We start from the raw sequence: 60,948 nt of genomic DNA, 5'->3' as shown, positions 1-60,948 counted from the left end.
TTGTTTTTGCATACGTAAATATAAATATTACTTTTAAATATCTGCATCAGAGTAATTTTTTAATTATCTACATTTGCGCGGTTATTGTTATTATTAAGTGCGATTATTATTCGTAATCCACAAATAGACAATGAGCCTATTTTAAACATATTTAAAAATAATTTTGACCGGTTTTTAGTCTTTTGAGCTTGTTTTTAAAATATAATGCAATACTTAAAATATGTAGAACTAAGAGAAAGAAACAATGGGATGATAGATACAACTTCAAAATATTTATAGTAATCAATGCTCACAAGAAATACCCTTATATATGTTTTTTATTTATGATTCAATAAGCATAACAATTAAGCTAGCAAAAAAATATATATATATATATATATTTACAAATCCAACATTAAAAAATAATATTACAAATTCATAACATAAAAAACATAAATTGTCTAAATATAACACATTCATAAGAGCACTCACAATGGATTATATATCTATTTGCAATTTTAAGCTAAAATAGATAATAAAAGTGCTAAAAGAGACTCCATCAGCTTATGTATTCCAACTCTAGAATAGATTTTTCTTAATTTCATAAATAGTGCAACTCTACAAGTAGAGTTATACCATTCACTTATCTATTTTTTTTTTTTATTCTTTATCTCCACTTTTTTAGCTTTGTTTTCTTTTCTTTTTCCCTCCACCACTCCATGTTCTTCCTTTTTTTTTTCTTCCTTTATAGTGGAGTTCTAAGGGAAAATGTGTAAAGTAGTGGAGTAATCAAGCGGGACCCACGTGGAAAAAAAAATACTATAATAAAAAATAAAAAAAAAATAAGATAGAGTTAAGAATAGATAAATCGGATGTATAGTGCATTTTAAAACTCATTAGCTAAACTAGATAAAATAGATTTTGATTAGCTATTCTGGGTTAAAAAATACATAAGCCATTGAGTTGGTTGTGTTGTGTTTAATATATATATATATATATATATATGGAAAATGTTAGATTTACAACACCAATACACACTGGAACCCACCCTCATGTGAGGGGTTGTTGTGCAGTTGTTGTAACGGTGTAGTGTAAGAATCAAATCCCTATATATATATATATATATATATATATATATATATATAAAGGTAAATGGATCCACAAACCCTAAAACCGTTATTTGCATTCAAACATGTGGATAATGGTTTTTGCTAAACCGTATCCACATACCCTAAAACCGTTATCTGCATTTGCAAATGTGAATGGTAATTTTTGCTAACCGCATCCACAACTGTATGCGCGGATAGGTGTAGATAGCGGGTGCGGCGGTTAATATCCGCCCCGCATGTACATCCTTAATGTTAATAAAATAAAAAATGAAATAAATTTTTTCTTTTTAAGTAATTATAGAAAATTTCTATATAAGCTCCTCTAATTTTGTGGTAACATATTTGTAACATAAAAAATGTCTCACTAGGAATATTTTTAAGAAAAATAACATGTTTTTGTTGTTCGGTGATAGCAACGGACGAATATCATATGAAAATGACTTATGATTATCTAGCTCACAATAAAAAATACGTAGAAAGAGATGGGCTTTGGGCCCGATGTAGATGGGCTTTGGGTAATTGATCCCTTAACCTTTCACAATTTTCGTTCCATTAGTTTTTGTCTTCTTCTTTAGGATGACCTCCGCTATCAAAAAGACTCTGGTAAACGGCCATGACAATTGTTAGTACGGTTACCACGCGCTGCTCACCATGGAGGGGATCTGCGCGAGAATAAAGAAGTTAAAGGGTTCGCCGGACAGGAATCCAACGAGACCACTTTGACACTCAAGTCAATTTAGTGAGGTAATAGAAAATTTTGTTAGAGAATTCAACATACTTGTGAGATTTACCTAGATCCTTTATATAGGCCGACGCCTGCCTATGGTTTGTGAAACTCCCGCCAAGTATCTGTTACTTGACATGGAGATTTTCTCTCTCAATCTATTAGGAGGGACAACATGGTTTGGACGGAAGTAAAATCGTCTGCTTAATAGCACTCATTTGGTAGAGGTGCACTCGAATCCTAGTAGATGGTTCGGCTAATGGGCAGTTGAAGTATTTTTAAGCTGTTGAGCTATCAGGTGCCGTCGATCCTTCGTGCCGCTAAAGATCAGCAGGGGCCTTCCGATGGACAGGCCCTCCAGTATTCCCAATTCTCTTGGATTGATTGGTAGCAGTGCATAAGAATTTGAGATGACTGTCTTAAGGTTGCTAGTAAGCTTTTTTTAGGGCTTGTTGGTATCTGGGTCGACCCAGATAGCTTCCAAATTCTATTAAACGATTGGTTTGTTGATCGATCTATGAGAATTTGAAATGAGTGCCTTAAGCTTGTTGGTAAGCTTTCTTTAGGGCTCGTGGGCATCTAGGCCCTCTAACAACCATGACCAAGACTTGAAAAACATTTTAGAAAAGAAAAAGTGATAGCTATTAGCTTTTGAGGAACATATAGCCAACAAGCCACGTTACAATTAATGGGATGCCATTGACAAAATTAAGATGAAAAATATTTAGATTAGGGTTAGATATAGTTTTGGGTTCTAGAAAGTAGAAGCATTATTATAATATATTAGAAAAATCCATCTTTTTGCTTCATGATTCTAGGTTATGTCACTGGTGGAGCAAACCTGAGCAGAAGTACCCCACTTCCACTTGTCAATATTCGGAAAAGGAGAACAACACTTGAGAAGCTTTTTTGGTTGTGGGGATTGGAAAACAACTTCCATTAGCCATTTGGTTTCAGCAGGATTCAGTGGACGTCCATTTAAGCCCTTCTTTTACTTTCTTCTTCATGGAGTCATCGAGTACTGGTCAGACCACATTTATAAAAGCCACACAAGGCTACAAAACTATATGTATAAACTACAAAAAAAAAAAAAAAAAAAGTTAAGATTTTGCAAAATTTGCTTTGCAAAATTAACTTTGGGGGTTTACTCAATCTCCCCCAACATCTCCTCATTATTTTATTTTTGAAACCAAGTGCATGGGGTCGATCAGTTCTCCTTTCATGACAAGAGAATCGATCAAATATTTTAATTATAGTGAAAAATATATTTGTCGCCAAAGAGATCAATAATTAATATTTTAACCAAGAGATCGATGAAGATGTGCATCATTTTCACAGATCATTTAACGTAAGTTGGTGGCATATGGTCAACCAATATCGTGCATTAATTAGAATAAGCCTGAACTTTTGCTTGAGTTACGGGCCTGCAAAACTGGAAAAAAGGAAGAAATTAGAGACAAGGAAATAAAGAGAAAGGAAGAAAGGATAAAAGAGGACTATAAAATTGGCAGAGTAATGTCTAAAACTTTTTGATAAAACTACAAACCAGACAAAGTAAAATGGTCTGCCCTAGAGAAAAAAACTCTCATAAAAACCTTCATCCTCTCTCTTTCACTTTCTACTCTCCGCACTCCGGTTCCTACCATCCCTCTCCTATTCTTGTTTTTCCTTTTGTTTACAGATGTTCTTCAACCATATCAGCAATTTTAGCCTCTCTGTTATGCATCCGTCCATCTACCTTCGTATTATGTCGTTTATCTCCTCTATGACCGCTGCTACTGTTTGCTAGTTGTGTTTTTGCTTTGAATAAGAGTTTTCTTCTCCATAAATATTCTACCATCATGGACGATCTATGAGATGAAGGTTAATCAGGTGCGAGGAGTTATTCCTTACGGCCTGGATAGTTCGATGTGAGGGGTTATCTCTCACAATCAGTTTAAATAAATTTTTCTAGGATATTTGGCTACTCCTATCTTAAATCTAATTTGCTCGGAGTAGATTTGCTCTTTAACTATTTTTGTACATGAGTTAGCAGAAGATGAAAGTTAGCACTTTATTGTAAGAATTTTATTTGTATGTATGACTTTGTAACCTCATAGCATGTCGTTATGATTTTACAAAGCTTTATACTTAGTGATGTAAAAGCTTTATGTTCGTGATTTTTGATCAATGAAATATTCAGATTTTTTATTAAAAAGAAAAAAGAGGAAGAGATATTAAAATGGTAGTTAACCCTAAAAACAAAAGAGGAGACAGGTCCATATAGTTAGAAAGTCTAATAAATATCATTCGAGTTTTATTGTAAAATCAAACATAGAAAGCAAAATAAAGAAAAGAAAAGGTGTGTAGTAACTACAACGTTTTAATTCGAATTATTTAAAGAACAATATCCGGTAATGCCAAACAAAAGGCACTGGGCTTTTCCAAAACACCAAATCTAATTGTTTATTCATAAAATCTTAATAAAGGTGTACAAATTCCTAAGCAACATTAATGATTAAGTTACATCTTTTGTTGTTATAATGAGACTAATTAATTTAAAATTGAAGTAATTGGATTTTGTAAGGATTATGGGGCACAGATAATGCCTAATTGATTCAGTCAAAGAAGCAATTTTCTCATGCATATCATATCATAATATCATAAGCTTCTTTCCCATCCTGCCTTGCAATTGCAATGGAAAATATATTTATTAAAGAACTTCACTTATCATTCTTAAATTTTTATTTCTTTTTAAAGAAGTATCTAAATTTTAAAACGTTTTAATTTAGGGTTTTCATTTTCAGAAAGTTTCAATCTCAGTAAACCGTTAGAATTTTCTATTAAAATTTTCAAAATACGCATTTTTTTTAAAAACAAAAAAATTGCTAAGATTTAGGTGTTAGTTAGATTTTAACAGATTTTTTGCAAAAAATACCCATACCTAAATCTTTGAAATTTTTTATAAATTTTTTTTTTTTAAATAAACACATGGGTATTTTGAGAATTTTGATAAGATTTAATGAAAAATTATAACATATAACTGAGATTGAAACTTTATGAAAAATGTATACTCTAAATTGAGATGTTTTAAAGTTTAGGTATCTTCTTTCAAAAGAGGTAAAAGTTTAAGACTTATAAATAAAGTTATTTCATATTTATTTTTTTGTAATTATGGAAATGTGTAATGCGATGAGGATTTTTAATTTTCAAATAGAAAGATAGTAAGTCTTAACGACTATCATCCTTAATTAAAACTAAAATCAAATAGATAATAGGTATGAACTTTTCAAACAAAATTAAATTTACAATCAAAATTATAAAAACAGCAAGAACAATTAATTGCTAATTATGAAGCCCTTGGTTTCGAAGTTAGAGTTTGATTTGCATCTAAATGAAAAAAAATATTGATGATCTTTCTATAAAAATAAAAAATAAACGATGAAAATGACTTGAAAAAATAACATCTTATATTATATATATGGGTAGGTGGCTCCATTATTTGCTAATTAAACAAAGTGCTTTCAATGACTTCTAAGCTACGCCAACGAAAATAAGACAAGGACTTTTAAGTTTGTTGTTTATTCTTAAAATTTAAATTGGTGTATTTAATTATAAATATTATATTAATATTGGCATTTTTAAAAAAATAAAAAATAATGTAACATTATATACATAGTTAAATATGCAAATTTAAAATTATAACCATAAATATCATTTCATTTCAGGAGAATATTTATTTCAAATGGAATGTCATTATCCACAATAACCGGTTTGAGATTTCATTAAGAAATCTAAAAAATACTTTTTATGAATAAAAAGTTATGTCAAACAAAAAACTCAAAAAATCTTTTCTAAAAAAAAAAAAAAAAAAAGAGGCAAAAACGCACCTCTGAAAAAAATTTGAAAATAAAGCTTCTTCTAAAAAGCTTTTTCTAATTTTAAAAACTCTATTTCTCAACAGACTTGAAACTAGCTCTACTTTCCACGCACGTTTTTTTTTTTTTTTTTTTTTCGAACAAATAGCATGTGCTATTATAAAAGCTTCAAATCATACAACATGAGAAATAAAGGGACATGACCCCCTTACACTCTAAGCCAGAAGGATCTGACTTAAAAAACAGCTGCCTATGCAGAAACTACAAATCCTAATTAGAATTACATTTGGGCCTCTCTTACATTAACGCTCACACTCAAATAAAAGAGGGCCGATCTAGCATCCAGCCAACAAAATTCCAATAAAATTTGAGTAATACATAGCCAGACTGTACATAGAAACAAAAGAATCCACAACAACACAATGCAGAAAAGACCAAAAAACACAGCGACCGGCAGAAGAGACAGGGGCGGAATCCACCGGAGACGGCGGCGCTTTCCACGCACGTTTTGAATTCATAACTTGGACAACAACCCCAACTTCACGGCACCCACGTGTCACTCATGGGTATCGGAAACTTGTTCCGAGTGACTTGAGATGCAGCCAAATTTTTTTTTTATTATTTTATTTTATTTTGTATGTGTGTAAGCAGTCCCATTAGGCTTTATTTGCTTATTTTTGCTCTTATCATTGCAGGAATATGTAATGAGTTATGAGTGGATCAAACTAGTGCTTCCGCTTAGAGCACTTATAATGGTTTATATAAATTTTTATGCAAAATGACTAATCAAAACTCATTTTTATTAATTTAGCTAACCATCTTTCAAGATTTTACTCCAACAGCTTATTTAATGCTATAATTTTTTTAACGGTCATTTTTCTAACTTTCATTAAAGTTTACTACTATTCTGCACTCTGCTATAGAAAGAATTGCAATTCTTGAACTGTTTATACTGTAGTGAGGAAGTTCGATTAAAACTAATGCTCCGTTTGTTTCGGCGTAAAATGATTTCTGAAAAATGATTTCGGCATTTTCCGGTGTTTGGTAGGGGCGAAAATAATAGTCAACCGGAAAATGATTTCTGTTTGACTAAAAATGCTTAGTAAATTTCAGAAAATGATTTACACTTTTTAAAAGCGTAAATCGTTTTTCGAAGACGCCAGACACGGTCGATCTATTTTAAACGACACAGTCGACCTTCACGTTCAAGCAGCCGACCACCATCGAAATATTGCTGGTATCGGAATCCGACAACATCCGGTTAATGTCGCCGGAATCTGGCGATCGAATCCGACCACCTTTGCCGGAATCCGGTCAGCCCAGATTCCGGCGACCAATCTGGCCGGATTCCGGCCATCTGATTGGATCTGGCCAGAGAAGCCGGATCCCGGCCGGCCTTGGCCAGAGAGGCCGGTGCCCAGCCGGCTCTGGCCAGAGAGGCCGGATCTGGCCAAAACGGCCGGCTCTAGCCAAAGAGGTTGGATCTGGCCAGAACGGCCGGCTGGCCGGGCGGATCTGGCTAGATCTGGCCAGCCTGTCGGGATCCGGCCAGATGGCAGGAATCCTGCCGTTTGTGCCGGATTCCGGCCTTTATCTCGAATTTTGGCTATATTAGCCGGAATCAGGTAAAAATGGTCAAAATCTTGTCGGTCAGTGACCGAATCTCGTCATCGATGATTTTTATATTATTTTATATTAATATTTATATGTTTTGAATAAAAATTAATTTTTATAGGTTAATATGATTGAATGAAAATATGAAAAATATTTGTGATTTTCTGTACGCGCCAAACACCGAAAAATGCTTTTGGCGAAAAATATTTTCCAGATAAATGACTTCCCTGAAACCATTTTACGACGGAAACCATTTTATGTCGAAACAAACGGAACATAATATCATCAATGAAATTAGAAAAAGCTATAAATGTCAATACGATTTTTTTTTTTGTGAAGAATTAAAATATAACTACTAATTAATTATAATCACAAGCAACCATACAAAAAAAAAAAAAAAAAAAAAAAAAAAAAGGGAAAGAGAGAAGGAGAGAGGCCAAAGATAAATATTAGAAAAAAAAGAAGAAGAAAGAAAGATGGATTTGTGAATAGTGTGATTCCACGTGTGAAGTTGCACTATTTATAAATTCAAAACAAATTTATTTTATATTTTTAATAAATAATAAAATGAAAGACTTTTTTATAATTTTACTTAGCTATTATTGCTAAAAGTAATTCATTAATAATGCTCTTAGCCTTAGGTCGGGTCATAATTTGATGATATTTAGGGTCCGTTTGGGTTTGCAATTTCAAAAAGTGCGATTTAAAATAACGATTTTAAAATGTGCGATTTGAAAAAAGTAATTTTTAAAAACGCAGTTAAGCGTTTGGCAAAATCGCAGTTTGACATTTAAAATCGCGAATTTACCTTTAAAATTCTGCGTTTTCAAAAAAGCACCATCTTATCTGTGATTTCAAATCGCAATTTTTAAAAATGCAATTTTTAAATGATCTATGTTCTATGATTTAGTTTAAAATCGTATTTATTGTCTACGAAATTGCAATTCCAAACGCAGTCTTAATTAATGTGATATAATATATATGAGCGTGCGCAAAAGCTTATCTTTATTGAAAGCGATCCTAGCTGTGCAATTACAATATTTAAATGGAAAAAGCACTGCTCTGCATGCATACGCAATTATACCTATATTTTTCATAAATAAAAATAAACAAAAAAATTAGTCATAGTTATAATCATTAGACTAACACCATCCATGGCGGTGGACCCATCACAGATTCACAGATTCTGCGGGCTGATGTCAGCCTGCCTTTGCATTAAATTATTGACCTGCAACCCTAATTATAAAGGCCTCTAGTGCTTTTATATTTATATATATATATATATATATATATATTAAAAAATAAAGATTTTAAGTGTAAGAAATTAATTTTAGGGATTGAACTGATAAAAAAATATAAAATTTAAGAAATTTCTTTTAAAAAAGTTAGAGGGTTTTAGAAATTTTCAGAGGACATCCGTCTCCTCAACCCTAAGACTAGTTCCATCCGTGGCAGCAGTACTGCTTAGTAGAATTCATGGGGTTGTTTGTTAAGGGACGGTACAATGCCAATAGTGGGGTATTGTAAGTATAATTATTTTTTTACTTTTTTATATTTTTTAATATCAATCAACATTAAAATATTTTTATTTTTTTACTTTTTATATACATCAATAATTTTTTATTCACTACAATTCAAAATTTTTTTACTTTTTTATACATTTTTTTAAACTTTTATATCTCATCATCATTTTTTACTAATTCCAAAATTAACAACTCACTATTCTATTCTATTCTGTACAGGTCTTTACCAAACAAGCCCATATATCATAATAACCTATCTACAAGTTTTGAGTAAGGGTAGCTGTCCGTGTTCGTGTATACAGAGGTTGTAGTGCTTATTAGAATTCATATATCAAAGTAGGCAAAACGACATTAGCTTCAGGTTTTGAGTATAACTAATAATTAGTGTTAGTGTTCGTATGTAGGATTTAAATTATGTCGAGACATAAGTCCAAATATATATATATATATATATTGAAGTCGTCACATCATATGATAAGCCCATGGTGTTGTTTTTCATGTTGAGTTTTGCTTTTGGTGTTTTTCAATTGGTCGAGTAATTAGTAGTTCCCCCTCAACGATGTAGCCGCATTTCAACTCTTATTAAAAAAAAAAACTGTATATTAGGTTTTTTTTTTAAAAAAAAAATAAATCTAAAACACGAGTAATACTTGTAGCATACAAAATGTGTGTCAAGATTTTTATTTTTTATTTTTTTTTAAATGAATACAAAGGAGTTGTGTATAAAGTATACACAAAACAAACATTACTCCTAAAACACAAAAGAAAAGAGAAAGTTCAGCAAACAGTTTTATTTATTTATTTGGAAGAATTTCCTTTTTGTTAGAGCTAGTTTGAAGTTTTGGCACTTTAGGAGCATTAGGACTTTGATTATGAGTGGTTTTTGTTCACCATTACTTATCTATGATGACCGGGCTTTCACCAAGTCACGGTAGTCACCATCGTGCTGAATTAGGGTTGTTAACTTTTTATACGATCCGCGAATCCGATACGAACACGATACGAAGTTAGAAGATTTGAGTTTAAGCTAAACGGGTTAAGGTCATAAACGAGTTGATCTGTCAACCCGTTTATGACACATTTATAACACTTTTATGACTCTTATAAACGTGTCATGTTCGGGCTTTATGTCTTAACCTGTTTAGCTAATTGTGTTGAGTTCGGGTTTACCTAAACAGGTTGACGAGTCAATTGGGTCGACTCGAACTCGACACGGTAACCCGTTTTGCTAACCTTATGCTGGACCTAGTGGCGATGGATAGGTAACACAGTCATAGTGATGGTTGGGTGAAAAGGTGGCTCACAACTACTCCTTGTGACAGGAGTGGCTACTCCCTAAGAGCATTACTAGCAGCTTCCCTACAAGGAATCTGTTCCCTAAATTTTAGGAAAAATTTTAAGAAAGTCAAAAAAACCATCCCACAGCAGCTTCCCTACAATTATCTGTTCCCTAGGAAGTGAACAGTGCTTCCCAATGCATTGGGAAGCACTGTTCACATCCCAATCAATTGTTTATTCTAAAAATATAACCTCTCTCTTACTTTATCTCTTTCTTTTCTTACTTTTAATTAAAGTAAAAGTAACAAAATAATATTTCAATGATATAGGGAAAAATGAAGGGAAGCTGCTGTGGGGTATTTTTTGATAGGGAAGTAAAAAGTAGTTTTATTCCCTACATTTAGGGAAAATGAAAGGGAAGGGAATGGAAGCTGCTAGGAATGCTCTAATAAATGGGTGGCTTGTGGCCACTATTTTATTGTGTTGTATTTTCTAAAGTATAACGGATAAACTTTGACTGCTCATGTGTTTATATATATATTGTTCTTAATTTGAAAAAAATGTTCTAATATAACATAAAGTTGAAAATCATTTTGAGTGTTTTGTATTTTTGATTGTTTGTTAATGTTTTAATTCTGGATTGAATTTCTTTATTTCTTTATATCTAATTCAGTTTATTAAACTTTAATGTGTTAAAGATACATGTGGTTTTTTACAAGTAATTTTAAAAATTCCTCTTGTGTCATTCCAAGAATAATGTGACTTTTAAAATTATCACTTGATCAAAATTTAATAGTGATCAATCATAAACCTAATAATTATTTTAAAAGACACACTATTCTTAAAGAGATACAAGAAAAATTTATAGCATTACTCGAATTTTAAAGGTATTTTTAATGTGAGAATAAAATGCTCTAGGGAAGGAGGTGTGGAAGTGCAACTGTCTTTGGATGTGCCCCAAGTGGTGAAGACTTTTATGTGGAGGTCTTTTAACAATGCCCTTCCAACCAGGGAAAACCTTCACAAAAGGCATGTAGTGGAGGATTTCAATCTGTGGAGGTAAAGCTGAAAATATTATTCATGCAATATGGAGTTGCCCTTCGGCTCGTGATGTATGGGGGGGGGGGGGGGGGGGGGGTTCCTCTCCTTTTCAAAAATGTTTCAGCCAAGGTGCCAACTTTATGCAGGTGTTTGAAGAATGTATGTGGCGTTTTAATAGGGAGGAGCTAAGCCTTTTTGTAGTCAGGGACGGAGGGAGGGGGGGGCTGGCAGGGGCCATGGCCCCCCCCCAAATTTCCTAAAAAAAAAAATTTAAAGGTGAGAAAAAAAAATAATCTAAAAAATTAAAAAATTTAAGGTAAAAAAGAAAATTTAGCTTACTTGGCCCCTACCCAAAAAAAATTTTCAGCCCTTGGCCCCTGCCCATAAAAACTTCTGGCTCCGTCCCTGTTTGCAGTGCTGTCCAGAGGTATATGGCTGCGTAGGAACTATTTTATTTTTGAAAGGGATTTTACTCCTCCAAATGTTATTCTGACGAATGCTTCAAAATCTCTGGAGGATTTTAAGAGATGCCGAAATGCAGCAAAGGTTTTGATGCAAAATGGGGAGTCCATTCTTGCTACGGTGGTGATAGGTGGTACCCTCCTCTCCAAGGTTTTATTAAATTGAATTGGGATATAGCAGTCAATGGCCCAGATGGTTGGATAGGGCTGGGGATTGTGGCTCGTGACTACCTTGGGAGATTTATGGGAGCTAGAAGAATTTCTTTTTCAATTGCAGGTGGCTCCTAAGATGGCTAAGATAATAGCAGCCTATTATGCAGTCCAGTTCTGCGAGAGGCTGGTTTTTTTGATGTTATTTTTGAGGGTGATGTTAGTCAAGTGGTCCAAGAGATCAATTAGAGTTCACCCAAATACACCACTGCTGGCCACTTCATTGAAAGTATTCAATAGGAAATTATTTTCTTTCGTGCTGCAAAGTTTGTTCAAGTGCCTAGAGTTTGTAACACAGTAGCTCATGAACTAGCAAAAGAGGCTATACATAATAAGTTTGAGTGTGTTTGGTTTGAAGAAATTTCACAAAGTATTTTTACCATTGTTTGTAGGGAGCTTTCCAACCTCTAGATCCTGTATTGGGTCACTATTTTTCCCATTTTATATGCAAGATGCAGATTTCGTTAAAAAAAAAAATGCTCTATTAAAAATTATTTTAAATACACATCAATCAATTTAATAAATTGAATTGAATTGAAAAATAATCAACTCAAATGAAAACTTTGTCCAATCTAAAATGCCATCCATATGTAAAGAAACTTAACAAAAGGTCATGAGTCATGACATAAGGATGAAGGGGTTGTTTTCTTTTATTTCTTAATAATAGAATTCAATTATATTTTAAATTTTTAACAAACTAGAAAAATTAATCTAACGATGAATAGACTTACCTGTCCCCGCAAATTAAAGTTAATTAAAAAATTCCAAACTTTTCTTAGGGACCGTACCGTCATAATGAATGCCCTCTAGTAATGAAGAAGGGCTGCGTGCAATCAATGAAAACTGCTTCTTCTCTCTGCGGCGGAGGGCTATCCGATGAGGGGACTGACCTCGGACTCTGAGGGCCCCCCACCACCCCCCCATGGCCCCTCCTCCAGCGACGGAGACCTCACAATCTCATAGAATTTAATGTAAAGTCACGTAGGTCATTTCGGCAGCAACTTTCAGTGCTCAGTTTTGGCAGTTCCGTCATTATAAAGTCCTTTCAAGGCTAGTTTCGTCCATGGTGGTGGGTCACTGAGGTGCGACGTAGAGGGCCTAGAGGCTAGAAATAAAATGCAAACCACAATTGGCTCCTTCTCCTTCCAACCCAACGAAACCGGAACACCAAAAGGTTCGCATCCAAAACCAACGTAGAGCCTGAACCAGAAAGAGTTCTCTCTCTCTCTCTCTCTCTCTCTCTCTCTCTCTTTCTCTGTAGAATACCAGCTTTTTCTTGGGGTGCACATTTAAAGGAGACCAGCTTTTTATTTAAAGACTGCGATGAACTTGACCTCCAGATTACATAAAGAAGGGAAAAAGAATCAGAATTCAGACGTTTATTAGGAGTTTGAGTTTTGCAGGTTTCATATTGCATGCCATTAGAAGGTCGAGAAAGAGTTCAGTGCAGAACCCAGTTGAAATTTGTGAAAGATGAGGCCAAAGATTTATCTTTTCGGTGACTCAATCACCGAGGAGTCCTTCGGTGATGGCGGCTGGGGTGCCTCTCTTGCCCACCATTTATCTCGCTCGGTATTTCCTAAGAATACTGAATCTTTGATTATTTTTGTTTTTTTTTTTGTTTTTGTTTTTTTTTTGGTTTTTGATGAATTGAATATTGACGGTTTTGATGATCAGGTTGATGTGGTGCTGAGAGGGTACAGCGGGTACAACACGAGGTGGGCCCTGAGGGTCCTGGACAAGGTTTTTCCGGCGGTGGAAGGGGGTGGCGGTGATCGTGATCCATTAGCAGTGACGGTGTTCTTTGGCGCAAACGACGCTTGTCTTCCTGACAGATGCTCAGCCTTCCAGCACGTGCCGCTCAATGAATATAAGCACAATATCTATTCCATTGTCTCCTATGTCAAGGTAAACTCTCTCTCTCTCTCTGTGTCCCTATTACCACACGCACGGCCGCACAGGCACGTATTATTGGGAAAAGTTGCGTTCGGTGTTGGAAACAGGAAAGTCACTATTCTTGTGTGACACGACTGTGAGGGATTAGGTAGAGATATTGGTGAGGAACGAAGAGTGGGTTGATAATTTTTTTTTTCTTTGAGAGGTCAAGGAAATGGAATGTTGCCAAAAAAAGTGGGTGAGTGAAGGCCCCGATGTCGCTATTGTTGTTTGCCACTTGGCTGTAATAGCCTCGTGCGATTAGATTATTGCTTGCTAATATGTACGTCCTTGGCTCACTCTTGTCGTCTTCGACGGCAGCCTCTCGACTCAAAGCAACAGAGGAGGCCAGTCCAAGCGTTGCATACAAAGGACTTTTGCTTGATGGTCCATCCCCTGTAGGGTATGCATTGCACGTCACTATATTAGAAGTGCAGCTAGCTAGTGCTTTGTAAATGACAGAGGTCGTTGACCACAGAATTAAAGAAAAAAAAAGTGGAAAACTTTTTGAAAGGTGGGAAAAAGGTTCTTATGAGGTTGCTTGTTATATGAACTAGGATGAGCTTTCCTGATTTATACAACTCTAGTACGCTTTTCAAGACAAATCCATGACTAATCTTGAGAAACTTTTAAGATTCAGTATACTGATTCTGCGGTAGAATTTTGTGGAAAAGCACAATCTATGGGGCAATTAATTTGGTGATATGTTTCCTTATAGAATGTTTGAGTTGGATTGCATTTATCTTTGCTTAGAGCCGGTTTGAGATTGCGCTAAGGGACTTAAAAAATGTTTTTAATACATAAAAAACTGTGCCAAAGTGCTTTTTTGACTTGCTTGCTCTAAAAAAGCCCATAACTGAGTTTTGTGAGAAGCTTAAAAATGGTTTTTTTTTAATAGACAAAAGTTTATTTCCCAAGGCAATTCTAAACAGGCTTTTAGTGTGTTTTGTCTTGTCTCAACACTAGTTAAATGAGAGAAAAGGTTGGTGACTCTTGTTTGGAGAGAGAGAGAGAGATAGAGAGGAGGAGAAAGTAAATTGAAACGTGGGTATAAAATTGGTTAAAGAAAGAATTCACACTGATTTCAGTTAATGTTATTTTTGCTTTCAAATTACATGTTTGTGAATTTTTCTACAATGCATGAAGATGAAAGCTTCCATAGGGTTCCCTTCATTACTAGTATGAATAAACTTTCTTCACACTATGTCAATGAAATTTAACATTCACTTTTGATGACATCTCATGCGATTAAGTATTTAAGTTGCATGCCTCATTCATCTCTTTAGTTGTATAGTGCCTATGACAAGACGGAGATGGTGTCCACGTCATAGATAAACTCTCATATGTAAGGAGAAGATGAGATGTCAATTTTTTTTTATTATTGATGCCCGTTGATGGGTCAATGGGTTGTTGTTTAAATTGTCTGAAATTCCAATGAATCCTATATGTAAAAAATTAAAAGAGGTGTAATAGTTCTTCTGTAGGGGCGGTAATCTTGAATTGGTTAGAAGAGAATAAGGGATAGTAGTAGTTCAAGTCTTCTTTCTTTCTTTCTTTCTTATTTTTATTTTTTATTTTTAAAAAAAATTATTTTTAGTAGGCATTGGTGCTAAAGGTTTTTTTAGCTTTGATTAGAGTAAGTGCTTTGTCTCAATTGGAGGCATCAGCCTAAGTGGTGTTGTCCCGCATAGGGAATAGTTTCATAGGGTTCGTTTGATAACGTTCTTTGGGTGGTACCTTTTTCTTTTTTAGTAGAAAAAGTGGTTTGATTTGACATAATGTGAAAATTGTTTTAAGTGTTTTGTGAGTAAAGTTGTTTGTTAATTTATTTTATTTTTATAAAAAACAAAAAGCAAACACAAAGAGCATAATCAACCGAACCCATAGGTTTTGAGGTTGAAAGTGACTGGCGTGTTTGAGTAGTGCTGTAGTGTTATAGAATTGAAAGAAATCTACTAGTTTGAGTATCATTAGGTGTATTGGAATTTTGAGTTTGTGAGTATTGTTTGTAGTTAGTGAGTGTTTATAATCTATTTTATTGAAAATGGATTTTGTGGATCTAAGCATGAGTTGGTGGAACCAAGTTAGCTCTTCCAGCACTGCGTTGATGTTTCTATGTTGGTGGAACCCAATATGAGTCATTGCCCTGTATTCTGCTTTGGCACTAAGCCATGCCACCATTGATTGTTTCTTACTTTTCCAGATGACTAGATTAACGCTTAGGAATGTACAATATCCTGTAGTAGATCATCTTATGAGGGAGAACCTACCCAATCTGCATCAGTAAAACCTTCTACCTTGAGGTGTCTTTTTGGTCTATACCATATCCCAAGACTAGGAGCTCTTTTCAAATACCGAATAGTACGAATAACAACTTCCCAATGTGAAACCTTAGGAGCTTCCAAGAACTGACTAACAACATTAATTGCATTTGTGATGTCTGGCAGGGTAATAGTAAGATACTTCAATTTTCCAACTAGACAACAATACTTACCAAGATCTTCTAATAATTCCCCGTCATCCTTTAGTAATTTCTTATTAGGATCCATTGGAATGTCATTAGAACTAGCACCCAGAAGACCTGTCTCTTCTAACAAATCAAGTACATACTTTCTTTGAGATAAATTGATTCTTTTCCGAAATCTAGCAACTTCAATCCCCAAAAAGTATCTAACTTTTCCCAAATCTTTTGTATGAAACATTTGTTCCAAAAACTGTTTCAATCGAGTAATGCCTCTTGAATCATTGCCGGTAATGACAATATCATCTAGATATACCACAAGGAGAATTTAGCCTGCACTAGTATGCAAGTGAATTACAGAATGAATTGCCTAACATCTTTGAAGATCAAACTTCATTACTGCTCTAGAGAATTTTTCAAACCATGCCCTTGGTGATTGCTTGAGACCATACAAAGCCTTTTTTAACATACAAACACGACCCTGACACTCCTCATGAGCAATAAACCAAAATGGTTACTCCATTTAAACTTCCTCATATAAGTCCTCATGTAAAAAGGGATTTTTGATATCCAATTGAAATAAGGGCAAATCAAGATTAGTAACCAATAAAATAAGTACATGAACATAATAAATTTTGGTAATTGGAGAAATGTCTCACCGTAATCAATGCCATACGTCTGTGTGTAACATTTAGCAACCAAACAAGCTTTTAATATTTCAATTGAATCAGCGAAATTAAACTTAATCGTGTAAACCCATTTGCAATCAACAGTATGTGTACCAGGTAGTAATGGAACAAGCTCCCACGTCCCATTTTGATGCAATGCCTTCATCTCCAATTCCATAGCTTGCCTCCAACCTGAGTCAAATAACAGATTTTGCGCTGTCTTTGGAATAGAAACACTAGAGAGATGGGAAATCTAATCCTGATAATTAGACCTCGTGCTATCAGATATATAAGATGCTAAATAACTAGATGTATATTCTTTGGTATTATCAAAATGCAATATAGAAGTTTTATGAACAAATTGAGTTTTAATGCATTATGAAATACTTATAAAATAGAAAGTAACTCATAACAATTTTTCATTAAAAATAACTGACAATGCTACTGAAGAGCAAGGATTGAAAATTGAAGAGCGCGAGAGGGAGAGATAGGTGCGAGATCCAGATAATATAAAGGGGAAATTACAATACTCCCTTGATATATCCACCCTATGGCGATCTGGCGCTCGATGTTTTAAAATTGGTAGATAACCTCCCTAATGTTAACGTGTGGCAATTAAGACTTTCCGTCCCCTTATTCGTTACTTTGGACAAAAAACTACCCCCGTCCCCAACCAACTCCATGATGACTGGGTCGCATTCGTGGAAGCTGTAAACACGAAGATGGAAGCGCCCTTTGAGGAGCTCTTTGATCTTCTTGAGCCGTCGGTGACAGCCATTGTGATTTGTGGCTGACACTTACGTGGTTTGGGTTGTTGGAGTTGGGAATCGGAGGAATATTCCGGTGGCATCGCTGTGGCCCATCCTGGCGATAGTGTTCTCTATGTTTCACCATTTTGAGCTCGTCGTGCAGCACGACCATTTCCCGAATAGTTTTGGTTCTTGAAGCAAAAATTATCATTTTTTCCTTCTCTCTCTCTCTCTCTCTCTCTCTCTCTCTATATATATATATATATATATATATATATATATATATATATATATATATATATATATATATATATGTTGTTCAGGAAGCAGGCACCTGGAGCTCCCTGGCCCGGGAGAGACAAACACTTCAAAAACAAAGTATACATGTTCGGATGTGGCTGGCCGAGACTGGAGTGTATATATATATATATATCAAACTCAACGGGTGAAAGAACAACAATTCTCTGTTCATGGTTTCATGCTTTCTACAACAAGCTCTAGTTCCTTTGATAAGTAAAGCTCTTAGTTCCTAAAAAGAAATAAGTAAAGAGCACGTAAAAATCCATGCAAGGGATACTTAAACAGGAATGTCATCAGGAAGACAGAAAAACTCAAGTACCCGAAAAAAAAAACCCAGTTGGAAACTTGTAGTTTCATCCATTGACCAGCTAAAATCAACGGAAAACTAGTTGGAAACTCTCTACGTACACATGCATGCATGCATGGGATTGACATTTTTCACGAGAAGCCAAAAATGTTTGTACGTTGTTTGATTCCACTCTTTGCAACGACAATGGAGCCGTTTCTGAAGAAATTCTTCCCATCTGTTCTGGAGAATATGGGGGATGCAAAGCAGAATCAATACTACATATTCGATAGCCAAATCCTGACAGCATTTACATCCTCATTGTATGTATCTGGCTTGTTGCTTCGGGTGTTATCATGTTCTGTTTTTTCAACGTTAAACAGAGGATGTGGAAAACGTGTATAGAATGCCCTGTAGAAGCTTTGTCAGTTCATTCGCACAATGAATCACACTTCTATATAAAGATGTAAAATAGTAGGTGTGAAAATATGATGAGAAAAGGTATATGGGCATCTAGAAGTAAGGTTGTTGGTAGCAATGAAAAGGAGAACGCAGAGATAGAGGCACACACAGACATGAATATCAGTAAGGCAATGATGATGATACAATAGCCTCACCAGAAATCAAACCCAAAAGGGGTGGCAATGAAGTTCTCAAAATAAGTTCTTGAAATAAATTCGAACAGAACACTACCAGAACAAAAATTAATGCAATTCTTCAAATTGTTCATATAGGTCTTTTGTAGGCACCCACCCAAAAAAAGAAAAAAACTGAAATTGACCTGAGCCGAGTAAGGAGCTCTCTAGACATTTTTATGCCACTAAGTCTGAGACAGGCTGATAAAACTTCATTGCATTGGTTTGGGTGAAGAAATGAATCAAGACGTAGAGCATGGCATGGGAAAGCGGCACAACGGGCAAAAGTGACTGTCCTTCAACTAGTGGACAATACAATCTTTGTGATACACATTCTGACATGGCATATGTCTAAGCTGATCTTCCACCTCCAAACAATCGGAAAACTCATCGAAGCACACCATACAACATGACGCCACTGACCACCATCCCATTTCAGCCTTTCAGTGGTTAATTAATCAGTAGTAGTCGATGTGGGTATTTTTGAAATGTTAAATGGGTTAAAAGGCCACGGACAACCGTCCAAAGTGATAGATAAGGGGGCAGAAGGTCTTAATTATCACACGTTGTTAACATTAGGGGAGGTCCTCTACTAATTTTTAAACATTGGGCGCCAGATTGTCATAGGGTGGATATATCAGGGGGGTAAAGTGTGATTTTTCCTAATATAAACCACCAACTTCATGCCGCATACCAATCATCCTTGTCTTGAGATCCTGAAAAATGTACAAAGAAAAAGTAAAAACTAATAAAACACTTGAGGGTTTTGGTAATTTTCCTAATGGATAACAAATTAAAAGGAAAACTAGGAACATGTAAATAGACAATAACTCAAGACTAAGGACTCATATGTTTATTGCCGGAACTAGCAACTCTAGAGAGGGAACCATTAGCGAGGGTGACACTTCAAAGTGTATCAACATGATGATAATCAGATAGGGAAGTAGACGAACCAATCATATGCTCATTTGCTCTAGAATCAATGACCCACAACTTGCTAGTGGAGGATAAGAGACAATTAGAGGCAGTACTTGATTGAGCAAGAGTTGTAGTGGAAGAGGAAGAGGCCCGCTTATGGGCTAAGAACTAAGTATACTCATCTCTCGGTCTGGAAATCAAATCAGAATCTAGAGTTGGACTTGAACCAGTAGGTGGTCTAGATGCGGTTGGAGAATCCTCCTCAAAAGAAACTTGATTGACAGGCCTGAATGTTCTGCTATGTAACTAACAATAATCCACAGAATGATTACTACAGACACAATGAGTGCAGAGGCTCACAACTCCTAGTCCAACCACCACCTCGAGAATCATGCCCACAATAAGAACCACAACCACCTCTACATCCACATCCCCCACGGCCACGGGAACTACCAAGAATGCCACAGGTGGCAATAAAAGTAGCACGATCTCCATTACGCTCATAACTCCACTGAGAACCAGTATTAGAGAGTAGTGTGCTGAATTCGAGAAAAACCTTACGAAGAGATGGGAGCTTTGAACCTCCCAAAATCTGTGCGCAAACATATTTTGGCTTTGCTTTTCCATCCACATCGTGATTTTGCTTTTCTATAGTCTTCAAGTCAGTGGAGAGTAGCTGATACGTGTTCCTATCCTTAAATGATAGAACATAGAAATTATAGAAGCTGAATCCTTGCTCTATACCTGAGCATCCATTGATCATATATAGAGGTTCATTACAGTGTTTAAGATAAATACTAACTCTAGTCTAGCAACCGGTTTCTACCTCTAAATACATTCAAACTATAACACTTGAAATCTCATCTAGCTATGACACTTTTGAATTAGGACTTTACAATAGGACACGGCTTTTGGATAGAAGTAAAAGACTTATTAGTAGTGTCCCGGTTGGACAGTTCCACAGATTGAGCCGCACAAGACTCCTACTGGAACTTTGAGTCTTGTGCGAGAGGTGTTCTAATACCCTCCCGCAAGGTCAACGGGGGAGATCGCACGTTGAGCTTGAAACAAAATTGTTGAAACTTGGCTGAAACAAGTGGTTTAGTAAGGACATCTGCAAGTTGATCCAAGCTAGGAACAAATCGAATCGGCAACGCGATCTCAGACAAAGTGGAAGTCAATTTCCACATGCTTGGTACGTGCATGGAACACCGGATTGATGGACATGTAGGTGGCGCCAATATTGTCACACCAAAGAGTTGGTGGAAAAGAGGTTTGAACTCCAAGTTCTTGAAGTAGTGCCCGGATCCATAAAAGTTCGGCTGTGGTGTTTGCAATAGCCTTATACTCGACTTCTGTAGATAAACGAGAGACAGTGGGTTGTTTGTGTGAGCTCCAAGACACCAAATTTGACCATAGAAACACACAATAGGCACCGGTGGAGTGACGATCATCTGAACATCCAGCCTACTTAGCATTTGAGTAAGCTTGGAGATCATTGGAAGAGGTTCGATGAAGAAGGAGACCATGAGACATTGTATGTTGCAAGTATCTGAGGATTCTTTTAACTTCCTGCCAGTGTGGTTTAATAGGTCTATGCATGAATTAGCAACCCGGTTTGCAGTAAAACTCAAGTCGGGTCTTGGGAGAGATAGATATTTGAGGGAGCCCATTATACTGTGGTAGAGAGACGGATCATCCATTGGATCTCCTAAAAATGCAGATAGAGCTGAAGAGGAAGCCATTGGAGGAGTGACAGGCTTTGCTTCATGCATGTTTGTCTTCTTCAAGAGGTTCATGATATAGCGCCGTTGAGAGAGAAGAAGACCAGAGTTTAGTTTGAGAACTTCAACACCAAGAAAATAATGTAAATCACCTAAATCTTTAACAGCAAAGTCAACATTAAGAAGCTGGAGCAGATCAGTGATGGCAGCTGGATCCGAGGCTGTGATGATGATGTCAGCAATGTAGATAAGCAAGAAAATGGTGACTAACATTGTTTAGTAAAGAAAAAGTGAAGAGTCGGCCTTGGACCCTATAAAACCAAGTTGGTTTAGCTTGTTACTTAACCTGGAAAACCAGTCTCTAGGAGCCTGTTTGAGACCATATATAGCCTAGTGGAGCTTGCACACATGATGAGGAAAGTTAGGATTGACAATCCCGGTGGCTGAACCATATGAACATCCTCGAATAAAAGACCATGAAGAAAAGCATTATGAATATCAATCTGTTTCATTAACCAGCCAGCAGAATATGCAGGGAAAGCACTGTTCGGATTGTAGTAGGCTTAACAACCGGACTATAAGTTTCTCCATAGTCCACATCGGCTTGTTGATGAAATCCTTTGGCTACCAGTCGTGCTTTGTGTCTCTCTATGGATCCATCGGCTTTTCTTTTCAGTTTGAGCGCCTATTTGCATCCCACTGGATTTTGTGAGGCTTGTGGAGGGAGAGTGACCATGTCTGATTATGTAAAAGAGCATTAAACTCAAGTTGCATTGCGTTTCTCCATTCTGAAATACTCACAGCATTTGAGAAATAGGTCGGTTTCTGGGTGGCTAATGCATGCTGTGTTAATAAACCCCGAGGAGCAGGGTATCGAACAGTACCATCTGTGAGCTGTCTTTACTGAATGATGTTGTTCATAGACTTGGTACACATGGGGTGTATCTGGGCGGGAGGAGTTTCCTCATAGGGACTGGAACAAGAGCCTTGTGGTGCTACAAAATTGGAAGGAGAGGAACTGGACAAAGGAGAGGACTTTAGAGGTATAGGTGAATGTGGTGGTGTAGGAGGTTGTGTTGAAGATGGAGTGGGAGAAGATATCAGAATAGGAGGAAGAATAGTGGCTTGAACAGGGGTAGAAATAGGAGGAATACAGAAGCATGAGGAGCATAAGGAAATCGGGATTCATGGAATATGACATCCCGAGAGATGTACATTCAGCCAGATTCAATGTGAAGGCATTTATAGCCTTTGTGATGTTGACTATAACCAAGAAAAACACATTCTTTTGAGCGTTGGGAGAATTTAGTTACTGGTGCGTTTGGTTCGTAGTGATATTCAATATTCGAACCGGGTTTTTATTCAAAAACCCATACCCGGATCCAAGTTGAATAAAACCCATGGGTCACTTGAATAAAGTTTGAATAGTTTGAATAAATCCATCATATATTTTTTTTAATTATTTTTTACCATACCAATCATTATACACAACTTTTCATACAATCCAATCATTTCCAATCATTTTATACTATTATAAAACACTTTTTTAAAACCCATCATATATTTTTTATTATTATTTTTTACCATACCAATCATTATACACAACTTTTCATACAATCCAATCATTTCCAATCACTTTATACTATTATACAACACTTTTTTCCAATCTTCCAAATTCAACACCCAAACACATATTCAAAAGAATCTAAATTATATTCAACATCCAAACACATTTTCATTGCCTTGAAATCCGTGATCAGATTCTGAATATTATTCATATTCGAAATATTCGATACCCAAACGCACCATACGAGTGCCGTAAGGCCGGAGATTTGGAAAACATGCACAAATGAATACTTTGAGAAACTTGTAATCAGGAACTTGGTGAAATAATATTTCAAAGGGTGACTGATTATTGAGCAATGGAGTTGGCATTCTATTTATGAGATAACAGGAGATAAGGCAAGCATCTTCCCAGAATTTTTTAGGGAGATGACTCTCAGCCAGTAGGGCTAGAGTTGTGTCAATTAAGTGTCTATGCTTGTGTTCGGCACAACCTTGTTGTTGGTGTGTATGAGGACAAGAAAGACGATGTGTGATGCCGTGGGACTGAAAATAAGAGTGAAGATTTCGGTATTCACCCCCCCAGTCAGATTGCACATTGATTATTTTTGTGTTTAAGAGACATTCAACCATAACTTGGAATTTAAGAAAAATAGACATGACATTTGATTTGGCTTGTATAGGAAAAACCCAAGTAAAACGACTAAAGGCACCAATGAATGACACATAAAACCGACTTCCGTTTATTGATAATGTTGGAGAATGTCCCCATACATCAGAGTAAATTAATTGTAAAGGACTACAAATTTGAGAACTAGAAGAACTAAATGGCTGCTGATGACCCTTGGCTTGTGCACATGCAGAGCAAGGGGATGAAGCCTTATTTGAAGAAACTGGAAGGTGGAACTGAGAAAGAACATGCTGAATTGTGCAAAAAGAAGGATGACCTAAGCGCTTGTGCCATGAAGCTGCAAAAGCGCGTTCACCGACAAGGGCTTGTTTTATTGACGAAGAACTAGATGACAGAAGAAGTTGATAGAGGCCATCTTTAATGCGCCCTTGATGGAGGATGGCCCTGGTTTGAATGTCCTTAATCAAAAAATAAGAGGAGTGAAATTCGAAAAATACAGAGTTGTAAAGGGCGAATTTTTGAACAGAAAGAAGATTTATAGAGATGGACGGAACTCGGAGGAGTTGTTTTAGGATAAATTGACAACGAGAAAAGGTGAATAATGCAGAACCAACATGAGATATAGGCAAACCTATTCTATCCCCTACTCGGATCTGATCCTGGCTGTGATAGTCTTCATGAGATAAGTTGAGGTGCTACAACTCGTTAGTGACATGGTGTGTAGTTTCTGTGTTCGGATACCAAACGTCCTCTGCTGGTAGTGTAGGTGTTGAGTAGTAGGCCTGTGGAGAAGCAGGAGCTTGTTGGTTTGGAATAGGATCCTGTCGGTGGTAGCAACAAAAGGCAGTATGTCATAGTTTCCCACACATCTGGCAGGTAGGACGGGAATTGGTAGCAGCATCAAGGGGGAAATATGAGCCACGACCACGATTGTTTGGGAAGTATCCACGACCACGGTTGAAGGGGTGTCCTCCATGGCCACGGTAACCTCTGCCTCTAGGTGTGAAAGAGCGATTTGTAAAATTTGCAGCAGCTGGAGGAAGATCAAGAGTAGATGTCTGCTGGTCCAGGCGCATCTCGTGAGCTAGTAGATGGCCATAGAGTTCATCTATGGATAAGGGATCAACCCTGGTTGTGGGAGAGGTCACAAATGGGTCATATTTGGACCCAAGACCCTAGAGGAGGAAAGAGACGCTCTCAAAGTCATTGAGAGGTTGTCCGGCGGCAGTGAGAGTGTCACTGAGAGTCTTGATAGTTTGGAAGTATTTTGTAATGGAGTTGCTACCTTTCTTTACTGTGGCAAGTTGAAAGTAGATTTGCATAACTCTAGCACGGGCTTGAGATGCAAACATGGAGAGTAGAGTCGACCAGAGAGCGGCGGAAGAGACGCTACCAATTGCATGGACCACGTAGGGTTCGGTCAGTGTGGAGATAAGGATGTTGAATATCATCTGATCGCGTTGGTTCCACGCAAGAAATTCTTGGTTGACAATTGTGGCAGGGGCTCCAACATCAGTAGATGGATTCAGAATTGTTTGAGGAGGCCGAGATGAGCCGTCGAGAATACCATAGGTGTCTTGGCCTTTGATGTAGGCGAAGATTTGGGTTCTCCACGCCATGAAGTTTCCTTTGGAGAGTTTGATATGAAGATTTTGATTCATGTTGGGTATGATAAAGACAATCGGCTGCGGTTGGGGAGGTGGGAGATGAGGTTGAGTGGCTATGGAAGCCACCAAACTGACAGAAGCACTAGAAGATTTAGAATCAGAATGGGCCATAGATCAAGACGTGTGTCTTTGAGATGGCTTTGATACCATGATATAGAACGTAGAAATTATAGAAGCTGAAATCTTGCTATATACCCGAGCATCCATTGATCATATATAGAAGTTCATTATAGAGTTTAAGATAAATACTAACTTTAGTCTAGCAACCAGATTCTACCTTTAAATAAATTCAAACTATAACACTTCAAATCTCATCTAGCTGACACTATTGAATTAGGACTTTACAATAGGACTCAGCTTTTGGATAGAAGTAGAAGACTTCTTAGTAGAGTCCCGGTTGGACAGTTCCACAGATTGAGCCGCACAAGACTCCTGCTGGAACTTTGAGTCTTGTGCGAGAGGTGTTCTAAAATTAATGATGGCCACAAATTGATTGGATATTTGTCCACAGTTTGTGCACCTTGCTTAAGCCCAAAATATTGTTTACATGCCTCATAAATCCAAGTGATATTTCCGATACCAGAGTACATATGGTTGAGATGATCCCAAATGTCCTTGGTAGTAGGAAGATAAATACACGATGATCCTAGTGGAACAGGTGTTCTGAGGCTTATTCGAGGTTAAGTGATTTTACAATCCCTTTCCTTTGAGAAATACTTAGACAAATCGTACCCGATAAACATAATTCTTTTATACAATCCCTTTCCTTTGAGAAATACTTAGACAAATCGTACCCAATAAACACAATTCTTCCCATTCATCTTCACATAAGTTAAGGGAGCCGAAGGGACAATATCTAATTTAGTGACCATAATGTTAATCGAATTCACCAATCCATATAACAATAGCAATATGGAAAATAATCCACCACAATAATGAAAAAAAAAATCCCCCACAACAAACAATTAAAATAATGAAAAAAACCCACAAACAGTGTTGGAATAGGCCAAAACAAACAGCTCAAACCGAAGCAAATCAGCCAAAATATTGTAGAAAGAGAGAGGATCTGGTTGAAATACTGATGAATTGAACAAAAACCAATGCAAACCGGCTGAACCGGACAATAAACAAGCAAAATTGGCCTGAACCGGCTGAAAAACATTGAGGATTAATTTGAACCGGCCACAAAACACCAAAAACCGAACTGAACCGACTATAAATACTGAAATGAACTGAACTGGATCCAGATGAAAATCGGGTTGACCCGTTGTTTCATCTGGATATGTGTTGGGTCTTAAGGCACTTTGGGCCAGTGTTGAATTGGTTTAACCCAGATTCTGTTTGGGATGGGCTTGATCCGATCCAAACTAGAGCTACTGTTAGCCTCGATAAGGATATCCTTATTGCCAATAAGGAATAGAAACCATCAACAACCAAATAGGGACCCTCATCTCCGACAACTCATCGAAAACTCGCTAGTGACAGAGAGATCTTGTTGGCGACAACAACGAAGGTAGCCATAGAAGAAACAGACGACCAAAGAGAAACTTTTAAACTTCAACTCAACCTTCCATCGACCATTGGTGACGGTAATACCGGCGCCATGTACCTTGTTAGGGTTTTAGTGTTGGCTTATTCAGTGATCAAAACAATGTTTGTAATTCTTTTAAGCCTTAGGGTTCTAGTCATCTTCAAACTAGAGTTGGTTAATGAAGAGCAATATTGGGATCAACAACCTTTTCAACAAAGACATTCTGTCGTGGTCACTCTAGTAGGCTACCTGAGAGCCTCGTCAGCAAAGCATGATGGGCGTCTTGTCGTGACCTTCAAGTAGTACTCCAAGGAGCTTCGTTAGCAAGCCATCCTTACAAGATCTGTTATTAGATATGAAAAATTCAAGTTTGTGTATGCTATCCTAGAAAAACCTAGTCGGAGTAAAACAATCATATCTTTTGGTTTCAACATTAGATGAAGGCCAACTTGATGGCGTTGGAAAGCGGACTATATATTTTTCAGTTCTTATGTTTACCAAGTCAAAACGAGTTGTGAATCGAAGTCTAAAAAATCTAAACAGAATAGCTCGTAAACAGGGCATTTGGACGAGTTGAAGGGAGAGAAGCGTGTTAGGAAAAGCTCGTCAACGAGCCGGTCTTGACCACTTGAAAAATTGCAAAACCCTAGTTGACTTAACTAAAAAAGCCTTGTTTTCTCCTAAGCTATTTAAGCCTCATAACCCACGGCTTCACTTAAAGAGGCTATTTCTTAGTTGTTTTGGAGAGTTTCTTCTACATTCTTGACGGTGCCAAACCTTCTCCTTCATGTGCTAAGACAAAAAATTCATCTTATGTGCTTACTATAGTATCTCAGAGTTTTGTTCAAACCACACCAAATCACAAATCTTCAGCCTGTCGAAGTTCTGAAAAGGGAGATCAAGTAAAAGAATTATCCAGAGGTTTTGGGAGAACTACTGCGGTAGCAGGCAATTGGGTCGCTTGTCCAGTACAAAGAGAGTTTCAACTACAAAGGTTTTATGATTATGAACTTTTTGTAATTTCTTGGTGGATTAATTCCTGGGTTTGGCTGTCTCAGGGTGTTTTACCTTTGGAGAGTTCTTCTAAAGGTTTCACTTCGTCAACAAAAAATTGTGTTGATTGTGTGATTGTTGGTTTATATCTTATGTGGTTTGATAATTTGATATATAGCGTTGTATAAATTTAATTTGTCATTGTTGCTGCGCATCATGTAATCACCCCTTCTGGGTGATTGTTTGGAGGGTGAAAGATGTTTGCATGTACGACCAGTGTGGTAACTTTTTCGGGATTAAATGATACTGCTTGTGAGTTAAGAGTTTGTTTGTTTTGCGAGTATGAAAGCACCATTGGGTGTTTTTTAGTTTGTGAGAGCTAGTCAAGTGTTTGTAATTCATCTTCTTGATAGTGAATTTTGGTTGGTATGAAGTTGGCCGAACCACCTATAGGAATGCTTTCTCTAGAATTGAATTCTATCATATTGGGGTATTAATTGTTTCCACAATAACAGTTTTGTTACGATCTCTTCGTCTGTTCAGTGTTTTGAACAGTATTAGATAATGCTAAATGTAGAAAAAATGGCTTATTGTCAGTATATTTGTCATGTTGAGCTCTCATGTGGTGTTTAGCACATGTTAGTTTGTTGTTTGATGTGGCACCTCCAAATAGGTAGCTGCCTAAAACAAATATCACAGAACTCTTTGTATGTATTACATAACATGATTCTTACATATTTGGTTTCCTTGGTTTATGGGGAATTTGAATCTTGGAAATTATGTAGGAAAACCTCCATACACACTTTTTCTGGCCCGAGAAGCATGCTCGATTGGTTATGTAGAAAAACCTTTAATGGTATCCTTTCTTTTTGATTTTGTATATAATTTCAAAATATAAAGGTGGCTTTTTCTATGCTTGAAAACCTTTGCACAAGTTTCTTCTGCTTAAGAGTGCACTTTGTTGCATAAATTTTAAGGTTTCATTAAATGGACAATCTTTATAAATGATAATACTTGTTTGACAGTGTAGCATAATGTTTCGCTTCCCTATTATTGATGAATAAAATCTGCTAGGAGCTTAGGAAAAAAAAAATCTGCAAGGAAAATATCCAATTGTGTCCGAAATGATAGTTGAGAATATAGTTGTGGTGACAAAGTATCTTGTAAACTTAACTTTGTTTTAAGGAGCAATTGTGTTCCATGTGGGCCTGGAAAAACCGACTTTGCTAGTAAGGGGAGAAAAAAGGAAAAGAGAACTCTACCTTCTCTTCTCCTTCTTTCTAGCAGAAATAATCAGGATTGAAAGGTCAATGTTATTATTTCCTAGATGTTTATTTATACAATCATGACTTGCATAGATTAGTATCGTGGCCATTATTGGTTCAGGTTAGCACTAAGTCACAAAGGAAGATGGCTTCCTTGATTTAATATGGTTGAGAATTACTGTAACAATATAGAGACACACGAGGCATATCTGTGCGATACCCCAAAAGAATTAGTCATTAATATAGCTTCTTGAATCATTCATTTAGCTTAGTTTGGCCTGCATTGCACTGCAATGTCTTAGTGCTACATGGCGTTATTAGGTAAAGTACTCTAATATCATTTGTCAAAAGCTAGAAATGCAATAACCACACCTGTTTGGTATGGCAAAAGAACTAGTCACTATTAGAGGATAAGAAATAGATAAGACCATCACAAGTAGTTGGAGCCTCTCCCTGCACATTGTATTCGATAGGTGATCAGATCTTTGGTTCATATATGCATGCTTCAATTTGTAAAACCTTCACCAGTGCTTGGGTGCAGTAAGGATATGTAGGTTGAACTTTCTAGTCATATGTTTCTGAAATCCAACTCTGTTTAGTTACACAAGTACATTGAAGCTTTTTATAGTTCAACATCAATGAACGGGAGTTATCTGCTACAGGTATCTCACCATGTAATTTTTCTTACTTAATAGTTTTCTGCATCCCTAAATATTTGCTTTCCATTTCAGCCTTTCTATTTATGTTGCACTTTTTTTTAAAAAAAAAAAAAAAAAATTCTTTTGGGTTCAGAAGCGATGGCCAAAGACTCAAATTCTTCTCATAACTCCTCCCCCAATTGATGAAGAAGGGCGCCTCCGGTATGATTCTAGCATACAAGATCTCTAGTTTCTTCATAACATCCATGTCATGTATAAGTTTTCGTTGCAGGATGTCCTTTAGACCTTGATAGTAATGTACAATCATTGGTCATTTAAGATAGTGATATGACTTAAATTGAGAATGAAGGGCGTTCCATCTTGAAAAACTGTTTGATGCAGACATCCTTATGTTGAGAATCCATCGGGTCTGCCTGAGAGGACAAACGATGTAGCTGGTGCTTATGCGAAGGCATGTGTCTCTGTTGCTAAAGAATGTGGGGTCCCAGTGGTAGACCTCTGGACCAAAATGCAGCAGCTGCCTGACTGGGAAAATGTTTATCTGAGGTACTGCATGATACTCTTTTCATGCATTTATAGCATGTTTGCATGTGCATCACATAATTGGTTGTAACTGGTGAACTAAGAATGTTGATTAGCTTCATGTGATTATCTAATCTGGCCAATAAACCATTGTTCTAACTTTTAGTAAGTATGGAGTGAACTTCTTTATACACTAAAAATTAAACCATGATATTCAATTCAAAATCAACTTGTATATTCATGTCAATACAGCTGTTCCTATGGCCACAGTGGTAGTTCTTTTCGCGGGATGATTTTTCAAACATGTGTGATGACCTTTTAATTGATGAAGTTATCATATTGTAAGAATTTGGTGCTTAAATGGATTCTTTTGACTGCCATTAGTCGGGGAGGTATGGTTTTCAAGGAGAGTCTGTATTCTATTGTCTTTATCTTATTATGACTATGCAAGATGCAAGCAATAGTTGTCTGATGATTTTTCGTATATTGAAAAAGCAGAGATGGTTTGCACCTCACTCAGAGTGGAAACAGGATTGTGTTTGACGAAGTTGCCAAAAAGCTGATGAATGAAGAAGGCCTGAGTCTAGAAAATTTGCCAGTTGATCTTCCCCTGATAAGTGAGATTGACCCTAATGACCCCCTTAAGGCGTTCCAGAAGTAACATATATAGTTGTTTATGGGTAGCGTCTCACATGTTTTTGTGGGTTTACGATAGAAAGATTTGTATTTCCCTATGAACAATTGTTCATTTTCTATTGTAACGACATGTTTCAGCTTGCAAGGGTAAAAGTCAAACATAATACTTTATTATGAGAGGGAAGTTTTATCTTGTTAGTAAAGATGCTTGTGTTTTTTGTTTCTTAGATATATGTGGCGGAGGCAAGAGGAAGAGAGGAAGAAGATGTCTCCTTCCTTGATTTCTTTGAAAGGAGAAGAATGAAAAACAGTGTATTTTTGTTGAACAAGTGGTAAAAGAGGCTTTGTTATCTCATTACATATTTAACTCTGAAGGCTTTTGAAATGCAAATTTTTGTTTGAATGTGCTTTGAGTGTCCATCTAACCTGATCCTTTTTGAGTTTTGTTTCTCTCAAACTGATACATGTAGTACTATTGTTCAATTTGTTTAACACAATCTTTTGGTCTTCCTTCATAATTATGTTTATGTTGTCTAATCTCTGTGCTTTGGTGCCTACGAATGATGATTTCCTAGGAATATAAATAAATATTTCTAGTAGTTCAAAGTATTGAACTAGAATGACTATTTATATTCACTTGTTTGGTAACAAGACAAGAATAACCAAATTTGTTAGGAGGAATGGAATTAGAGTTTAAACCAAAATTTTTAAAATATCTTTACTTAAATAATATTTCAAATACCATTTTTGTTTTGAGTAAAAAAAAAAAAAAAAAAAACATTTGTATTCATCGTCTGGTGACAACACAGGACCACCAAAGAAGGCAACAGATGGTGGTGGGTAATTGTGGAGGATTTACCTAATATGGTTACCAGCAGTAGGCTTGACTGCACGGTTGCTTGTGGTGGGTTGGGCGGTGGCCAGTGATTAGCTAGCTGTCAATGGGCTGCCAGGGCTGGGTTAGTGGGTGGCCGGCTGGAGAAGAGGAATAATAATGACTTTTTTTTTGGGTGTGTGTGTGTAAAAAAAAGAGGAAAAAAAATACAAAATCATTTAGTGGTTTACCAGATTTAAAATTATCTCCATGTGATATGAAAATGAACTCAAAGGCTTAAAAGTCTATGGGGTATGCAAAAAAAAAAAAAAAACCACTCTCCATAGTTAAATTCCGTCAAAACACTTAATGGATTCCATTAACGTCCATGTCACCACCAATAAAATGACAAATGTCACTTTGAATTAAAAATTATTATTACTATAATTATATATATAACTAAAAAATTAAAAAAAATATTAAAATGTAAAGATTTATACTTTCTTTTTTTTTTTTTTAAAAAAGAAAAAAACAGAAAAACAGAAAAAAAATAAAACAAAGGGGGTAGTTCGTTAGCCCACCCCCTTGGCAGGGGTAGCCTAGAAGCCACCCCAAGAGGTAGATAGGTGTGGTTAGCCGCCAGTCCCAGCCCATGAAGGGGTCCGCGCCACCCCCAACCATCTTTGACCTTTGGGGTGGATTGCGGGCCACCCTAGTGTTGGGGTGGTCGTCGAGCCACCCCAATGTTGGGGTGGTCTTCGAGCCACCCCTAGTGGTGGCTGAGGGTGGCTCGAAGGCCATCCCAGTGGAAGCAGAGGGTAGCTTGCACAACCCCAGAGCCACTGTCAGCCCATAAAGGTGGCCCCGCGCCATCCCAAGCAACCACTAAAAAAATAACCATGGCATACGACCCCAAAGCCACCTCAGGCCGTGCGTCACCCCCAGCCACCTTTGAGAAAATAACTTTTAGGGCTTTTTCATTCTTGATGGAATAACTATTTCTTACCTTTTTGTGAGGAATAGCTATTTCTATGTAATTTTGTACGACATATTCAATATTAGTAAACATAATTATTAGTTTCTTCTGGTCATGCTACGAATATTATGAGCCCCAAAAAAATAAAAATTCATGATCTCCCAAAAGATATGAAAAGAAAAATGTAAGAGCTTTTTGGGAGGACTTACTATTTGAAGTTTGTCCTAATGGAATTGTTAGTTTGTAATTGGCCTCATTCTGATTGGACAAAATCACTTGTATATAAAGATGCTTTCTAGTAGGGATTCTGCTATTAAGAAGTGTTCCAGAAATTCTGCACTGTTTGCAAGTCAAGAAAAATTGGTTCCTTGCCAGCGGTCCGGACGACGTGTCATCTCGTCCGGACGCTCATCTGTCCATAGTTCCAGCCATCCGGATGACGTGCCATACGGTCCGGACGCCCGACAGACAAAGCATCATTCGTCCGGACAACGTGGATTTCTGTCCGGACACTCCTCTGCATCGAGAAGCTTCTGTTCTAGCTTGCATCCGTCCGGACGATTCAGCAGCCCGTCCAGACGACTCTCAGTGATCGATCAAGTTTCAGATTTTCTTTCCAAAATCAAATATGGGAAGATTGCTACAACCGTCTCGACGACGTGGATTCCCGTCTGGACGCGCTACTCCTTAAGGCAAGTTCGCAAATTCAAAACTCTACTGTCCAGACGTCAGCCTATCAGGGTCCGGACATGCGTTCATCAGATATGGAAATTGCGTGTAGAAAATCAACTGTTCGGACGGCCATCCTCATGGTCCAGATGCGCGAAGCCTTAGTAAGGAAATTACTTGCAGCGGACGTGCGATCGTCCGGACGACAGTGCCTCACCATCCTGACGCGGCTCTCAAACAGGAAAGATTTTCAGCGAAAATCTCAGAATTTTTGTCACACAGTTGTCCGTCCAGACGGCCCATGACCACCATCCGGACGGCACCCGACGACAGTGCCTCACCATCCTGAAGCGGCTCTCAAACAGGAAAGATTTTCAGCGAAAATCTCGAAATTTCTGTCGCACAGTTGTCCGTCCGGACGGCCCATGACCGCCGTTCGGACGGCGCCCGTATTTATCAAAGCAGTCGCCTATTTGAACCCTCATCCTATAAATAGAGGCCCCTGGTCATTGAGAACTGCAAGAATTCGGTATTAAATTTCACTAGAGCTTAGAGAGTTATTTGTGAGGTTATTGAGCTGATTTATTCTCTCTAAAGCCATTGCTGTGTGTGCTGTTGCTGCACTTAAACTGAAGTCTATCTTAGGAGTCGGCCCTAAGGTAAAAGATTCCATTGAAGACCCCTTAAGGTAGGAGACCTGGTTGGGAGGCGTTCGTGTTGGGTTACACGTTAGAGATCAAGGTACGACCATTGCATCAGAGGTATGTGAGTATTACTATCTTGTATCTAGTCTTGTCTTCTGAGTAGTAGATATCCTGGGTTTGGCTGCCCCGGAATGGTTTTTCTCATATCGAGTTTCCACTTCGTTAACAAAAATTCTTGTGTTATTTATTTTCCGCATTATTTTGTTAACACATTACGCGCGCGCGCACACACACACACACACACACACATTTGCGTTTATTTTAGAAGTCAATTTCATTTTTCAGGAATTTTAATGCCTATCTAATACTGATGATGCAGCTGTTGGTACGGCCGACCCCAAGCCAAGAATGCCTGCAAAAGTCTCATCAATGTAAGCTCATAGACTTGTGGAGGTGCCAATAAGAAATACCTCCGATTTTTAAGTCGATGAGAGATTCTGAGACAGAGAAAAGAAAAAGAATGCTAGAATGGAGGAGTGACATAATTAATGTACCTGGAATGATTGCTTTCTCTTACATACGTGGAGTGCCTCTTCCCCTGACATGGCATTGGCCAGGCGTCATCCAATAATAGGTGTAGAAGATCAGATTATTTGGCTTTTCAAGCTTACTCATCTAGTGAGCGTTTATTCAGTATATATAGAGTTTACATAGAATACAAGATAAGTCCTATCTTCTAGCTTTCTAATCTAACACTAACTCTTAGAGAACCTGATTACAGGTATTCTATTTTAATACAGAAACTGTAATTAGCAAACTAAATACAAGTAGAACTTTTCCACTTAATCTTATCCTTATCAATCGGTTGTGTTATCAACACTCGCTAGGAGTTTAATTGGGAGTCTTCTTAACACACTCACTAGGAGTCTTAATTGTTTGAGAACCACTTGGAGTGTGTTATGTGTTAATACCCTCCCTCAAGTTCAACGGGAGTGATCAGACGTTGAGCTTGTAGGATAGATGATGAAACCATTTGGAAACAAGCGGCTTAGTAAGTACATCCGCAAGCTGATCAGCACTCGGAACAAAGAGAATCTCCAAATCTTTGGAAGCAACTAATTCTCAGACAAAGTGGAAATCAATGGCCACATGTTTGGTGCGAGAATGGAATATCGGATTGACAGACAAGTAAGCTGCACCAATGTTGTCACACTAAAGTTTTGGTGGAGTAGGAAGTGGAATGCCAAGTTCTTGGAGAAGAGAACGTATCCAGATTAATTCAGTAGTCGTGTTAGCAACTGACTTGTATTCAGCTTCTGTTGAAGACCTGGAAACAGTCGACTGCTTGTGAGAACTCCAAGAAATCAAGTTGGAACCTAAGAAAACACAATAAGCACCAGTGGAATGACAGTCATCATGGCATCCTTCCCAATCAGCATCCGAATAGGCTTGAAGAGAACGTGATGAAGTCTTGTGCAGTAACAAGCTATGAGTGATTGTATGCTTGAGGCATTTAAGGATCCGCTTGACAGCTTGCCAATGGAGCTTGGTTGGACGATGCATAAATTGACAAACACGATTGACAGCAAATGCCAAATCTAGACTAGTAAGTGACAAGTACTGAAGAGAACCAACCGTGCTACGATATAAAGTGGGGTCTTCCATAGGATCTTTTGTGAATGTTGATAAGGCCGAAGAAGAAGACATTGGAGAGGCTACTGGTTTGGCTTCGATCATATTTGTTTTGGTGAGTAAGTCCCGAATATACCGCTACTGTGAAAGTAAGAGATCATCCTTCATGGGTAGAACTTCAACCCCAAGAAAATTAATAGTGCAAAGTACCCAAGTCTTTAACAGTAAAGTCGATGCTTAGTAGCTGTAAAAGGTCATCAATGGCAATAGGGACTGATGAAACAATGATAATATCATCAACATAAATAAACAAATATATAGTGACTGCTGCTGTACGGTAAATAAACAAAGAGGAATCTGCCTTGGAGCCAAGAAAACCAAGTTGAAGGAGTTTCCCACTGAGATGAGCAAACCAGGCTCGTGGTGCCTGTTTCAGGCTGTAAAGGGCCTTTTGAAACTTGCATACATGATGGGGTTAAGATGGATGAGTGAAACCCGAGGGTTGCTCCATATAGACATCTTCGAACAATAGACCATGCAGAAATGCATTTTATATGTGTGACGTCCCACATCGTCTGGGAATGAGGATATGCTTATATGTATAAATGCACCATTTATGACACAACGCATTTTAAAGCCGTGATGGTCATGAACCTATCAGAACTCCACAGTTAAGCGTGCTTCTGTGAGAGTAATCCCAGGATGGGTGACCTCCTGGGAAGTCGGATTTGGAGAGCCAAAAGCGGACAATATTGTGTCATTGGGGGTGAGTCGTTACAAATGGTATCAGAGCCATTGCCCAGCCTGAGATGGTGGGAGCGTGTACAAGCCCAATGAGGGACGCCAGCGGGGACGCTGGGTCCAAAGAGGGGGTGATTGTGACATCCCACATCGTCTGGGAATGAGGATGTGCTTATATGTATAAATGCACCATTTATGATACAACGAGTTTTAAAGCCGTGATGGTCATGAACCTATCAGAACTTCACAGTTAAGCGTGCTTCTTCTAGAGTAATCCCAGGATGGGTGACCTCCTGGAAAGTCTGATTTGGAGAGCCAAAAACGGACAATATTGTGTCATTGGGGGCGGGTCGTTACAATATGTCTATTTGTTTCATAGTCCATCTTGCAGAGTAAGCAAGCGACAAAACAATACAAATAGTAGTTCATTTTACCACAGGGCTAAAAGTCTCACCATAATCTATGCCGGCATGTTGGTGAAAGCCCTTAGCAATTAACCTTGCCTTGTGATGTTCTATAGAGCCACCAGCCATTGTCTTTAGTATAAAAACCCATTTGCAGCTAACAACATTCTTGGCTACTGACGAAGGAACAAAAGTCCAAGTGTTATTCTTGAGCAAAGCATTAAACTCAACCTGCATGGCATTGCACCATTCACTGATCTTGACAGCATTAGAGAAGCAAGTATGTTCGATAAGGGCAGCTTCAAAAAGTAAGGCCCGAGGTAGAGGATATCTAACAATTCCGTCGGTGAGCTGCCTGATTGTGTGGACATTATTTTGAGATAGGGTCTACATAGGATGGATACGAATAGTGTTTATGCTTGAGATACATCCGGTTTTGTAGGAGAGGAAGAGGAACTAAGAGAAGGAGGAAGGCTGGAATTAGTAGGTAATATGGATGGAGTAGAGGGAGGCAAGGTAATTGGAGGAGAAGATTCCAAATTATGTGGAATAGATAAGGGAAGAGAAAAGGAGACAGTATTGAAAGAGGGAGGATCCGGTGAGGAGGGAGCTGGTTGAGAAGTATTGTGAGAAAAATGAAATACTTCTTCATGAAAGATGACATCCTTAGAGATAAAAATGCTACCAGTTTCGGGATGATAGAACTTATAGCCTTTATGGTGTGTGTTATAGCCAAAGAAGACACAAGGTTTGGACTGAAGGGATAATTTATGAGAATCGTAAGGGTTGAGATTTGGAAAACAAGCACATCCAAATACCTTGAGAATTTTTTTTTTTTTTTTTTTTTTTTTTTTTTTTTTTTTTTTTTTTTTTTTTTTTTTTTTTAAGGGGAGAAATATTTTTGAGCAATGGAGTTGGCAGTCTATTTATCAAACAGCAAGAAGTTAGACAAGCATCATCCCATAATTTCTTGGGAAAAGAACTGTCGGCTAGGAGAACCAAGGTTGTATCAATGAGATGTCGATGTTTCCTCTCAACACATCCTTGTTGTTGATGAGTGTGAGGACAGGAAACAAGATGAAGAATGCCAACAAATTGAAAATATTTGTTGAGGTTACGATATTCGCTACCCCAATCAGTTTGGACAGACTTAATTTTGGCATTAAGAAAACGTTCAACCATTAATTGAAACTTGAGAAAAATAGGCATAACATCAGATTTAGATTGAATAGGATAAACCCAAGTAAATATGCTAAAAGCATCCACGAAAGAGACATAATAATGATTTCTATTTATTGAAATAGTTGGGGAAGGACCCCAAGCATCTGAATAAATCAAGTCTAAAGGATTACAAATAGTAGTAGTAGAAATTGAAAAAGGCAATTGATGACCCTTGGCTTGAGGATAGGCATTGCAGGGTGTTGATGCCTTATTGGAAGAAACTGGAAGTTGAAATTTTGAAAGGATAAGGTTGACAATCCAAAGGGTTGGATGTTCTTAGTGTTTGTGCCAACAATGTGATGTAGTCCTCTCACCAATGAGTGCTTGAGATGGAGATGAAGGCACTTGCAGAGGAAAGAGGTGATAGAGGCCATTGTTAAGTTGGCCATGATAAATTGGGATCCCGGTCATGCAATCCTTGATGACAAAATGAGAAGAGTGAAACTCAAAGAAAACAGCATTATCAAGAGCAAATTGACGAACGGAAAGAAGGTTTTTGCATATGTTAGGAACATGAAGTAATTGCTTGAGGAGAAAGTTACGACGAGAGAGGGACAGAGTTGCAGAACCAGAGTGGGAAATAGACAAACTTGTACCATTACCTATGCGGATCTGATCTTGGCTAGTGTATTCTTCAGAAGAGATGTTCAGATTCTGCAAATTATTGGTAAGGTGATGGGTTGCACCAGTATCCGGGTACCAATTTTCTTTCAGAGGAAGTCTAGGTGAGGAGTAATAAGCTTGAGCAGGCTGGTATGGTGAAAAAGGCGATGCAACTAGAGTAGGATCTGGACATTGATAACATCTGGGAGCAGTGTGCCCAATTTTACCTCAGAGTTGGCAGATGGGCCTTGAAGGTGCAGCTAAATCAAGTTGGAAGTAATTGCCACAGCCATGGCCAGTGGAGAAGGATCCTCGGCCTCGATAGTTGTTGCGACCATGATCGTGATAGCCTCAGCCCTGTGACATTGGAGCTCGGGTAGAAAGATGAGCCGTTGGCAGGGAAGGCTCAATGGGAGAAAGGTTATGTTCGATCCGCATCTCATGGGCAAGAAGATGACCATAGATTTCATTTGGGGAGAGAGGATCTAGCCAAGTAGTGATTGAGGTAACAAACGAATCATAATCGTATCCGAGGCCAGTAAGAAGATAGGAGATACTTTCAAAGTCATTGAGATGGTGGCCGGCAACAGCAAGGTTGTCACACATGGCCTTGAACGATTGAAAATATTCGGTGATGGGCGAGCTACCCTTCTTGGCAGTAGCGAGTTGATAGTGAATCTACATAATATGAGATTGTTCTTGAGAGGCAAACATGGACACTAAAGTAGTCCAAGTTGGTGAGAAGTTGCACATCCGATGGCATGAACAATGAGTGGTTTGGTGATTGTGGAGATTAGCACGTTGACACCAGGCAAGGTATTTTGGATTTGCTATGATTGCAGGAGCATCTGGAGTAGTGCTCGAATTCAGAATGGTCTGGATTGGAGGCTTAGAAGTCCCATCCAGGAAGTCGTATGCGTCTTGGGCTTTAACATAGGCCATGATCTGAGTTCTCCAACTAGGAAAATTGCCATTGGGGAGTTTAATTTGCAAGGTATGATTCATGTTTGGGATAGTGAAAACAACATTGGAAGAGGGAAGATTAATGGTGGGATGTATCTCAGATCGAGCAGGAGATGAGGCAGTAGAAGAGGCCGTCGATTCAGTCATCATTTCAAAAAAAAAGACGTTAGTCTATAGGAAGCTTTGATACCATGTAGAAGATTAGATTATTTGGTTATTCAAGCTTGCTCATCTAGTGAGCGTCTATTTAGTATATATAGAGTTTACACAGAATACAAAATAAGTCAACTTCTAGCTTTCTAATCTAACACTAACTCTTAGAGAACCTGATTACAAGTATTCTATTCTAATACAGAAACTGTAATCAGCAAACTAAATACAAGTAAAACTCTTCCACTTAATCTTATCCTTATCCATCGGTTGTGTTATCAACACTCACTAGGAGTTTGATCAACCGGGAGTCTTCTCCACACACTCACTAGGAGTGTGTTGTGCGTTATAATAGGGTATAACCCTTGTGGGGAATGACGTTTGGTTAATATTTTGTAGTGGGGTACGTTTCTTGCCAAGTGTCGCCAGCTAGTACAGTACAGCCTTGGCGGGGTATTGACTCCGAATTTCTTACCTCTTACAATTGTTGTCATGTGTCAGATAGTGCTATGTGTTGGATGGCTATATTAAGGGTGTTGCCAAATTTCTTGGCAGGTATATAGGGACAATTATGTGAGATATTAGTTCTATTGCAGCAATATATTAGAAGCAACTTTGTAATCCTCCAGGGCTAACGTGTTGTGTTGGATTGTCCAATCTGTAAGTTCTTCGAAGCAAAACAATTTAGTCTTGGTCAAGTCCAATTTACTTGTATCATGTTGTGAAATGCATGCAATTGACGATAGCATTTGATTCTAAGGCCTCCTTAAAGACTTTTGTGTTTTGTTTTTTCTTTGGAGGCCCAATGGGAACAATTCTTATCACAGTAGTAAAGTTCACATCTTGCTCGTGTTAAAATAGAATACACTACGCATTTAATGTAGATTTTACCCATTGTTAATGTGCACTACAAATTCATAGAGGGAAGTGACAAATGTTGATTAAAAAGATTTTTTTTTTTAAACAAAGAAAGAAATATATTTACCCCTCGAACTAATATTCATTTTGCACTTGTACCCAAACTAACATTTGTAATACTTGAAGCTCTCCAACTATCAATTAGGTGCAAACCAATAAGTGTTAAATAAACGAAAAAATAGAGTATGTGACTTTCATGTGCAAAATTGTGAATTGAAATCCTCAAAATGCCTCGATTTTAGATGTTTAAAAGGTAGTTAAACCACATCTTCAAGGGGAAGTTGGTTATTTATATATATATATATATATATATATATATTACAGTTCAATCGTAGAAGGACAATCAGGACATTTCAAGTCTAAAATATATGTGTCCATGTCATGTGCACTATTTTTCTTTTTTCTTTTTCTTTCTTTTTTTTTTTTTTTTTTTTTTTTTTTTTTTTTTGTCTATTTTAATGCTCATAGCTAACGGAGGGGTCTTTTTCATAACGAAATAATAGTTAAAGGAGATAAATTCTCACAATAATAGTTTGAGACTTCGTATGCAAAAGGAGTGTTAGTTTTGATGAAGGTATATTAAAAAAGAAAAATGGTGTTTTATGAACCATTGAAGTTGCGTCTTGTTTATACAAGACAGAAGGCAAACAAGATTGTAAGTAATTTTGTTTTATTTATTTATTTTTAAAAAAATTATAGATGACAAGATTGTAAGTTAAATTCACCCGAAGAACACCCCGTCCTTGGTGGCTGGACTCCCTTGTAGTATATTACATGATGACAATGAATTTTACAAGTTTTAGCTCATAATTATACATTTCATAAATCAGGTTTTCCTTCCAAATGACAATCATTTTCGTAAATAATTTTCCTTTCAAACTCATTTTCAGTAAACACATCTAAATCCAATCATGTTAGTATAGTTTGCATGTTTACATTCAAAATAATCAAGGCTCCGTATCACTTGAAGAAAATCATATAGCATTCATTTGTAAGAGATCATACTGCAAGGTGAGTAAGTTTATACTTACAATTTGGGCTTAATCTCCTGGACTATTCTTTCGTATACCGACTCCGTACTTTCTCTGCATTTGTACCATATCTAACGATTATATTATAATCTTCATTTTAAATCTTAGGACCTGTATCAAACCCTAGTAGGATCCTTGAACACCTCGAAAATCCTTAGGAAAAACCATAATATTTTGTTCTTCTTGAGCTTAGTCAATCGGGCCTATGTCTCGGTCCATCAAGGTGCTTTGGAAAACATCTCAAATTTTTAGAAACAGTCTTGAAACCTCATTTTTTGATCTCTTTTCATGTCAACGGATTCGTAAATATCATATATAAAATCTACCGATTGAAAACTTTAAAAAGTGTCTAACTTTTATATCTAAGACAAAAACCTTAGTTTTGTAAAAATATCTTTTTTATGCTTTGATTTTATCCTAACGAGATTTGGCAGCATAACTATGTGTTTACATGCATAACCAAAATTCATACAAGCCATTTTTACGTGGTTTTTATGAAATTAGCTATAAAACTCTATTTTATCAAAACTAAGTACGATCACAATATTGCAAGTAAACGTATAGTATAACTATATATAAATAATATATAACATCACACAAGCATCATAACAATGCTTTAATGACTGTAGCGCATCCACATATAAATTTATACGGGCATTACTATGGTACTATAACGATATTGTACTACCGTATATATATCTATACAAGCATTACAACTGTGCTATAACTACGTTTTTAAACCACTTATAACTTTATAAGAGCATTACAACAGCGCTCTAACAGCCTATACCAAAAGAAAAGCTAGAGTTCAAACTTTATAACTTAAAAACTATGCTTTACCAAGCGCGTTGGAACTTCTACTTCAAGCATCCACTTTTGCAGGGCTTTACCACTAAAAAATCCTTCACTCACCACACAAAACACGTAAACCAGAGATTCTAGAGCGAGACGAGAGCTTTTGGTGTAGATTTTCAAGTTAAGAGCCCTATTTATAGAAAATCTCGAGCAGCTACATTGTTCAGTCGACCGAGCCTTAATGATTTAGCACAATCTCGGCTTGCCACGTGCCCCTAATCAAATCAAGTTTTGATATGTCTGACCCAGCTGATTGGTCACTGGACATGTCTTGGTCGACCGACGTCCCAAAAATATCATTTGGCCACGTCTCCTAGCCTTCTGCCACATGTCACCACATCTTGGTCGATCGAGCATACCCCTTGGTTGACCAGGCCTAGTTCACAGGAACCCTAATTTCCTCCATTCGACTTCGACTTCGTTTCTTGATTTGTTTTGTCTTATATTTTTTAGGTTCTTCCGCTCTTAATTGATTGGGAGATTATGCACACATGCTAGTGATTTGAACGTAAATTAAGCTATAAGTGTTGAAATCACACATAAGACCCCAATCCGAAAAGCTCTTTTCCATGTGCACAACGTAGTGAAAGCATTTTTGAGCTCAAAATCCTTCATTTTCACATCCAAAACCCTCATTTTCTTATGTAGTCTATCTTATTTTGACCTTAGCGGGTATTATATGCATTTAATAATTTCTCAATATTATTTTATGTGTATTTATTTTTTTGGAAGTTACAAAAAACACCATAGGTCCTTATTTATAAAAGATAGGCACAAATATAACTTGCTTATCTTGGTTGCTTACTCTTCTTTTAATACTCTACCACTTGGCTCCGTTCTACCGTATGCGTTCAATCTTTTTAAGTGCCTTTGCTCAAACCTACAATCATATCATGCAATTACCTCAATTACACTATTATCATTTAGTCTTTTCAACTAACTTTATCAATCCACCACTCTCAAAATCTGTCATCATTTTGCATTTTTTACTTATTTTAATGTTGGAAATATAATAATACATAGCGTAATGAATTATTCAATACATTTGATGTGTCGAAATAAATTTGATCTTACATAGTTGTTCCACGTGCTTTGTTCTTGAATTCTTCTCTCAGTGATGGAGCATACTACTAGAATAATGCCCACATATTCCATAGTCTAAATACCTTCCACAGATTCAAAAAACTAGAGAGAGATAAATGTCCACACACATGTTGCCATAAGTGTTTTTCACAGAGACAATTTTTTTGTCACTTTTTCTCTGTATAAAAATAACTGTTGCATTGTATTGGTTATAAACAACATATATTTCATGTAACCATTCAACCACGTTTGGAGTAACACACCTGTTGGGAAGTAGTGTATTACTTCCTAACAGATATGTAGGGACGGTTGCCCACTTTGGGCGTATAACTTCTACATTTAAAATTAGGGTCAATTTCCAAAAAGCTAACCCCAATAACTTTACTTACTCTCCTATTTACCATAGATTCAAAAGCCTATTTAGCCTTTTGGATCCTTTTTACAAAACCCATCTTTCTTCAAATCCTAAACCCCCCTTCTCTCTCTCTCTCTCTCTCTCTCTCTCTCTCTCTCTCCTTAGATTTTATTTTCTATTTTTATTTTTATTTTCCTGTTTTAGGTATTCTCGTTTGAATGAGAATTCTAACTGTGCATTCTAAGTAAACCCTAAACACTTTATAATTTGAATGGCCTTCAAACGAAGCTTCTTGTTTGTATCATGTCCGAGATCACTATTCATCGTCTTATGGACATTTCTCCTAATCCAAGCTTCAATTTATCTCTCATTTTCACCAACCCAACGCTCTAAAACGCCAAAACTACACATTATTGACCCCCAAACACTATTTTCAACCCCAAAATTGCATCATTTTCATCCAAAATCATTTTTTTTCCTCCATCTCTTCCAACTAAGTCAACACCCAAACAATGCATTGGCACTAACACCCACAACATATAAGCTTAATCATCTTGTTCTCTAACTTATTATTGATCACTTTACACTTGATTTCCTCAAAGTGCTCTAGTTCTACCAAGAAAAAATTTGAACTTTTGATGGAAAAGCTCTCTCTCTCTCTCTCACCACATTAATTTTGAAATAGTAAAATCCATGCACCACAAATCACTTCGAAACTTTAAGAAACTAATGAGAAAAGTGTTAGGATTTTACATTTGAAGCTTGATTTATGACTCCTTGCTCCAACTTTCTGTCTCTTTCTCTCTTTGTTCCTTCTTGTTTCTCTCTATTCGGTGGTTGAGTCGTGGGTTAGAAGAAATGGGGGCACAAATGAACCTCAAACTCCCAAAAACCCACCACTCCATACTTTTCAATCAAGGCTAGCTTCATATATTTACCCTTCTTCACCCCCCCTCCATATGCATAACCTCTTCACTCCTTTGAGGGCACATGGGTGGTTGCGATTTATAGCGTTGGTACACCGTTGTCGCTGGGATTGACAATCGTTCAAAAGAACATTTGGTTTTTGACTGAAAAGAAAAAAAAGAAAAATAAGGGCGTCTCTTGATTTCAATTTATAAATTTTGACAGATTTTGAAAGTTGTCATGTTCCAAGCCGTTCGATGCAACTAACATCTTGGATTCCACAATTTCAAAACTCGCAATTCCTAAAGAATTGCGTGAGATTCTGATCCGGCCAATGTAACCGTGCGTTTATCAGCGTATGCATGCTCAAGATAACAAGTATTACCATTAGTATTGACCTCGGGAGGGGGGGGGGGGGGGGGGGGGGAAGGTGGAATTGAGCCATCCTAACACATATTTAAAGTTTCAATAAGGCTTTGTTTGGAGAAGCAGTGTTGGAGACTACTCTAGAATCCAGATTCTTTAGTTGCCAAGATTCTAAAGGCCAAATACTATCCATATGGGTCCATAATTGATGCAAAGTTTGGATATAGAAAAAGTATTTGCTCCTCTTGCGATTTATTGAAGGAAGGACTCATTTGGAGAGTGGGGAATGACCAGAAAAATTAAAATATGAAAGGACATATGGCTCTCTAATCCAACATCCTACCTCGTCCAATCATCAAGAAAGGTGCTAAATGAAGATGCAATAGTGAATGATCGTATTGACAATGACACAAGAAGGGATCTTCATTTGATTAAAGAGGTGTTTGAGGAGGAAGCATCATCAATTTTTCAAATCCCTATTAGCTCCTATAATGGTAATGACAAATAGATTTGGATGTGATCAAAAAATGAGGAGTTTATAGTGAGAAGTGCTTATCACTTAGAAATGGTGATAGTTGGGACTGATAAAGGGGAATGCTCATATGCAAGGAGGCAAAGTAGTGTTTGAAAAAGGAATTGGCAGATGAATGTTCCCAATTTAGTGAAGGTATTTATGTAGATGGCCTGTAATAATGCTTTTCCCACAAAAACAAACGTGCTTAAATAGGAAATTGTATCGGATCCATTATGTCCATATGTGGTTTAAAGACGGGGACTAGGAGTCATATCTTGTGGCATTGTCTGGTATGTAGCAAGAGATGCATGGAGTATGTGTGGTAGGAGTTTACAAAAGAGTTGCAAGAATGAGGAGGAGTTCCTAAATATTGTGGAGGATTTGCATAATAAGTTGGAAAATTAAGATTTTGAATTAATGGCCGTGTGGCAAAAAATCTTTAGGACTTGTTTGGTTTGCAGAATGAGTATTCCATTAGGAAAGTGAATATTTATTACTAGGAATGAAGAAGCATGGAATGAAATAGTTATTCATATTCCCTATTTTGGTAAAAAAAGATATGCCGTAATAGGATTGAATCAAAGTTACTAAAAAACCCACCATATGATTTTTTAAGGGGTAATTACCTTTTCCCCCCATGAACTATCAAATTTTGCGCAAAGCCCTCACAAACTACCAACTCGACCAAAATAGAGCATTCAACTACCAAAGTCAACCCTTTCCCCCCCTTCCATCAGTTAGAGGGGTTAAAACAAATGGTCAACGGGTCATGTGACCGTCATGTGCCGTTTTACATGGGGGCATGTTGGAAGATGGTGGTAGTTCATGGGGGAAAAGAGGAAGAAAATGAGGGTAAAACGGTGTGTGATGGTCACGTAACCCGTTGACCGTTTGTTTTAACCCCTCTGACTGACGAAAGGGGGGGAAAAAGGGTTATCTTTGGTAGTTGAATGCTCTATTTTGGTCGAATTGGTAGTTTGTGGGGGCTTTGCGCAAAAGTTGGTAGTTCATATGGGGAAGAGGTAATTACCCTATTTTTTAATTTTTTTGAAACTAAATTGAAAAAAAAAAAAAACCAAAAAAGGTTGAATTGTTGTGGGTGGCCGACCACCCACATTGTCAATACCATAAGGAATAGCTATTCCTTTCAATTTTTATTTTTTTTTATAGGAATGAGTGTTCCTCTTCGTATGGAAATAGTTATTCAAATGAGAATAACTATTCCTAAGAATAGACCTCTACCAAACAAAAGAATAACTATTTTATAGAAATAGTCATTACATTCTAGGGGTATATTCCGTGAACCAAACAAGGCCTTAGTTCATGAGGAATTCTTTGATCCAAGAGGAGAATTTCAGCCTTCGTACTTGATGTGGTCTTGAGTGTATCGATAATACAATAACCACTAGCAATAGAATGAATATTTGTAGGATAGGTCTATGTGAGGGTGTTGAACCTCAAGGATTGTTTGGTTATTGTCAAGTTATTGAAATTAACTCTAATCTAATTCATAAAAGGTGTTTGAATTTTGTTTTTTCAATTGAAACTAAATAAGAACGTAAAAGTAGAAGTAAAATAAGTTGGAGAAGGTATAAGGGATTGATCTTACCACTAACCGCATAATAATTGTAAATTGTATTCAACATGAGAATTTCACTTACATGAATGATATGACTCATGTGTGTTTGTCAAGCACCCAACGATGTCATCAAGAAAATTGTTTTATTAAGAAATAAGAATAATCCATCTTTGGTTAGCATGGATCGTCTACCTAACCACTAAGATGTGGTACGATCTGTCTTCCCTAGGTATGAGCTATCAAATCTCTTAATTAGCATACACATAATAAATGGATAAATATAAATCATCTTTCGGCAAGCATGACATGTTCTACCTAAATTAAACTAAATAGGGTGTAGAACAATTCATTCTTCCTATGCATGACCTATCAAACCCTTTTGATTTTGTGTCCATTAAAACAGTTGTAAAACCATCTTCCGTACAATTATAGAAAATACAAAGGTTGAGTTCAATAGAAATAAACAACTTTCTAAGACAAGATAAGAGGTTTATCAAAATTGAATATAAACATTAAAGCATAATCTCAAGATTAAACAACCATCATTCATGTTCATAAAATTTTCAAGGAAAAATACAATTACACTATTATTACTTGGAAATGGCTACATTAATACTCTATGGATGATTTAGCTGCTCATGGAGATTCTGGAATCGCCTTTGTTGAGGAGAAATCCATCCCAAGAGGCTGTAGGAATTTCTGTACTTTTCTCCCAAAACCTAGCTGCTAATCCTATTGATTTCTACTATGTAATGTGACATGCCTCTAATGCACGAATATAAGATGTATTTATAGAGTACAAGAGAAACCCTAATCCAATCTGTGGTATTTTAGAACTTCTAGTCCAAGCAGGAGAAGAAAAACTTATATCATTCTCTGGTTTTGCCTTGCTATCAGTTTTGCTGCACGAATGCGCTTGAGCCCTTTGAGATTGCGCCTGAACTCTATTAGATGTTTGCTCGAGCCTTGCTGTGCTATGCTTGAGCTCTTATGTGCTTGAGCCCCTTTGAGGTACGCTCGAGCATTTTGCCTTACAGAATAGGGGTGAAAATCCGGTCCCGGTTCCCGGTTATTGGCCAAAACCGGGAACTGGAATCGGGGTCCCGGTTATTGGATTTTCAATAACCGGGACCGGCCCCGAGTACCCCGGGTAACCGGGAATCCCGGTTACCCGGGTTTACTTGGGTAACCCGGTTAAACCGGGACCGGACCTGGGTTTTTTTTTTTTTTAAAAAATATTAAAAAAAAAAAAAATTGACTTGCGAAGAGCATATCAGACCATAGTGTATTTTTAACGTGCAATAGCTTTGTCTTCGGCGTGATGTTTGATGGGTCAACAACTGCTTCCATAGCTTTGGTGAAGTCGATATTTGATCGGTGGATCGCATTGGCAGTTAATAGATTGCCTTGGAGGACCCGAGGAGGGGGGAGATCTTCTTCTGATTGCGATTGTTCATCATTAACCCTGTAATAGCGCCTTGAGATTGATATAGCAACGCCAATGACTACCCCAACGGCGAAAAGAGCAGCTGCAAACCCAATAACCACAGCTGCAGTAACCGATTTTCCCTTGGCTGATTTTGGTGAAGTGTTTGATGTTGTAGCGTTAATAAGATCCTTATTTCCATTTGCATCAAACGTAAGCCATGGATTTGACTTTGGAATAATTCCAAAGAGCTGGTTGTTAGAAAGAAGCAACTTTGTCGAGGCTGCCAGAGGAGAGGAGGGTATTTTTTTTTTTTTTTTTTTAATAATTAACAACCGGTCCCGGGTACTCGGTTTAACCGGGTATTTTGAAAACATATACCCGGGACCGGAACCGGGTACCCCGGGTACCCGGTTATTTAAAACTGGGTACCTACCCGGATTCCGGTTTTCGGTTTTCCGGGCCCGGTTAGTGCCCGGATCCGGTTCCGGCCCGGTTATAACTGGCCCGGATTTACACCCCTATTACAGAATGTTGGATTATCTTTTTAAGCTCTAAAACTGAAAGATTTACTTGTGTTTTTTTTTTTTAGATATCTGAGAATGCTTAAAATATTAAAGCAACACAAAACATAATATATCAATGAAACTAAGAGGCTAACATATGCGAGTTAAGGGGTTTGATTGTGCAACATTCAGCGCTTATCATTACTGAATTTGTGGGATTCGCTTAAGGACTTAAAAAAAGCTAATGAAAAGTCGAAAGGTAGAGGAGAAGGTAATAATTCCACACAAACAAAATGGAAAGCCTCAAAGAGAGGATTTGTGAAAGCTAGTAAGTTGAGATGCAGTTGTGGACAAGAACAATAGAAAGATGGGCATAGGTGTGATTGTAAGAGATCATATGGGAGAGGTGTTGGCAACTTTGAGTGCTCCTAAACCACATATAATTGCTTCGGTTGTGATAGAGGCCTTGGTTGCGTGACGGTTATAGTATTCATCAAAGATCTGGGGTTGCAAAGGGTGGAAATAGAAGGTGATGCTTTTCAAATTATGTAGGCATTAAGGAAGGAAGAATGGAATTGGTGTAGATATGATCAGTTGATTGAAGATGCTAGAGTTGTTCTCAACAGTTGCAGGCTTGGTAGGTGCATCGTGTTCGAAGGGGGGCAAATGGAGCAGCTCATACGCTAGTTAGGGAAGCGCTTACTCTCTCAGTTGAACAAGTTTTAATTGAGGAAACTCCTCCTTGTGTTGTTAATATAGTATCTGATGAACGTTGTACTCAAAGCCATTATTCATTAATAAAAAAAGATTGTTAGACTGAATTAAAAAAGAAAAGAAAAGAAAAAGGTCATTTTGACTAGGCCGAGAGGAAAACAACTATAGAACCAACAATGCAAAGTATAATTAAGTGGATAATAGAGTACTGGTGCTTTTTATTTGTAAACAAATGAGACATAGACATATTTTTAGCATTAGAAAGCTAAAAATATATTTAATACATATACCTCTTATCCATGTGTGAACAAATGACTTGAATTTCGAAGCCATAATACGGATGAGAGGTAGACGTGCATAAGAAACGTACAAACAAGATTTTGCTAGCATCTTAAGCTTATGAGTCTATGACCACACACAATGGTTGCAGTGAAATATTTCAACCGCATGTTTGATTTAATTTCCTCAGAATGATATTTAGGGCATTGCGTAGTAATACTAGACGTTACTTTCATGTCCTTGTCGTGTCCTTTTAAAATTGACATGACATTTAGAATTACTATTATATCAAAATTAAATAATAATTCTAAAAGTCACGTTAATTTTGAAAGAAACAACAAGAACATAAATCTTACATTTAGCATTACACGTGCATTGCTGGCGGTGCAGTGTTATGCATATGATCTGGACCTCCAGGTGCAACCCTGTCTTTGTCTGTCGCAGTGTCGGTCATTGCCCTCCGTTTGCTTTGCTTCATCTTAGACAAAATAAAGCCTAATTCACGTAAAACAGAACTACTTTTAATTCTTTTCTGCATGGTCTTACGCCCCGGATAATTTACCGCTTCCCAGCTACTGACATGAACAGATAAAATGAGTACGATGAGAACTGAAACTTTCATGACATTGAGGAAAGCCATTTTGTTGATGCACAAAGAAGATAAATTAGCAAGATTAATGAGCTAGGTATCATTCTATGAAACATAGGGCCAAATATATAACGCACGGAAATCGTCCTAGATTCCAACTTCCAAGGCTTAATTAAACAATAATGATACGCCTTCACAAGCTGACAAATCCAACGATGGATGGTTGTCTTTCCTCATGGGTATCGCACGAAGAACACGTCCTTGTCCCCACTTGAGCACCGACATGTTTCTAATTTTTGTTCGTATAAATCTTCTCCTTCTCCTCTTTGTCTAATCTTTCTTGCATTTACAATTTGACTGGTGTCCAGGTGTTGTTGACTGGCCGTCCACTGTTATTTACATATAAACTCTAATTGGGCAGTTGGTGAAATTAAATTAAGATCAAAGTTTAACAAAAGAAAAAAAGAAAAAGGTAGATATAAAACCCTAATAACAAAAGGTCACTATTTTTGTTTGATAGTGTTTTTTCGTAAGTGAATCCCCACGGGCAGATGTTTCTTGTCCACTTTAGATGATGGAGAATATCTTTCCACATGTTTGCTCATAAAAAATCTTCTCCTTTTGATTCATAAATTGGCTTCATGTCTTCTTAATTGCTTATCCAATCCATAGTGCTTGTGTTTTTCGGCTTGTGGCAGAATCCTAATGGATCTCTTTTAATCCCTATGGTGATACAGGACGTCATTAATTGGAAAGATTAACTTGCCAATTGCAAGAGGTCAAATGATGCATGGGTGCATGCTTAGAGAAATAAAAAAAGAAAGAAAGAGGTCAAATGATGGGATCTGAATCTTCTTTAAAGGGAATGGGGTTTTGGTGAATAGAAACTTTTAAAGTGAAAACAATTAAAAATATGAAAGCATTATTTGATCAAGGAAGGGAATGATGAGTTAATTATTGTACAAAATATAGTAGATATACTTGGTTATATAAGTTCTATTAATTTGGAAGGTATTCTTCATTCTTTATTAATTAATTCTTTGATTATGACTTAAAATAAAAAATAAAAAATTCTTTGATTCTTTCTTTCTTTTTTATTCAATTGGATATCTCAGATTCCAAGAGATCCTCTTCATCCTGTGGTAGTTCGTTTGCTTTTAATATGTACATAAAATAGTAGTGCCACACGCTACACTAGATTTTCTGGGTCTATAATGTATTATGTACGTATATACCTGCCTAGTTACAATAAATACAGATCAATATTTACGTACAGAACATATGCTAGATTTTAGTTTCTACACAAGTTATTTTTAATGACAGTTTTCTGAAAAGCGTCAGGAATTAAAAAATTTACAGACGGTTTCTGAAAACTGTCAATAAAAAAAGAAATCACGACGGTTTCTTATAAAACCGTCATGAAATTTGTTAACGGTTTGGGACAAACATTTACAGACGGTTTGACCAAATCGTTTGGAAAGGTAAATTTATAGATGGTTTGGTCCCAAACCGTATGTAAATTCACTCAAATTCCTGCTTCAAAAAATAAATCAAATTCAAACCAGTTGTAGCCATTTTCTTTCTTCCCCAAATGCTTTCCCTCCTTCCACTCTCTGGAAAGGTACAAGGAGGTTTCATCATACCGTCCTTAAGGGTTTGTTTCGTAAATTTTTGGTCTTTATGAATTTCTTCTAGTCACCTTTTTTTTTTTTTTTTTTTTTTTTTTTTTTTTTTTCACATTTTCCTTTTGCTACACAGATGGGTTAGCTGGGAAGGATCTACCTGGTCCAACGACGACACTTGGCGAAGTCGAAGGAGGAGACTTTGGATTCGGTGGTGGCGACTATTTTCACCACCAGTTCGTCCATCTTTGGCCTCCATCCACCGTCAAGCTTCGAAGACCTATCCACCGTCAAGTTTCGGGGTGTTTGGCAAAGGCCGTGGTGCACATCTTCTCCTTTTCTTTTGCCTATCCCACGCCTTCTCTCCTTTCTCATCCTTTTCATTTTATTTCTTTCGTCCAAGAAGAACAGAGAGTGAGAGACTTTGAGAGATCGAGAGTTGGGAGAGGAGATCAGAGAGGGAGAGTCGAATAGAGAGATTGAGAGAGGGAGTCCGAGTCGGAGGGGGAGAGAACCCAGAGGAACCGACCCTTATGTGGATAGCCGGAGGACGTGATTTTCGTCCGATCTCCGGTGGGTGATGCTTGGTCGATGCCGGTGAAACGAGATGTGGTTCCAGTGAAGACTTCCAGCGATCTGAGACGATTAACATATAAAAAAAGTTAATTCTGGAAGGTTTGGGCAAAACCGTCTAGAATTAATTCTAGACGGTTTTGCTCAAACCGTCCAGAATTCATTCCTGACGGTTTTGCCTAAACTGTTAATTCCTGACGCTAGATTCCAGACGGTTTCAAACTATCCAAAATAAACTGTCAGGAATTGAACCGTCTAGAAATATGTGAATTTTTGTAGTGATACGCGACACTAAGGGTATTACAATTTTTACTATAAAATTATTTAATTATTTATTGATGTGACAATTATTTATCATTAGTAAAATAATTCAGCAAAAATCTTGCTTATCAATAGTGCATTAAATTATGCATCTAATTGATATATCAAACCATACAAGGAAGCATAAAAACATCTACACATCAATACATTAAGATTTTGTTGAAGAAGTAGAAACCCTTTAAATACTTCAGAGGTAAAGCCATTTCGAAGCAGCCAAACACAGGAAACCATTACTAAGAAATATTCAATGCACATGCATAGTAACTTACAACCATTTGTAATGACTAAGACAATGTATGCGCAAACAAACTCCTCACGCGCCTATTGCCCACGGCACCTCCAGTTCCTTACTGGCCAATTTTTTTCTTGATCTTCTTACCGACTCACCGGTAGACTTCAATTAGTTTGTTAATGTAGAACACCTTGTGGTTTGATCACTCTAAGAGAACTAGTCTTCTAGGCACATACCATCAATCTCTCTTGGTACACAAATAAATGCTAAGCACATAGTGTATAGAACCACTCTATATTAGCATGGAAGAACAATGCTTAGCTCTAAAAAAATCATGCATTCAAAGTCATTTTATAGACTTGTAAAAATTAACCTTGAAACATAAAGTCTGTTTAGGTTTTTTATGGCGGTGTCAAGACAGGTTAATGAGGCGTCCGAACATCCTTAGGGTTTCAATCCTTATAATAGCTTCATGTCCGGACACCAGCACACACAGTAGTGCACAGAACTCTTGGGTTCTCTAATCCATCTAGACGTGTGCACACACCAGCGCACAAAACTTTTTGCTCCTCCTACCTATTCAGACATGGGCACCCCCACCTGCTCACAAAACTTTTTGTTCCACCATCCTATTTGGACATGTGTAAACGGACCAACGCACCAAACTCTTTGCCAGGGATCCATCCGGACATCTGCATATGACCTTGCACACGCAGCTTTTTGTTCTTGATTTTATTAAGCAATCTTCAACCTAAATTTTATGTACAAATCTACCCAATGCCACAAAATACAAAGGTGATTGTTTTGGATACGAAATAGGCTAATAAAAAACTTAACAAACTTCCCCTTTGGCCATTCGATGATTAAACCCATTACAACACGAATATGATTATAAGATCCCCCCAAGACTCAATCTAATCCTAACAAATCACAAAAATAGGTTAATCTAAATCTTGAAATCCATAAAGAAACTCATAAAACGCTAGGGAAATCAAAATGAATAATCGCCAAACATATCATGCGCAAAATTGTTCTCCCCCTTTTTGTCACAAAGGAGAAAGGGACATGAAAAATGTCAAAATGCATATGCAAAATATACCACAAACACCATATTATTCAATGCAACCTCAATGCAAGCAATATTCCACATGCAACCCAAATCAATTTCAAAACTTTAAAAAGCATCAAGAATGAAATATAGATGTTAAACGTCTTAAAACCTACATGTGTAGTGGAATGTGAAATCAAAAAACAAATCAAATGGAATGAAAAAAAAAAGAGAGATTGAAATCACTTATACCTTGATTGTGAATATTAAGAAAGCATTGAGATTTGGTGAAAAAAAAAAAAAATCAAACGGACCAACTTAGAGAGGTCATATATATATATATATATATAACTTTACTCACACAAGTTCATCTTCCAATGATTTAACTTTACTCACAAGCATGTAGTTCTTAGACTTCAAGGAATCAAGTAAAGCATTTAAATCAGGAAGTTTAGCAAGATATTCCTTTTCCAAATCAACTTCATTTAGCTTGTTAAGAGTCAATTTAATTATTTGATTTTTTCATCTTAGTATACTCTTTGAAAATTTGATTATAGGCTAATTGAAAATCAATCTCCTCAGCCGACTCACATTGATTCCTCATGATCACAAGCTTCAACAAGAATAGACGGGTCACAATCACTACACTACAAGAAATTCACCATTTCTAGACGGTTTCAAATTGTCCATAAATGGTAAAAAACGGTCTGGAATAAAGTCCAGACGGTTTATTTTGGACAGTTTAAAATCGTCCAAAATTTTTAGTCGAGAATTCGGATTCTGGACAGTTTGGGCCAAACCGTCCAGAAATACAATGAATATATATATATATATATATATATATATATATATATATATATATATATATATATATATATATATATATATATATATAAATTAACCAATCTGAGAATCAGAAAAAAAAACAAGAAAAAAAATCGTTCTGATATATAAGACCCACGCCGGGAAGAGGGATCCAATTGGCGACAAAGAAAGAGAGAGAGGAAGAGAGATCCGGCACCACGCACACCAGCCGAAGACAGAGAAAGAGAGAGGAAGAGAGAATCGGCTGAAAATCCACGTATTCCGGCCGGACCTCTCTGTGTATCCAGCCAGAGATCCGATTGAGTGTGGGTTTTGGTTGGATTTGGCCGGATCTGTCAAACCCATGCACACCGGCATAGGTTTGACAGGCCGGATCCCATCGAAAACCCACTCTCTCCAGTCGCGAGATCCCGTCATCCCGATCCCGCCGACTGTCCAGATTATGTTGTTCGTCTTCAGTCACTGGCCGGAGACAGAAGAAGAAGAACGAGAGAGAGAGCTAGAGAGATCGATGGTTCAGTTTGATGGTTTGCTGTGCAGCTTTTGTTTTAAAAAGAAGCAAACAGGGAAAAAAAGAAAAAAAAAAAAAAAGAAAAAAGAAAAAAAGAAAAAAAAATGAAGAACGATGGTTCAGTTTGATGGCTTTTGTTTTAAAAAGAAAGAAACAGGAAAAAAGAAAAAAAAAATGTTACTAACGGTTTTATAAAACCGATTTTAAAACTATAATTCTACACGGTTTTGAAAAATTGTGTAGAAGAAAATCGACTAGAATCAACTTTTTTTTTTTTTTTTTTTGTGGTAGTGCTAGCACCACCGGAACTCTTCAAAAAGGCGGCAAAAACCATAAAGCTCACGTTCTTTTCCTTAATTATAGTCCTCAAAGTCACCGGACTCAAACTTATCACTTGAAGAAGCATTCATAGCTTTTCCTTTGAAATTATTAAAAATATGAGAATCAATCCTAACATGCCTAAAGCCTGAGCACTAAAAGCATTGAATGCATGCTTCACTCATTCTTATCCTTCTTGGGTTTCTCTTTCTTTCCTTGGGAATCACTCTTAAAAATTTCTAAGGAGTGGTTCTTGATTGCTGAGGTGCAAGTGCCTGCTACCATGCGTGGACGCTAGCTAATGGCATTCCGCATTACATTGTGAGTCATCGATCACTTAATAACTGCGGCTCCTCTAAGGCTTCCTTTTGTTTCAAAGCTTTGGCAGATTCTTTTAATGCTCCAAAGCTCATCAAATGGATGTACACTGCACGCTCTATAATACTTCCAAAACTCAGGTTGTTTGTATTGTAGCTTCTGCTAATACCGTGGCCACTCCAATTTTAATTTGCCACTAATTTCACGTTATGATTTTAATATTCACTTAATTAATTTGAGCTTAAACAAAGATAGAGATGTTGGACCACTAAGGAAAATATTTGGAGATACTACACATTGTTTTTGATAAATTCACGCGGCAGTATTTTAATCGTGAAACAGTATTGGCACCGTTTGACAAATCATTCCAATTTTTTTCAAAAAAGTCAAATTAAAAATATTTATGCGTTTTATATCACATTAATAACTTTTTATTACTATTTAAACAACAAATCCATTAAAAAACATAACTTTTTTCCATTTCTTCTTAAATTTTTTTTAAAACTTTTTCATACTTTATATTACACCAATAACTTCTTACTACTATTCAAACAAAAATTTCACTACCAAAACGTTTACCAAATATGCCCACTTGTATCTTTTACAAGTAAATTTAATTGTTTAGTAATTAATGAGGTAAGTGCTATGTGGATTGCTACGTTTATAATAAAAATTAGGAGAAATTTTACTAAACCTATCCGAACTTTCACCGCATTTGCAATCTTTTTTTAAAGTTTAAAAACTCTCAATTTAATATATCGAACTTAAAAAATTTGCAATCATCGTTTAGGATTTTCTGTTAAATCCTAACGTAGGGTGAAAAATTCCCAAAATATCATTGTATTTTGAAGGAAAAAAATTCTGAAAATCTAAGTTTAATTTTGTAATTTTATAAAGTTTACAGGGGTATAATGACTATTTCACCATTTGACAGTCTAATTTAACCCGAAGTTTTAACGGGAGGAGTGAGATTGTAAATTTTTTTAAAAATTTGATACATTAAATTAAGAGTTTTTTAACTTTGAAAAAAAGATTACAAAAGATATGATTTTTTTTTTCTTCAAAATTATAATACCGTAAAAGCACTCGAAGCTACAATGCTGATATGGATGATCCGTGGGAGCTTAGTCAAAGCCTTCTAATTCTCCTCAACTTATGTCCACAAAGTGTAATATATTATTCCTTTTTGGTTGTGGCCTTTATATCACATTTACGGTATTTACTATGTTTATTATTTTTTCAATAAACATATACGGCATTATGGATATTTCCATTAATTTAGATTACCGTAAATATGGAATCGGTATTATGGTTATTTCTATTAATTTAGATTACCGTAAATATGGAATCGGTTAATTGATTTTAAAATCAATTAACGATATTGTTTCCTTGATGGAAGGAAACAAATACGGTGTTTACCATTTTGAGGGTCCCTAACCTAGCCTATAAATAGAGTGCCTGTGTACACCATCAGTACAGCCATCAAGCAATAGGCATAGGTTAGAAGATCCCTCAAATAATCTTTCTTGTTCTTCAGATGGATCGTGGAGACGCTTGAGCAAACATGGCTAGAGGTAAGCCTGAATCCTGTTTATTCGTTTTCCGCTGCGCATGTTAGATTAAATAATATGTTGATTATTTCTAACATGTGGTATCAGAGCCAGCCTCTGTGCTATTTTGCTCAGCATATAATTTTACTATGCGTTATCAATATTGAATCAAGTATTTTTTATTGGTTATCAATATTGAATCAAGTATATTCTATTTGGTATTGTTCACTGCTGTTTGTCAATATTGTTTGAGCAATATTTCGTCTTTTGTGACATGATAGAAACGCATTAGCGATTATTTTGTGAATATTTGTTGTTCACGTACTGTTTGTGAAAACCCATAAATTTGATATAACTATTTTTTGTTTTATCACTATTCTGTGTATTGTGATATACTGCCTAATTTTGAGTTGTTGTAATCTTGATATGGGTATTTTCATAAAGGGGTGGCGGCTAGGGTTCCATTTTTAGGGTTTTCAACCCATCTGGAACATTACGGGTCGGGTTGGTTGGTGACTGGGTAGGGTTTCGACCCATTAAAGTTTTTGGGTTTGATATATTTTCGGGTAGGGTTTTTTAAAACCCATGCAGTTTTGGGCCATTTAAGTGGGCTGACCTAGTTTGGGCCAGCACTATACATAGACCCAGAGGCCTGACCCGATTAAGTGGGTTGACCTAATTGCCAAATACAGTAGCCCATTTGGAGTCTTGTGACCCAAAAGCCCAACCCAATATAGTAGCCCAATACAGATACCCAACCCAAATTAAGTGGGTTAACCCAATTGGGTCAGCCCAATACAGCAACTCTTTTCAGTAACCCATCAAGTTCTTTTTAAAAGGAGAATTTAGGCCTTATGGTGTTTAGAACCTGGGTTCACCAGGTGTAAAGAGCCTTGGCCACTTACTAAACCATTAGGCCATGTGTTTTATTATGTCCTCATATTAAAGTCTTATTCCCTTTATTATTTACAGTACTGTGTATTAAAATTATTGTTTATTTAATACATGAATTGAGGAATATATATTTTAAATTTATATTGTTTAAATATAAATTGTTTGATGCCTAGACCTAAGAATAATTAACAATACCATATATACTGGTGTGTTTACAGTAATATCTAAGAATGCAATGTCGGGGAAAGTTCTGGCAAGGAAAGTCTTGGGATTTAAGTGTGTCCGGTGTGACCCCCCTCACTTTCCTGGGAGCTCATCTGCTTGCACCTTGGAAAATGCTGTTTACCCCATTTAAGTATTGGTTTGTTATATTCATAAGGCCATTAAGGGGGCATCTATAAAGTTGTTAGATGTTAATGAAGTAGCAATTATCATGATAATTTTGGGAGAGCCACAGCATCCCAATTTTGAATGACAATTGCATCAAGATTACACACACGTAATTATCATAATAATTATGGGAGAGCCAAAGCATCCCATTTTTGTATGATAATTACATCAAGATCACACGCATGAACCTCATAAAGATTTATTAGATGTTCATGAATTACAGCGTGATTATTATGATTTTGGGAGAGCCAAAGCATCCTAATTTTGTAATAATTGCATAAGGATCGTACACATGAACTTCATATAGAAAAATTAACATCGTATTGTAATTAACTCATAAATTTAATTACCTATCCCCAAAGGGAAGTTTTTATTTTTATGACTTAATTAGAATGAGATAACAAATTTAGTATTAAAAGTAAAATTTATTTCGGTTGCCCAAAGGTACGAAGAATTTTATTTATTAATATTTAAATTTATTAGTCTTATCAATAAAGAGTAAATTTCATGCGTGATGCAACCTTTGCCCAAAGGTAGGTTGAAATTTACTATTTAAATTGGCATTGGCTAATTTAAAATAAAGTTACTTCATAGCATTAAAGTATTTATTTTAATTTTGGGTTATTGCAGCTATTCCTGTTACTCTACCTTTTGGTGGTTTTATATTCCAATACATTATGATAATATTTTTCTGACTGGAAAAATGATTGATATGCTTTTTCATTTGGGGTGTTAAAAATTTTGGTACTCCGTGTGGACAAACCACCTACTCCCGCGGAATTAAGTACGCCACGTGAGATTATTAAGCATGAACGGTGGGAGTGATTTAATCACTTAAGTTAGATGTTCATGAAATCTCATGTCACTAAAGTCATCAGGGATTTATTCCTGAATGTTTTAGAGCCAAAGTTTTATAAAGGTTGTTTATGAACATTTAGTAAGTTCAAACAAAACTTGGCCAGCACCCTAATAGAAAAAGCTTTAAAGACAAACCTTTTACAGTTTCTGAAGTGTTTATAATCCCATTATGGGAATGAAGGATATTATAGATTAGCTTAAGTCCCTAAAGATTGAGATTTTTGAGTCATTGTTGGTCTATTTCAATTTTTTGAATTCTCTCTTCTAAGTGTAGAATTTTATCTTGTAACACACGTAAGGATAAATGGTTAGTAAATAAACTTCTAACCATGTGTGTTCAAGGATATGAGAGAATTTATAAAGTGTTCACATGATTATTCATGTCAAAGGAAGGACCAATAAATGCAATCATGTCCAACACTTAAAGCATGAGAATAAGGTGCCAATAAAGTATTATGGCAATCAAGATACATATTTCTCATGAAATAAGGAAAATTAAGGGCATATAAAGAAAGATTGCATGAAGTATAAGAAATGACTTAAAATAAAGATAATCTCCATATCTAGTATGTCGTGAATCTCTTTTAGTGACTCAATCAAATATATTGTGG

The 60,948-nt window shown here is 36.8% G+C and overlaps 2 protein-coding genes across 3 annotated transcripts; one reads left to right on the top strand and one right to left on the bottom strand.

The window, feature by feature from the left end:
- Nucleotides 1–12,744: 12,744 nt before the first annotated feature.
- Nucleotides 12,745–31,294, top strand: LOC133868075 (GDSL esterase/lipase At5g45920). Of its 2 annotated transcripts, XM_062304886.1 has the most exons (6): nucleotides 12,745–12,970; nucleotides 13,200–13,368; nucleotides 13,474–13,704; nucleotides 29,915–29,982; nucleotides 30,163–30,327; nucleotides 30,802–31,294. In XM_062304886.1, the coding sequence occupies exons 2-6, from the start codon at nucleotides 13,270–13,272 to the stop codon at nucleotides 30,962–30,964; spliced, it is 726 nt and encodes a 241-aa protein (XP_062160870.1). In that variant the 5' UTR covers nucleotides 12,745–12,970; nucleotides 13,200–13,269; the 3' UTR covers nucleotides 30,965–31,294. The 2 variants fall into 2 exon arrangements, with proteins under 2 accessions (XP_062160870.1, XP_062160868.1); XM_062304884.1 differs by having other exon boundaries at nucleotides 12,746–13,368.
- An 18,904-nt stretch (nucleotides 31,295–50,198) lies between these two features.
- LOC133869563 (CLAVATA3/ESR (CLE)-related protein 5) lies at nucleotides 50,199–50,987 on the bottom strand. The gene has a single exon (XM_062306597.1). It carries the CDS (start codon nucleotides 50,926–50,928, stop codon nucleotides 50,653–50,655), a length of 276 nt encoding a protein of 91 aa, XP_062162581.1. The 5' UTR covers nucleotides 50,929–50,987; the 3' UTR covers nucleotides 50,199–50,652.
- Between the last annotated feature and the right edge of the window lie 9,961 nt (nucleotides 50,988–60,948).

This window comes from Alnus glutinosa, chromosome 5, assembly GCF_958979055.1.
Source record: "Alnus glutinosa chromosome 5, dhAlnGlut1.1, whole genome shotgun sequence".
Classification (NCBI taxonomy): domain Eukaryota; kingdom Viridiplantae; phylum Streptophyta; class Magnoliopsida; order Fagales; family Betulaceae; genus Alnus; species Alnus glutinosa.
The sequence above is the reverse complement of the archived record's forward strand: the minus strand, read 5'-3'. Positions and strand labels throughout refer to the sequence as shown.

Coding starts and splice junctions, on each gene's coding strand:
- LOC133868075 (XM_062304886.1), top strand. CDS start 13,270: ATGAGGCCAAAGATTTATCTTTTCGGTGACTCAATCACCGAGGAGTCC. Junction 13,705..29,914: donor CCATTGTCTCCTATGTCAAG/GTAAACTCTCTC, acceptor TTTTGGGTTCAG/AAGCGATGGCCAAAGACTCA. Junction 30,328..30,801: donor TGGGAAAATGTTTATCTGAG/GTACTGCATGAT, acceptor TTGAAAAAGCAG/AGATGGTTTGCACCTCACTC.
- LOC133869563 (XM_062306597.1), bottom strand. CDS start 50,928: ATGGCTTTCCTCAATGTCATGAAAGTTTCAGTTCTCATCGTACTCATT.